A 69049-nucleotide genomic window follows, 5' to 3' on the forward strand; every position below is an offset into this window, starting at 1 on the left:
TAAAACAAAGAGGTCAATTTGGAGCGGTATGGTGATAAGTAGGACAAGGGAAAATCATTTTCATTCTGAATTTACTCATCTGTTCCCATTCCTGACCCAAAACACTTTCTTAAACCCAAAACAAAGCAAGTTATAATTGCACTGATGTTTTCACGGCAACTCACTAAAGTCACATCTAAACGACCCTTTTATGTTGGGGGGCGGGGCGAGGGGGCAGCGGGGGAGAAAGGCAGCCATGTCCCCGCTGCAGCAGCAGGTCCGCAGATGCTTCCCACACCCACGTGCTGCCTGCGGAGTTTCCACAAGAAACTTCTCAGGACGTGCGACCTTTGTTCCTGGGACCACTGCCCAGGGACCGAACCTAAGCGGTGAGCCTGAGCGCATGCGGAAAGCTGCGGATGTTGGGAGGGGAGCGCAGCTGAAACTGAGAACAAACGGATGCGGGACCGCAGGGAGCCTCCCCTGGGCTGCCTGTGGCCTGGTTCTGTGTAAGGTTCTTGGCGAACTCAGTGTTCTATCCTCATGTGCGGTGTAACCCTATCTTCCTAAGTAAGAAAAAATGCCTTTGGAAACAAATGATAATCTCTGAAAACATACACGGGTAATAGGTTTGCTTTAATTATCTTGTTTAAAGTAAAATAGCCCCGTCAGACTAGCCAGCACTGAGCTCGGGAGTGACGGTGGCCATGTGCGTGGCAGGCGTGATCGGTTCTGCTGGCATCCTCCGGGCCAGCACCAGCAGTCACAGGGGGCAATTCACGGCTAGGACGAGCCCTGTCTCTTCTGATACTGGATCCTCAGTTTCTCCAGCTGCTCCACGCACTGCGACTGGGCCAGCTTCAAGCTGCGGTTCTCTTCCGTCAGCGCCTCGAACTCTCGAGCCAGCTGGGCGGCGTCGCCCTTCTCCTTCTCCGCCTGCGCCAGCTTGGCGACCAGCTCCTTCCTGCAGCAGGGCAAGGAGCGGCACAGGGTGACACAGGGAGCGGCATAGAGTGACACAGGGAGGGACACAAGGTGACACAGGGGAGGACGCGCAGTGACACGCAGGACTCACGCGCACGGAGCGCCTCCACCCGCCCCCTCTCACCTTGGGACACCTGCTTCCCCACAGGTCCGCTTTCCCTGCCCGCAAGTCCTAGATCCCCTCTGCTAGCACACCCAAAATAGTAACCGTCTGCCAGAAAACGCTCCACAAAACCTTCGACGGTCAAAAAAGCTTATCGTTTTGAGAGTGCAACAAATTGTAAAAATTACAACTAGTTTAGAGGAAAACCCCAGAAAAATCTGTTTACATATAATGTAAAATGCCCTCTTATTGTCTTATGGGTAGGAGAACTATACTTTGTCCCTTAGCTGATCTTTGCCCTCCAAATTCAGCTATCTCACTTTGTTTTTTATTTCTGAGTTTAACAAATCTTCACTAGTTCTTCGAACTAAGAGTTCCACCTCCTTCCTGTAGTTATTTGCTATGCCTTTCCCTAGTCCTGATGTATATCTGGCAGCCCTAATTTACAAAACAGTATCTGTACATGTATTGTACGTACAGAATTCAGGAAGCAGGATAAGGTATCAAGGGACACTGTAGGTAAAGAAACTGAGTTCTCAGTTAAAAACAGTAATAATAATGATACACTGATGTAAATACACATGCAAAAGGAGCTCAAGATGCACAGTCCATGTTCAGATTTAATGAACCTGACACCGCAAGTCAGGCCCACACCCCTTATGTAGGTCATTTCATCCTCAACCAAATTCTCCCTTGCTCAACATGGCACTTGTCACGCTTCTTCCTTCCCTGCAGGATAAGAAACCCGAAAGCCCTGGCTGGTTGGCTCAGTGGTAGAGCGTCGGCCTGGCGTGCGGAAGTCCTGGGTTCGATTCCTGGCCAGGGCACACAGGAGAAGCTCCCAGTTGCCTCTCCACCCCTCCCCCTCTCCTTCCTCTCTGTCTCTCTCTTCCCCTCCCGAAGCCGAGGCTCCATTGGAGCAAAGATGGCCCGGGCGCTGGGGATGGCTCCTTGGCCTCTGCCCCAGGCGCTAGAGTGGCTCTGGTCTCAACAGAGCGATCGCCTCCTGGTGGGCAGAGCGTCGCCCCCTGGTGGGTGTGCCGGGTGGATCCTGGTGGGGCACATGCGGGAGTCTGTCTGACTGTCTTTCCCCATTTCCGGCTTCAGAAAAATACAAAAAAAAAAAAAAAAAAAAAAAATAGAAACCCGAAGACCACTCCAGGCAAGAGAGCTCCAAGTGACATCACTAGCGGTAACATCAACAGACAGCACAAAAGCACATCACCCTTTCCATGGTTTTCTTGCCCAACATGCAGGCAGCACACAACCTCAGACTGAGATAAATTCTACAGAATTCCTAGATATACACTTCTAAGGGTTAAGAACATATTTAAAGAAGCTAAAGAGAAATGATAACTGAATACAAGGTGCAATGCTGGACTGGAAATAAAAGTAGCTGTGGAGGACACAGCTGGGAATCGTGACTGATTTAAATGCAGACCATGAGCTAGATAATAGGTTTGTATCACCGCTAAAATTCCTCATTTTAATTACTGTTCTGTGGTAAGCGAGAGAATGCTCTTGTTCTTAGAAAACAGTCACTGATGTACTTAGGGCGATGGAGTATGAATACAACAGGGAGAGGGGGTGATATACTCAGACACAAATTTCCTTCAGGCTGTTAATCCTGGAATCTTCTACAGTGTTTAGAATATAAAGGCTCCAGGTAAATATTTGCTGAAGGAATAGTTGAAAAGTCAGATACCTCAGAGACAAATGGATAGTCTTGACTGGGGGTGGGAGGGGGACACGAACATGTAGTACGGAGCACAGAGATGTGTTGTAGAATTAGGCAGCTGAAACCTGTATAATTATGTAATTATGTTAACCAGTGTCACCCCAACAAATTCAATTTAAAAAAGAAAGATGAGGAAAGAGAAATTCAAAGTGCTTAATTTCATTTAAAAAGTCACATAGCTGCCTGACCAGTCAGTGGCGCAGTGAATAGAGTATTGGACTGGGACACGGAGGACTCAGGTTCGAAACCCTGAAGTTGCCAGCTTGAGCACAGGCTCATCCAGCTTGAGCACGAGCTCACCAGCTTGAGTGCAGGGTTGCTGGCTTGAGTGTGGGATCATAGACATGACCCCATAGTCGCTGGCTTGAGCCCAAAGGACACTGGCTTGAAGCCCAAGGTCACTAGCTTGAGTCCAAATTTGCTAGCTTGAGAAAGGGGTCACTTGGTCTGCTGTAGTCCCCAGGTCAAGGCACATATGAGAAAGCAATCAATGAACTAAGGAGCTGCAACAAAGAATTAATGCTTCTCATATCTCTCCCTTCATGTCTGTCTGTCCCTATCTGTCCCTCTCTGACTCTCTCTCTGTCTCTGTAAAAAAAAAAAAAAAAAAAAAAAAAAAGAAGTCATATAGCTAATAAGAAAGAGCCAGCACCAAAGTATGCTTCTTATTAAATGTTTAGGGCTCTTTACCTCTAAGCATAATTGAAGCAATGAATGTCGATAATTAAATATTAGTAAAGTTCCTTATGTAACTACCTTAAAGAAATTGGTTAGTACAGCATAGGAGATGTCGACACTAAATTGTGATAATTGTATGGTGCCAGGTAGGCACTGGAAATACCTGGAGGGACACTTTGTAAAGTCCATGACCATCTAACCACTGTGCTGCACACCTGACACTAATACAAAACAATACTGAGCCTGCCTTGTGGTGGTGCAGTAGATAAAATGTCAGCCTGGAATGCTGAGAGCACCAGTTCGAAATCCCAGGCTTAACCAGTCAAGATACATATGAGAAGCAACTACTATGGGTTGATGCTTCCTGCTCCTCCTCCTGCCTTTCTTTCTCTCTATCCTCTCTCTAAAGAGCAATAAATAAAATCTTTTTTAAAAAAGATAATTTTAAATGTTTTCTATAATTTAAAAAAAATTAAGAAATTGATTAGTAAAACTTACATAAGTAAAAAAAAGGGTCATGCCTCTAAATCCTCCACCCATCAGGTCATCAATTCCTATTCTTTTTTTTTCCCATTCAAGTCAACTGTATCACACAAATAATTAATGTTAAAATAGAGTTTTGCTTTCAAATAGTGGTTGAAGAGTTGAAATTCCCGGGTGTGACCATGGCTGCTGTCCATGTTCCCTATCTGACCTCATTTAAAACTAAAGTCAATAATAATTTCTTCCTTAGTAAAATCAAGAAGATTTAATTGATAGGTTTCTAAATTAGTCTCATGTATTTGATAGGCAATTATACACATATTCAATGAGTGCTGTCAAAACGTCTATCGTCTCTTGTCCAAGCCCTATTATTTATGTAGACTTGTTTATGCTCATCTATTAGCAGTTCGTGATTAATGCTGGCTCATCAAGCTACAGAAACAATCTTATAAGCAGATGATCTAAGAAAAAGTCAATATCCATAATTGGCTAGGATGTGGTCCTGCCTTTGAGTTCCTGTGTATCATTTATGCCATTCCCTTTGATGGATGAAATGTGGGGTAGAAGACCACCATTGTGGGAAGTCAAGAGCTGTAACTGTTTTCCACACAATGCAGTTCACCAGGGAAAAGGCGTTCACCTTGGGTCCACCATGGACCAGCTGCAGTTCCCATTCTAAACCACATTCTCAGGAAAGCTTCTATTTGCTAAAACAAATGGGGGAAGGGAAACTCCAAGTAAGTGCGTAAAGAGGGCATTGAAGCTCTGTGGAAGCTGAGCCCAACATTAAGGAGATTCTCTGTGTTGCAGGAAGTTGGGATGTGGGTTCATCATTAGGACAAATATTCCTCTGTTTCTAGACAGACCACTGCTGTGGTTGCTGGGACTTTCAAAACTGAATAAAGACTTTTATTTGGAAAAGGCAAAATCCTGGAGAGTTTTGCCCCAATGAGTTAAAGAGTTTGGGATAATATAATAATAGACTACCTTCATCACAGGGAGTGTTGTTTTAAATAGTGACTTAAACTACACTGTTGGGTATTGAGAGACGTGTGCTCCATTACAAGCCCTTACACACAGGAGAGAAGGAGCAGGTGCTTAAAAATGACAGAAAGTATATGAACGTTTGTCTTCATTTAATGCGGGTGGAGGAGCAGTAAATGCTATTGAAATGGACGCTCTTGAAATGTGCTATTGAAAAGCACAGCCTGGATTGTGGTGTTGAAACCCCACAGATGAATGATGCACAAGGAATAAATGAATTCCAAAGGCAACACTATAGCCTTGTGTGTGGGGGGGGGGGGAGTGCTACAATATAGAGTTCCTCAGCCTTGGCACAACGGCTGTTCTGGGCCAGACAGTCTGCTGTTGGGTCTCTCCTGTGTCCTGACATTACAGAGGGTTTAACAGCACCCTCAACCTCGACTCACTAGGTGCCAGTGTTACCAGTTCTTAGAATCAAAACTGTCTCCAGACATTGCCATTGTTTTGGAGGGTGGGGCACTGAGGAAATGGTCTGGTTAAGAACCACCATTCTAAAGAAAATACAGATCCCCACTATCAACCACAAAAAAGAGTTAATTTTGGGATAGGAACAAGGTGAAGGGTAAAATACTTCCTCACTCTGCTCCCCTGGAGATCAGAGCCTTCTTCCTTAGCAAGGAAGTAAATATGTTGTCTCCTTTCCTGTGGCTTCAGGGTGAAGATCAGATGGAGAGGAGCCTAGCAACAAAACCCCAATGAAAAGAGCTAAAATTGGACTTTCTCTGTTTGGCTATGGTCCAGTCCCCTGCCTGACACCCTTCCATCCTCAACCTTCAGAGGTTCCTCAGAACACATTTTAAAAGCCTCTGCCTTTGGGAATGTCCTAAAGAAATAAATGTTTCTGTCTAAACATTTGGAAACTTCAGAATAAAATAAATACCATAACTAAAATCAAAACAAAACAGGGCTACTCTAGACTACACTTCTACAAAGTACACTGCTCCTTGTCCTTCAAACACAACAGCATAGCGTTTCATCTGGGACAATCAAATAGCTTCTTCTTTAAAAAAGATAAAATAGTCCATGTGGCACAAAGCAACCTTTACTAATTGTAAATCTAATTATAGATCTAATTGTTGTTTAATGATACATATTGAAAACTTTCTGTCAAACAATTCAGTAATAAATTTCAAAAGTCATAAAATGCCTATATCTCACTTCTATGTGTTTCTGTTACATACACAAAACTATATATGTTCTATAAAGAGCTTATAATATTTACTGGAAAAAGCATGTACACATTTCATGTTACTATATACATAATTATATAAAAATATTCACATGCAAAGGTCTAGAAAATATAGACAAAAATGATAGCAGGAATTTTGTAAAGATGTAAGAATTCTTGGGTTTTTGTTTGTTTTTTTACAGAGACAGAGAGAGAGAGTCAGAGAGAGGGATGGATAAGGACAGACAGACAGGAATGGAGAGAGATGAGAAGCATCAATCATCAGTTTTTCTTTGCGACACCTTAGTTGTTCATTGATTGCTTTCTCATATGTGCCTTGACCGTGGGGGCTACAGCAGATCGAGTAACCCCTTGTTCAAGCCAGCGACCTTCGGTCCAAGCTGGTGAGCTTTTGCTCAAACCAGATGAGCCCACGCTCAAGCTGGTGACCTCGGGGTCTTGAACCTGGGTCCTCCGCATCCCAGTCCGACACTCCATCCACTGTGCCACCGCCTGGTCAGGCTCTTGGTAATTTTTTTAAACTTTTACTAATATTGCCATTTTTTTCAATTAAGAAGGAAAAAATTCAAATAAAAGTAAGAATAAGCTTTTCTTACATTACTGATCAATGGACCAAAATTCTTTAAAAACTCATTCTGTGCTGAGTTTATAATCCTAGGAAAAGTTTACCCATCCAACACCATGATTCCAAATAATAGTTATAATCAATTATTCTTGCTGCTCTGTAGTCTCCCAAACGTGATCCAGGGAGACACCCTCTGGAGATGGGAGAGAAGTTCAGCCTAACGTGGTCCCTGTGACTCCAAGAAATCAACTAGCCTGAAACACCTGAGCTAGTCTCCCTCAGTGCCCAGCAAGTACTAACGAATGACCAGAGGCAATGTGATCAGTGACACCCCAGAAAAAGATGGGAAGAAACTTTTATCCAGACCACCGAACGAGGAGAGTCAGTTAGTGAGGCCAAATCCTTTTAGCCCAATGCATCCTGCTTGAAAATAAACGTTGTTTAAGAAAATATCTGTTGCAAAGGGAATTTCTGCTCCGAGAAAGTGTTAAATGAAAACAATGATCACCAATAAGCCTTGGAGAACCAACTTCATTATTTACAAATATAAGATATAACCATACTTCCTATTTCAACCATTTATCTTAGCGTTTATTGCTGATACTGACTCTACATCTTAAATACAGTGTGTCCGTTATGTCATGGTGCACTTTTGACCGGTCACAGGAAAGCAACAAAAGATGATAGAAATGTGAAATCTGCACCAAATAAAAGGAAAACTCTCCCAGTTTCATACCTATTCAGTGCAGTTCGATGTAGGCTCATGCACAGATATTTTAGGACTCCTTAGGTAGCTATCCCGTATAGCCTCTACCGACTCATCACTGACTGATGATGGCCTACCAGAACGGGGTTTCTCCACCAAACTGCCAGTTTCCTTCAACTGCTTATCCCACCGAGTAATGTTATTCCTATGTGGTGGCACTTTGTTATAAACGCGCTGATATTCACGTTGCACTTTGGTCACGGATTCTAATTTAGCAAGCCACAGAACACACTGACCTTTCCTCTGTACCATCCACATCTGGACTGGCATGGCCGTGGGCTGCTCTGCTGTATACACAGTGTTACATCATCATCTGCACATGCTGCCACATCATCCTACAGAAACTGGGAGGGTTTTCCTTTTATTTGGTGTGGATTTCACATTTCTATCGTCTTTTGTTGCTTTCCTGTGACCGGTCAAAAGTGTACCATGACTTTACAGACACATTGTATAGACCATAGAAGCTACAAATAAAATGTGTCCATGGAGGATGCTACTATCTTCTATAATTGCCACTCTAAATTACCTGTGTGCAGCTCCATGCTCGGTGGTTGGATTCAAGGTGTCCCAGAGTATTTGTGTCTATTAGGAGCTACACACAGCCAGAAGGCTAGGACAGAGCTTACATGGACAATACTACTAGAACCACCTACAAGGGCCAGGAGAATCACCTCAGTGGCTTATTCTTTGCTCAGGCACAGAGCTGACCCTGCGATGGCTGAGGCAGGGGAGTCTTCCTCTGAGAGGGAGAAGGGGACACTGCGGGCTGGAGCACAGTGCCACATGGGCAGCATTAGGAAAAGTGGTTGGGCCAGGGTCCTTCTACAGAAGCACCAAGGCCACGCTAGGTCAGTCTTGAAGCCCAGGCCAAGCACGGTCTCCTTTCCTAGTGACGGAAACCACAAGTGGTCCCACCAGCTACAGTGTTACACTGACCAAGATCTGGAGTCCCGAGTCCCATGCCCAAATGGCAGAAGCTGGAATGAAAAAAAAAGAAATTTGAGAGACTTTATGAAAAGAAAGGAAAAAATAACAAAAGAATTTGGTCTTTTGCCTCACATCTAGCTGGTTACTTAGAAAGGCCTGTGAGTAGCTGAGTGGGGGTCTAGCAAACATTTTTGTGGTTTGGCAGGCTGTACAAAGGACTTCCACTGGTCCACTGGCCACCTTCTTTCTAGAAGTCAACTTTGCCTTTTCTTATTTTACTGCCATGGGGGGAGCACAGCTGTTATTACTCCGACCACAGGCAGCAGGGATATTTCAGCAAACACCGGATGAGTCACTCTCGCACTGTTAGCACAGCGCATTTTTTAAATGCAACGTACAAAAATATAAACTTACAGATTGTGTAACTTAGTGAGTGAGTCTTCCATTGCCCCCAAAGTAAAGAAGCACACGTTGGTTAATTTAGATAACAAAGTCCTCCAACACTTCAATAGAAGGAGTTTACAAATTAATACATAACTACCTGTTGTTTCTGTCGTGACACCACAGTTCACACACACGCTCATACACACACAGTCTCACGGAAGCATACACACATACTCAAATACACATACAGTCTCACACTCACATAATTTCACACCTACACGATCTCACAGACACATACTCACAAACATGCTCTCATACACACACTCACTAACACAAACACTCACACTCTCATGTTCACACAATCTCACACACACTGTCACATACACACTCATATATTCACACACTCACACTTATACTCACAAACACACTCACACACAGTCACATGCACTCCCACACACTCACACATGCACACTTACACTCTCACACACACACTAACATGAACACAGGAAGAGATGTCTGCAGGCTACACACACCCTCCTGTACCCCCACCACCGGTAACATTATTCATCAGCATCCCCAGCTCCTTCACGAAACCCAGATCACATGTGAACATTCAGTCTGCACACTCCAGTCAACCTGAACACGCAGACCAACAAGAGTCTCAGGCACATGAGAAGGAAGCTGTGCTTTTACCTCATAAACATCTTTGATCCCTATCACCAGAGTCCAGGTAGGAGTTTATGTTTGAGAGAGAGCAAAGCAAGAAGGGAAGGAAGGGTCTGCCAACTGCTGAGGTCACCCCGGGAGAGCAGAGTCCGCAAACCTCGCCCTTCACCGTGTGACCTGTCCCAGCACCATGCTGGGTCTCCAAAGAGTCCCAACAATGTCAAATTTCTCAAAACAAAATATAGTTCACTTGCTTTGATTTAAATTTTAAGTAATAAATATACAGGATCTGTTTCTCCAGCAAGAGGAAGGGGAGGAGCAGCAAGTTAAACACAGTATGTTTGGACTCAACACCCATGTGTCACCCGCACTCCAGCCCCACCTCAGCGGGGACCACCAGGTAAGCGTTTGGTACAACCCACCTGCAGCCACAGTGTGCAGGGGTGCGTCCTGGCATGTTCACAGGGAACAGAGTTCAGCTCTGGGTGGCATTTTGGCATTTTAATTTCTTGAACTTGATGCTTGAAGTTTTTGGTGCTTACTAAAAACTTAAATGTTGGGGAAGGAAGCGCCCTCAGTGGTGAGTGTTCCTCTCACTGCTCTTAAAGTAAAGCACTGAACCTACAGCCCTGCCACCTGGGTCATTTCTGTGACAAACAGGACAGACATGGAAGTTGCATAGCAACCTCAAAATCCCAGGACGGTGCCCATGCCCGTGTCTTTCATCCCCACCTGCCCCCACAGCAGGCAGGACAGTGTCCATCCCCACAGCAGGCAGGACAGCCCACACTTACTTTCTCTTCTCCAGCAAAGCGATCTCCTTCTTGACCTCGTGGTATTCTTCCGCAATCTGGCAGTGCTGCTGGAACACCTGCATGGACTCCAGGGAGTCATGACGTGGTGGCAGGGGCTTCACAACAACAATGAAAAATCAGTCCATGTCCTTGTATCAGAAAAAAGAATCAACCGCTCTGCTCCCTTGACGGTCTCAGGGGGTGTTGGCATGAGAATAGCATTGTCAGTTAACGCGAGGCAGAATCCTCCTGACTCGACTGGACCACAAACAAGGAGGTGGGGTGACAGACCCCCATTCACTCCCAGAGTCAGTCAGGCAGCCTCAGCCCAGAGCTGAGAGACTCCCTCACACAGACGTGTCATCTCCTGCCATAAGTCTCAGGCTCTGCCTGCCCTCGGCAGTCCTGACCTGTGCCTTAGAGAGTGCCCTGATGGGGACGTCAGGGTTCTGTCCCAAGGCCCCAGTCTGGGGACATCACCTCACCTGCAGGAGTAGCCCTACAGGAAAGGCTCTCTTCTGAGAAATTCCCCAAACTGAAGCAATGCCACTGGGCCAGGAGTAAGGTTTGTAGGGGTTAACAGACCAAGCGCAAAACCAAATCCAAGTAAAACATGCATGTAACACATGAGGCCAAGGAGAGCACAAATTCTTCTCCTTCCTCCCTTCTGAGGGTCTCAGAAGCCAGCATGGCAACTCTTGATAACTGTGATGTGTCAGAAAGCCTACTTCAGGAAGTTATCTTTTAAAAGAACCAACTTTCCTTGGGTTTATAACTCCAATTTCTAGTTAGCAACACGTTATTAAAACCATTATTTTTTAAAGCACTAGTTAATAGTGTTTTAAGCATTTTTAATCACTCTTTAATTATTTATTTTTAAAATGTTATATAATATCTGATGAATAGGGCTCCTTTAGTCTAACCTTTTCTTCACTGTGCTCTACACAGGTAAGGTGTGTGTCCAACAGTCATATTCTTACCTTTCTTACATTAGTAACTTGAGAACCAATGAATTTCTGATTGCTCCCTCCTCTCATTACATTCTGCAAGGACTACCTTAATTTGGGTGTCATATTTAGGGACCCCACCCAGGATGCAACAGAAATTCAATAGAGTTTATGTCATAGACTAGACGATCCTTTTTATTTATCATGAAGCCTCTGACTAGAGGTCTTATAAAAAAATAAAATTCAAAGTATATCTGGAGGACATTTACCTTCCTGTGGAACCTCTGTTGTGTCCTAATTCATGGAAAATTTAATAAACATTACATTCTGTAGCATTTTTCCCAACTGCCCCCGGAAAATACCCACAGTAGAGCTCGGCCTGTCAGGACCATCGCCCCTTTCTATAGAGAAATAAATTGAAAAGTGGTGCTGGGCAGAATTACAGTACAACTCACCCCATGAGATAAAGCTATTGCCAAAGAAATTCAGAATGTCTGGCTCTTCCAAGTCTGCCCTTGAACTCACCACCCTCATCAATTCTCACCTGTTTCACTGGCAAATTACCAGGTATAACAGTCAGGAGAATGAAAGCCATTTACTCTGGGCAGCCTAGCCAAGCCACTGTAAAGTCACCCAGGCCCTGTTACAGGATTCGCAGGTTGGGAGGCCCTGAGACTCAGTACGTCTGTGTCCTGTCCTTATGAAATTGGCAAACTACGCTCAGTTCAGTTCATAACTTGCCAGATGTAAGGAACTGAACCACAAATTCAGCATAGGCATCTCTGTGATAGCCACAAGATTCAGGACTCTGTAAAAGTAAAAAGATTTGTGTGCATCAAAGGGCATCAATGAGTGCAGCCACAACAAAGGGGGTACTGTCCTTTGTTGCTATAATTAAAAAGGAAAATTGATCATTAGATATATAATTTTATTTCTTTTTTTAATGTTTTTTTAAATTTATGGACACTAGAGAGGGAGGAAGGGGGAGAGAGAGAGATCCAAAAACATCTATTGGTCCTGTATGTGCCCTGACCAGGGAGCCAACCAGCAACCTCTGTGATTCCGGATGACACTCTAACCAACTGAGCTATCCATCCAAGGCAAATATACAATTTTATTAAGAAGAGCAAGGCCTCTTTCCCTGCCCCCTTAGGTTTTTATTAAATGGGAATTTTTCATGGGTTCTTTTTTTATTAGCACTTCTTAATTGCAGAAAACTCGAAGACATTATTATGTATAGGTATACTGACAAGGGTATTTGAAGATAGAGTATTTCAGGATATGGTCAGCATTCTCACATGCTCACAGCAGGATGACCATGCTACTTACACATAATAATATTTTCAAGGTTTCCCACAAGTAAGAAGTGATGCCAGTTTTAAAAGAACAAGCCAAAACTGCTCAGTGCTCAGTATTTCGGGAAGGAAGGGGGCCAGTTTCCCTCAGCTTCCAGGTCCTGCAAGCTCTGTCTGCACCCCCACCTGACACACAACCTCAGCACCACAGTGAGGTCCCCAAATATGCATGAAAGCACTAAAGAAAAAGGTGTTTTTTCAAAGCGAGGACGGAAGTTATCATGCACAACCCTCCACAACATTGTAAAATTACTGTGTTGGTTGCCAGGGGTCAGGGGAAGGGATGAGGCATTGCTGTTTAATGGGTAGGGTTTCAGTTCTGCAAGATGGAACAGTCCTGCGGGTGCCACACAGGTGTGTGAATGTGCTCACCCCACTGAACTGTGCACCCAGAGAGGGCTGAGATGGTCACATTTATGTTATGTGTTTTTACCAAAAAAAAAAAAAAGAAAGTTGATGTAAAAAAGTTATCATTAAATTGTGCTTCTGCCCCGGCCCATCTTCTGAACTCTGCTACCAGTATTCCCCATCTGAGGCTCTCTTCATTTGCACCCAAACTGTCTCCCCAGAGAATTTAAATGCTTCATCCCTTTATAATCTGGAGCCATGAACCCCAATGTTTCCAGACAAATCAAAGCACCCTCTGCTCAGCAGGACCCACTGTCCAAAGAAGGCACTTGACATCAGTGGACATACACACCAGCCCGGGAAGCTCACCAAAGGACGTTTAAACACAGGTGTTCTTGCCCTGGCCGGTTGGCTCAGTGGTAGAGCGTCGGCCTGGCGTGAAGAAGTCCCAGGTTCGATTCCCGGCCAGGGCACACAAGAGAAGCACCCATCTGCTTCTCCACCCCTCCCCCTCTCCTTCCTCTCTGTCTCTCTCTTCCCCTCCTGCAGTCAAGGCTCCATTGGAGCAAAGATGGCCCGGGCGCTGGGGATGGCTCCTTGGCCTCTGCCCCAGGCGCTAGAGTAGCTCTGGTCTCGGCAGAGCAACCCTCCCCCCCCCGGAGGGGCAGAGCATTGCCCCCTGGTAGGCAGAGCGTCGCCCCCTGGTGGGCGTGCCGGGGCGCATGCGGGAGTCTGTCTGACTGTCTCTCCCCATTTCTAGCTTCAGAAAAATACAAATAAATAAGTAAATAAATAAATAAATAAATAAACACAGGTGTTCTTATCACAATAGGCATTCTTGTGAATGAGAAATTATTAAAGTATTTAGGTTTCACATCTGATATAAAAAGTAGAACCATAGAGTAATGAAATGTGACATTCTGTGTGACATAGAATGCTCACATTGCTTTGTGATATAATGTGTTTATATGTAGCATCTCAAGGTCCTCATTAAGAGTGACCTTACCTCCTTATAATCCCTCAAAATAAGAGTCAATATATGACCAACAGTGTCCATTGACATTTTTGCCTAAGGAAATAGATCCCTAAAATTCAAGCACCAGAATCAAGTTTCCAATTTAAAACAGAGCAATCAGTAAGCTTTCGTTGTGTGACATATGAGACACGGGCACTCATGAATTAACTGGCTGTGTATGAGTTTAAGACACTGTTTAATGTGTGTTCACACTGAAAACTAAAAAATATCTTAGAAGAAAGCTTGTGGTGACTGGATAAAGCAGTCTACTAACTTCTTGGAATAAGAATTAACACTTTTATTTTTGTTTCGATTCTCAACGCTCAATTTTAACTATTCTTGTCCAAGAGATTGTTGTAGTGTTAATTCGGGCTGGAAATTAACTCTTCATGCTGATGGTGAATTTCTTTTTGCATCAGAAGAGGAAAATTGTCTTATTGTCTCCATAATTAGCTACTTCCTCCTACACTTTGGATACATTTACCCCACACTCTTGCTTAAAGAGTGAAATATTACATTCCAAGGAAAAGAAATCCAAAGACACTTGATTTGAAAATGAAAAGGCGAAGGACCCTTCACATACAAGTGCACAAATTCACAGGATCATGGGAAACTGTTCGGATGCACCCCATGCCACGGTGTCCATCCTACTCACAACACAGCCAGTTCTGAGAAGGTTAAATTGAGACATTCTGCTAACTGTGCCTTAAGCCAACTCTGAAACACTTTTCCAAGACACAGACCGGGGTTTGCATGAGGTCAGAACCCAGGAGGGCACTTCCTCCTCCCCACTCTCCCCCGATCTCCACCTCCTCCAGCTGCTACTGGGGACAGAGCTTCCAAGGGCTTTAAATTACAAGGCAGTGCGGTGTGTTCTGCTCTCTCTCGTCTCCACCCCACTCATCAGGACCGATTTAAAAAGATGAAGTAACAGAGAAACCACAGCCTCCTGTTCCAAGAATGCCAGCTTGTGCCACGCCATCCCTGCTGTCTGCCCGGCCATCAGTTTATAGCAAACTCCTCCCGAAATGGACTCAGTCCCCTGGAAAGGGCCCCGTGGGAAAGGACTGGGCCAAGCGACGCTCCACAAGGGGCAAAGCCAGCTTAAGCGTTTCCGTTTTCTACTTGGCTTCTTCAAATACTACTGGCCTTGTCCACTTCAAAAATGTAAAAAGTTCATTTTCCTCTCCCAGCTTCCCACACATAAGGTATATTTAGGAAGCCAAAAGTTCTACAGTTGCTGAGCAGACTTTGTATTTATTCCTTTATTCTCAATATTACCTTTATTTTGGGAGGCACTTATTACAATGGGGATGTTTGGTTTAAATTTATGTTGCATTTTAGTGCCCCAGAATTAACAAGCATAATTTGTTAAAATTAAATGGGAAAACATACTCAGAACTGATTGCAATATTTGAAAACACTGTTATGTTAGAATTTTAAACATCTTTTATATACTTTAAGCACTGTCATTTCTTCAATATCTACGTATGGCCAAAGTCAGCATTGGTAAACACATAGCATTTCCTGTACCCTACATAACATTGGAATGAACAATATTTAAGTCATTTCTATTGACAAAAGCAATGTTAAAAGGGGTGATACCTCAAGAGTGTCTCAAACTTTTCCTATAAGACATATCCTAATGACCACTGGGCTTATCAAAAAAATAACTAATTAATTAAAGGCACCATTGCAAAGCTCCAAGGATCACTATATACACTGCTCACAAAAATGAGGGGATATTTTCTCGCTTCATATTCATTTTGAAACATCCCCTCATTTTTGTGAGCGGTATATTTTCTCTGTGGTCACAGCAACCAAAGAACAATGTAAGATCTCACAACATGTCTGAGAGGAAGGAAAGCAGCCGTCCCCAGTGTTGGCTGCAGGACTAGTTCTTCCGAACTGCCTTTCCTGCTGGGTGTCAGGAAGCCGGATGCTGAGTCTCCATTTCCTATGCTCTCCCTTCCCACCGATCAAGCAGCACATTGAAGCCAGACATGAAAGACGTTTCTGGAGAGTCTACTTGAACAACAAGAAATTATAGTACACAACTCAGGCTACGTGCTGTTTATTTGTGGAGGTGACATCAGTTTCTGGACTTATCAGACTCTGCCTGAGAAGAGGCAAGTTCAATGTGTACCACGGAGACTCCTGTCACTGTCCCCTCAGATGAGAGGTAGGACTTGGATGGAGAAGGTGAAACTATTGCTCAATTTGCTTAAAAAAATTAAAAGTCATATTGCTTTCCAAGTGCCTTAACCTCACGAGAAGAAGATAGCGTCAGAACCGCTATCTCTCACTCAAGAATCCAAGGAGATGCTCCTCTTATTTTATTTGACATGCAATTTCAAATTCTTAAATGCTTCACCCAATAAACAATCTCATTAGGGCAGGGAATTAACATGAAGTGAGTGATTATTGTGCCAAGTGCTGAGCTAGCTCTACTCATTACCACATTCAATTCCCACAACAACATGAGCAATATTATCTCCACTTTGTGGTTCACAAAAGTGAGTTTTAGGGAGAGTAAATAGCATTCCCCAGGTCACAGAACTAGTCAGTGTGGAGCTGAGCTCCAAATCAGGCCGACAGATGCCAGTGCCCCTTGCTGCCCATCAGGAAGTTTATTAGACCCTTTCGTTAGCACGTCCTCTACCCACTTATAAAGACATAGTCCTCATTCCAATGTTAATACATAAGATCACACTGCAGCTTAGTCCTGGCCCAGATCCTTGGCTTATAAAAGGACTGTCCCATCCTTCAGAATGGACAAGAAGGTCCGTCATTACCTGTCTCAACTGGAAGGCAACAGAGGCCTAGAGAAGCGCAATGATCTTTCATTGATTCTTAGAAATGGATGTGAAATTGGGCCTCTGTGTGGTCAAAACTAGGTCTGCCCCAACACTGCCCCTAATGGGCACAGAGAATTTAGAAACTCGTTTCCAGGAAACGAATGCACACAAAATAGAATCGACCTACCACCTGCCCTGGGCCGCAGTCCACTGCCCACAACTGGGTATCCTAAGGAGATGTTCAGTTAACACCTGCCTTGCCCCCAGGTCTCTCGCCCAGCGTTCTGCATTAATAGAGACATCAAGAGCAGTGTTGTCACTGCTATTCTCGCACAGGCTTTTTTTGGCTTCTGTGAAAATAGAAGCACCACGACTTACATGCTCAAACATGTCCACATTCTTGGCAAAGCAACAGAAAAATCCTGGGGGTCAAGTTGGTGATGGCGTAGCCACCAAATAGGTGTTTTATAGCTGCATTTTATAAATGATGAAAAAATGTGTCGCGGATGTCAGAATGTCAGAATAAATTTCTTAAGATTGTTCTATGACCACACTAGGGTGACCTTGCCAACCAGAAACCAAAAAACAAATCTACAGCTACCGATGCCAGTGAAGCTGTCTGCTGTAGACCAGGTGTCAGGGAAAAAAGAGCTACCTAGACCAGAATCAGAGAGCCTGACGTCCTCTGAACTGGAAAACATATTTTGGCCAAAATCTGACCTTACACTTCTCATCTCAAGGAGAGACGTAATGGTCAGCCAACATGATTGTTGCAAGGAGCAGATGAGACATTTGTGGGAAGCACCATAGCCCAGCAGTACTTATGGGCATGGGTGTGACCCACATCGAGAGTGTTCAGTGGGCAAGGCTGGCACTGCTCCTGTTCATAGGCAGGTTGTAGGCTCCAGTCGAGATGAGATCAGTTCTTCCTCCAGCAAACAGTTACAAGCACGGCCACTCCATGTGCCTTCGAAACCTAATGTATATTCCTCCACAAAGGGCTGTGATGGTCGGGAGAATGTCAAGGACAGCCTGCTCCCCACGGTGGATTGTTTCTTTTGCACAGAAAGCATTTTCACAGGTTTCAGTGCCGACTCTTCCTGCTGCAGAACGACTGAGTTTATACACCTATGCTAACGCAGGCAGAAGATTCTACTTCTCTACAGTGCTTTCTGTGCTGGCTTCCCCCTCTCTGTCCCCACCATTACACGCCTGGCATGCCAATAAAGTAACAGGCAACAGCCTCAGGCAGAAGCAGCCCTAACCAAATGGCTGACACCTGGTAAATGCTTGTCACACACTCAGTCACAGCCTTCACCCAACACACAGCAGTTACTTATATGCCAGGAATGTTCTCTCTGCTCATGAAGAGGCAGCCACATCCGAAGGGTCAGATATGAGCCAGAAGGCAGCCTCTCAGCTGCCTAACTTGTGAAGGACCAGTAAAGATAAACTCGTCTTGCTCAATGAAAATAATTAAATAGAGTTAATTTCTAAAATACATGAAGTGGAATTAAAGCTATAAAATTGAGTGCTTTAACAGAAAAATTATGTGGAAAGTTGCCAGGGGTGCTATGACTGCTGTGGAGAATGACTCATGAGCCAGAGAAGACCATTCATATTCCCAAAGGAAGAAAAAGTACTTTTGCTAATACAGAAAAAGATAATTAATCCACAATTTGATGGAGGAACAAGAGCCTTTTACTGTGTGAGTTTCAAAACATGTTTATTCTCTATTGTCATTTAACTTCCATGACAAACAGCTTTGAGATGATGGTAAAATAAAGCCGAAAGAATTGTGACAGAAACTAACATACAGTTATTCTCTCACAATCCTAAACACGCCACCAGCAGCACCAGACACAGCCCCTCAGGGAAGCCAGAGTCTAAGCAAGAACGCTGCACCATGTGAGCATGCTGGATGGAGATGCAGAGGGCAGGGCGTGAAAAGAAGAGGAATTGGGGGGTGTGGTTGGACATCAGGGATCAGGACTGCGGGCTGAAAACCCCATGTGGGATGGGGAAGAAGAGAGAGAGAGGGAGGTGGGAGCTGCAGTAGAAATTTAGAGAACAGAGCTATTTCTTGACAGTTGGGTGTCCCAACTCAAGTGACTCTAGGGGACCAGGGACAGCCACCAACAGGAAAGCAAATGTTAGGGCCTGCTGGGAACTGGAGGTTGAAGACCTTCCAAAAGATTTTCAAAAGCAACACTGAGATAAACGTAAGTGGTGACTAAGTACATGACTGTGTGCAAGATTCGAGACCCCTGTGAGACCTGCAAAGTGGACATTGGACCAAGACCCATGTCCAGGCTTTGTAGGTGGAACTTATTCCTAGAGCCATGATTGCCTGGAATCACCATCTATCTTCTAAAAAGACTAGAACTGTCCCAAGTTAGCTCCCTTCAAATCATGCTGCTATATTAAAATGGGATATCTTCACTAGATCGTTCATGACTATGCACATATATATATTGCCCTCATGGGTCAAAGCAGACAGAATTCAATAGGTTTAACCTAAAACAATTATATTAATAATTCTATTCTGGCCTGACTGGTGGTGGTACAGTGGAGAGAGCATCAACCTGAGACACTGAAACCCCAAGGTTGCCAGCTTGAGTGCAGTCTCATCTAGCTCGAGCGCAGGCTCACCAGCTTGAGCATGGGGCTGCTGGCTTGACTTTGGGATCATCGACATGACCCATGGTGGCTGGCTTGAAGCTCAAGGTCACCGGCTTGAAGCCCAAGGTTGCTAGCTTGAGCAAGGGGTCACTGGCTCAGCTGGAGCCCCTAGTCAAGGCATGTATGAGAAGCAATCAATGAACAACTAAAATGATGTATCTATGAGGTGATGCTTCTCATCTCTCTCCCTTTCTCTCTCTCTTTCTCTTCTACCCTTCTCTCTTATAATATAAAATAAAATAATTATATTCTATTAAAAACTGTCAGAGAACTAGGGAGGTGGGAGTAGAGAAAGAAAGATTATTCTTAATTCACCACACGTGACGTCTCCTCTGCATCGTTTTTAACTAAAACACTAATCTGACCCAAAGCCACTGCACTGCTGGAGAATCTACAGCAAAGGGAAGCAAGGACCATGTGTTCCAGGCCCCAGTATTCCCCAAGAACAGGAGCTGGTTTACCTGTGCGATCCTGAAGTCCAGGTGCTGTAGCTGGATGAACAGGCAGGGACACTGCACCAGAACTTTGGCCTGACTTTGCAGCTCTAGACATGTACAACTTGATGGCCTGAGAGCGCCCCTCTGCCTCCCTCGCCCCGTTAGGCTGACCCCACCCCGTCCATGCAACCCTGTAGAAGGAAGAAAGAAGAAGCAAGGCTAAAAGAGGCCTTACCTGCAGCTGCTGGTCTAGTTCTGGAAAGACCAGAGGAGTGGAGTCCTTAGGAGGTGTGTCATCTGAAACACAAAAATACAACGACCTTCACTATAAAGCCCTCTCTCTCACAGAATGGCCCTGTATTATTGTCATCACTCTAGTTGAGGACAGACAGAGTGCAAAAAACAATTGTGCTCGTGTTGATACAAACAGAAGGACTAAGAGCTTAGTTGGCCGGACTAAAGTTCTGCAAATGTTCTCTGGCAGTTCTCCAAAGAAGAAATACTATTTGTATTATAACACTGTTATGTTAGTCAAAACAAAAATACATATATCTGCATGACTAGGTAGTGGCACAGTGGATAGAACGTTGACCTGGGACACAGAGGACCCAGGTTCAAAACCCTGAGATTCTCGACTTGAGCATGGGCTCACCAGCTGAGCATGAGGTCACTGGCTTGAGTATGAGATCATAGATATGACCCCATGGTTGCTGGCTTGAGCCCAAAGGTTGCTGGCTTGAACCTCAGTGTTACTGGCTTGAGTCAAGGTCACTGGCTTGAGCAAGAAGTCACATGCTCTGCTGTAGCCCCCCGGTCAAGGCACATATGAGGAAGCAATCAATGAACAACTAAGGTGCCACAACAAAGAATTTATGCTTCTCATTTCTGTCCTTCCTGTCTGTCTGTCCCTGTTTGTTCCTCTCTCTATCTCTCTTGCTAAAAATAAATAAATACATACATATATCCTATACAGGCCTCAGTGGGACAGAGAGGACATATTAGTGAAAACTAGAAGAGAGTTCTGCTCCGAATGACCAGGGTGGCTGGTTTTGATAGTTTCACTCTCTGCCCTTACCACAAACCCCTACTCATGGGCAACTAACCAGGGCCCATCCTGGGTCACAACGGAAAGGGCAGCACCCCACCTAGCCCAGCACACAGCCCAGATGCAGAGAGAGATGGGCACCTCTGTCTCCAAACCGACACTGGCAGGTGTTTCCGAATGAACAGGTACAGATCTCAAAAGCATTAGGGGAAACCTGACAGAAGTGTGGCCTAAAACACCCCAGTCACCCCCCAAATCTCCTCAAGAGCAGCCTGCCACAAGGGTCCTGGCAAGAGCAGTCAACTCCTCTGTCACCAGGTCCAGTGGCAACTCATCCCCTTTCCTATCCTACTGACAACGCCTCCCCAGGACATCAGACTAGGAGACTAAGACAGAATACAGGCTTGCACATTGGCACAGGTAAGGAGAGTATGTCACATGTTGCTGTCCCACCCCTAGTCACCACAGCTAGGTGAGCACTGTGGGGACAGAAGCCACACCTGCGAAGACAGAGCAGACAGTGCATGTTGGAAGGTGAGAGGAGCCAGAGAGGAAGCCGGATTTCCTGGGACTGCCTTCACGCGGCTCCCCGTGAAGTCTTGCTCCTATCTCCTTCATTATAAAAAGAATTTATTTGCTTTGCTACAGCGAAATGCAGAGCACATGCCTGGTGTCCCCAGAACTGATGAGGCCCATGACCACAGTCTCGTCATTACTTATAGTCATAGCACCTGCAGGCACATACATGTGACCACGCTGGTACTTTGCAGACAAATAAAGGCTTAACATTTGGGTCCATGAGTTGCTAGAAAGCCTGATTGATTGACATAGAAATAAATATAATTGATTTTCCAATGACAAGCAAAATAAAAGTAAGACCTTTGTTAAAAAATTAATGAAGTCAGTTTAATCTGAACAGGAAATGGCAGCAGAAACAAGAACAGAGATAGATGTGAAGAAGAGCAAGTTGGGTGCAGAAGAGCGAGTTGAGCGCCAGCCCATGGGTCACTGTCCGGTGCCATCTGGTACAGCTGGCACCCCTGCCCGCCAGGAGTTCGGCTCACAATGCTGCCCTCCACACTGCCCCAAGCTGACGTGCAGTGTGTTCACTTTTAAACAGTGTCTGTCTTCTTTGACTGGTTTTAAAAATAGGCAAATATTCTAAAAGGAGGACAATGAATCACAGGACTGGGCCAGAAGGGAAGAAGGAGAATGACTCAGGCCGACAAGGACTGCAGCCGCGCACAAACACATGGCCAGACCCTGGTAAAACGCACAGGCAGCGACACCTGACCAGGGTTCCTGAGCACAGTGCACCCTGCTCTGACAGTTCCGGAAACGCAGGACACACTGTGCGGCATCCTCCCCCCCCCCCCCAGAAAATCTGCCTTTTTAAGAAAGAAAGAAGAGCAGTAACCAGATACATTTACAAAGTGACAGGATGAGATGCAAGTGCATCTTATTAAAATTTACTTATTTACCAAATATTTATGTGACACCGTGACAGGGGCTCTGTGGCAAGTCAGCAAATCACCTTATCATATTTTTAATGTATCAAGGAAATAATTCAGCCCTGGCCGGTTAGCTCAGTCAGTTAAGAGCATCATCCCGAGCCAACTAGGTTGCAGGTTTGATTTCCGGTCAGGGCACACAAGGGAAGTAACCAAGGGATGCACAACTGAGTGGAACAACAAAGGCTTCCCTTTCCCCTCTCCCTCCCTTTCTCTTTCTGTCTCTCTAAAAATGCATAAAAATTAAGCCCTGGCCAGATATCTCGGTTGTTGGTTGTAGCATCGTCCAGGAGAACAGAGATTGCTGGGATTGATTCCCTGGTCAGGGCACATACAGGAGCAGCTTGATGTTACTGTCTCTCTCTCTCTCTTCCTGCCTCTCTCAAAACCAAAAAACAAAAAGGTTTTCTTCCTTTTCAAAACGAACATTGGTCTTGATGAACCAGACAAAACAGATCCCAAGCAAGTGTTTAAAGCATGAAATATAGAGGAAGAAATTAAAGAGGAATTTGTTATAAGGAGAGGCTCACTGCCTGTGTTGCAAATATGATGTAACTAAGTCAATGGTGCTTAAAATAGGACCTCCTTATGGTGTCCTAGCATTGCGACATCCCATAGTACGTTCGGAATGGGCTCGTCTCGGAGCCTGAGCAGCTGGAGGGTTGTGTTTGTGGCTGTGCTGTTCCAGATCTCCGTAAACTCTTCTCTGCCTTTCTCCATGAATCACACAAGTGGGACCCATCCGGTCTGTCATGTAGCCCCTCACTGTTCCGTGTTCATTGGAGCCACATGTGGACCAGACCTCTGGGTGCAGAGGAGAGACAGGGGCTCATAGACAGAAGGCTCTCCCAGCTCAGGCTCCTGGCCACCCTCTGCCCTCCCTTACCTTTGGGCTGTGAGTCCCCACATTCTGCACGTTTGTACTTCATGAGCCAGCAAGTCTCCCCCAAACACTGGGAATCATTGTTGGGTGTCCAGCTCGTGCCCACAAGTCACAGTGACCACTGTGTGTCACTGGCGTCTCTTCATGACAGAGAACATTCGGACACCAAAATCATAAGACAAGCGTCATCTTCGACCAGAAGAGTGCTCATTATATTGGATAAATTTAGCTTTGTAGATAAAAGCAAACACTGAAAAATCCTCACTGCCATGTCCTTATTTCTTCTGTTTTACATAAGCAAGGTGAAAATGTCATCAAAGCCAGACCAGGTGTGTCGATCAGCCTTTTAGAGCCACTGGGCTCCTCACCCAGACACAGTCGGGGGCTGGACCGGGACATCAGATTCACTCAGAGGAGACCCACCGCAGTGTGCAGGGGAGCCTTCTCAGGGACATCATCATCCTCTTTCCCACTCCCAGCCAGGACCCTGAGAAGCCACTGCTCAGACTCCACTTCATCTCCCCGCACACCCAGCAATCAGAGCTAGCCTCATGGTCACCCGCCTGCCCATTACATGGAGCCCTTGGGCCAGGTGGGCCCACAGAGGTATAATGTTCTGCCCACAATGTCTGTGGATTCTTCATCATTCCTGAACAGGAGCCCCAGGTCTGCACTGACCCCCCACAAATCATGTAGCTGGTCCTGTCGGCAGTTTGACCCAAATGCTGATACCCTGGAGACCATCCTTCAGGGCACCAGAGACAAACACACCTTAAGGGCAAGTGAGTTTGGGCAGTGGCTGCAGTGCCCAGGCCATTGCAGAAACTCTCCTGGGAACTGCTTGCCACTTAGGACCCCGCTGGTCAGCACAACATTCTGGAGGACAAACCTGCATTTGAAGCTTGGGTCAGCCACTTTTTACTTGGTGAATGTGGACAACCAAAGTAACCTCTCTGAGACTCAGTTTTCTCCTCTGCAAAATGGGCATGGTGTTACCTGTCTCAGACACTAGTTATTAGTAGAGGAATGCATATATCAATCATTTGTCCTAAAACCTGGTACCTAGGAAATAATCAGTAATAATACATAATAAATGCCTAATATAATTAAGTTTAGTTTCTATTTCTTTTAACCATAAATCTGAACAAAAGGGTCATGGGGAGACAAAGCACCTTTGCTTGTGTGCATGCGTGTGTAACTGTGAGTGTGTGTGAGTGTGTGTGTGCATGCACTACGGTGGGAGTGGACAGCATCACTAGTCTTCACCTGAATAATACAAGCACAGCCTCTCACTGCTTAGCTCCCCTGTGCCAGTCAGAGCAGACTTCCCTGGAGCAGCCCCACCTCAGGTCCTGCAGGCTTACTCTTTTCCTTTAAATCTCAGCTTAACAATTGCGTTTCTCTTTCAGTTTCCTATCAATGCAAACACTTTCTATATGAAATATTGTGTAAAAAATTATCCTGTGCATGAAAGGACTTTAAGCACTTTCGTTTTAAATCTAAATCAAGATTAATATTTAATTTATAGAACTAAAGTAAGTGATATAAGGCTGCCAACACATTAATAATATATCAAACAACTTTTATAAATGTCTGGATACCTAGCTTCTCAATAGAGCATCACATCAACAGCTTTTTCAAACTTTATCTCCTGCTTGTTAAGCATTAAGAGATGTGAATTCTTTAAAACACATTAGATTTTCAGTGCCCATGAAATTAAAAGTACAGATATAAATATGGACATATGGACAATGTAAATGTCCATATGTAAATATGGACATAGATATAAACACAGATGTGGATGCCGGCAGAGATTTGGTATGACACCTGGCAGATGATCAATTCTTTATAATTAATATTTTTCTATTTAAAAAAAATTTTTCCAGCCTGACCTGTGGTGGCTCAGTGGATAAAGCGTTGACCTGGAACGCTGAGGTTGCTGGTTCGAAACCCTGGGCTTGCCCAGTCAAGGCATATATGGGAGTTGATGCTTCCTGCTCCTCCCCCCTCTCTCCCCCCTTCTCTAAAATGAATAAATAAAATCTTTAAAAAAAAAATTTTTTTTTCATAAATTTGAAAGAGAAAAAGAGGAAGGGAGAGAGAAGCATCAACTCGTTGTTCCACTTAGTTGTTCCATTTAGTTGAGCACTCATTGGTTGCTTCTCATATGTGCCCTAACCAGGGATCGAACTTGTGCCCTCAATGCACAGGGACAATACTCTATCCACTGAGCCCCCCACCCAGGGTCTGTGATTAGTATTAATCATCATGTTACCTGAACCAATACCTAAAACTATAAGGTAGATAAGATCACACATCAAATAGACTAAATGGTATTTCTTAGCACAGGGAGATCTGATTTAGTTGTGGGACAGGTTTTATATTTCTTAGAAACATTCATCTAAACACTATTATTGTAGCTATCATTTTGTGAGTCTTACCAGGATTTACCCTTTTTGTAAGACTATTTTTACTTATTTAGCTTATAACATACTCACCCAGAAACCTCTGCTTTAAAAAAGAGCCTCTAGGAAGTATATTTACCACCAAATAAAATTTACCTCTACTTTTTTTTTCCAGTTCTATAAAAAATATCAGAACTAACCTTCATCCATCATTTTGCATGACCACCGAGGAGCTCTCTGCTGTCAGGAACATTCATCTTTCTCTTATCACGTGGATCCCACTGGCCAAATGGGTACTCAAGGAAAATCAGCCCCAAGGGCCTGGCTTTGAATCCCTTTTTAATACTATTAACTGCCATTCGAGGCAAGTTACTTACCCTCCTATAGACAATGATCCACGTCTGTAAAATAGGTATAATAACATCTTCCCTCTGAGTCGTCCGGAATACATTGAAGTTTGCATTCTGGGGCCCAGCTCTGCTCAGGAAGAGTGCAGACAGAGCAGGTCTTTCTCCCACCTGGCCCACGCTTGTCTATGAGCTGAGCAGCTTTAAACGCAGGGCAGAGCTGGGACAGGACGTGCCCTAGCCCCCATGTCCCTAAGTGCCATCCACCAAACTTCCAGTGGTAACTTTATCCCTTGACCTCCTGCTGATTCCCCTGTGGGTATGCATAGTTGAACACACACACACTCTGAGAGAAGTGAAAAGCTATATACGTCAGTACTCTTTTGTTGCTTCATGTGAACGAGGTTTCCTGGGACCTGGAGAGAACAAGGATTGAGGGCCTGGACAGAGAGATCACCAGAATCTTGGGGCCCCAAGGGTGACAAAGGAAACAAAACCAAAGGGTCCAATAGCAGAGAAGGCTGAAGGAAGAGGACAATGACAAGACACCCATCACCAGCATCCCAGTTTCGCTGAGAGCCAGTTTGGCACGTGACAAAGAGAAACATTCACAAAAAAACCCCAAAAACAGTTAGATCAAGGGTAGCTGCTTCAGATACACACAAAACTGCTCCGATATGCAGGAGAAGATAGTTTTTCTTGAAAGAAACACCCACAGAATGGGTCTTGGAGTTTTTTAACTGAATATCATGTGATTAATATATGCTAGTTATAAAAATAGCTCAAAAGATATTTTTTTAAACAAAATGCTGAAAGCCACCAGCTTGGGCCGAAACCAATATCCTTGACACCACTTTTTAAATAAAAACTAAAATATAAATAAATAAATAAATAAACAAACAAACAAACAATCCCAAAGCTTAGGGATTCTCCACATTTATGTGTGAGTATGTCAGGTTTTGGCTCCCCGGAAGGGAAAGAAAACTCTCGAGTAATTAGCATGAAATCCTCAGGGCAGCCCGATTCTCCCTACTCTCTAGTTGGAGAAGAAACCCAAGAAGAGAGATTCACGTTTCTTTTCTGCTGGGAAATTGAATTTTCTGTTGTGAAAACTAACTCCATGAAGGTCTCAATTTAGAAAGCTAATACTTCAGAATTGCCAGTTTGGAAGCCATCCCAACGGTATCATTAGTTTAAAGATACACAGTGCAGCTTCCGGAAACATTTAGCTACATGTTACTTCGTGGAGTTTTCCAATGATAGACCAGAAATGGTGATTATATTACAAAGGTCTTTTTTCTTTCCCCTAAAACTTGCTTCCTTTATTCCAGCCTCTGGAGAGAGTGGTCTATTTGGGGTCTCGAGGCTCACTCTGCTGTCAATGAACAGCGACAGAGTCCCCGTCTTCAAGGGACAGTCTGTGAGCAGGTCCTTCTCACCTCCCTTCAGAGTGTGCTCTGAACCTAGTCATCCTGTCATCTAATCCAGGACTCATCCCATTGTCGCACACCATTACAGAAAACCCCCTCCATTTCTCCTCTCCACAGTCCAGACTGACCCACAAATCACACATTGTCATCATATCACTCCCTTGCTCAAGAGCTTTTCACACTCTATCACTTTGGATCAAGTCCAAGCTCCTTTGCTGAGCCTTTTAGAGTGGCTGGAGAACTCTGGTTCACACTGGCTGAACAGACACACATTCTCCATGAGGCTGCAGCCCCAGCGCCCAGGTAAGCAAGCTCAGGGGGGCGTCACTGTGCACAGTTCAGCCCCTGCTCCAGGTGAGGAGGGCGTTAGCACTTAAGGAATATATCATACTCTTCCTAACTCAGGTGTTGCTCATGCTTCGTGTTTGGAGGGAAAAGGAAGAACTGTTGAAAGATAAATAGCACCTTTTTTTGTACCCAGTACCCAGAAATGGCACCTTTCCTACACTGCCTTCCCATACCCTACCCACCTTCAAGCCCAGGTTGACCACCATGTTCTCCAAGAAGCTGCTGTATCTGCTCTGCATGATATGCTGTATCTCATGCTTCCTTTATTCCAGAGGCTGGAATAAAGGAAGCAAGTTTTAGGGGAAAGAAAAAAGACCTTTGTAATATAATCAGATTTCCCCCAGATGCAGATTTCCCCCAGTCTGGGCCCAACGCATTGTCAGATACAGAAGTTGGCACATGGGACTTGTATTTTTGAAGACTGCTCTCAGGTGATTATTTTAAGGTTGAGAAATACTAAATGAAACCAGAGGAAGAAGCATGCCGTACCCTCTTTGGCACACCTCGGACATAGTCTGGGAGTGTAGAAACTAAGTCAAGGTCAGGTCACTGATAAGAGGAGAAGCAGGGACACCCACACCCACCAGCTAGAGAACAGGTCCCTATCACTGGTCGCTTGTACTATAAACTCTATGTAGGCAGGATCAGGGACCAGCTGAGTATTTCATTTGTGTCAAGCACTATTGGAAATTCTTCACCTGTGTAGTGTTATTTGATTCTTACAACACTCTGTGAATCATCTTACACATCTTATGGAAAACTGAAGTTCAAGAAAGTTTAGTAATTTGCCCAGATCATACAAATAATGATGGAAATGGGTCTAGTAACCACACCTTACTGATTCTAAAACCCTACGTTCTTAACCTCTATTCTAAATTGTCTCAGAGAAATATGAAAAGAAAGAAAAGAAAAATAACCCTAACATAATTAATGAAATAAATACCATATTAAGCTCATAAGAAATGAATAAGTCAACATTCACAGGGAAAAAGGAATCCTTTTTTCATGGACTCTACTTGATCCTCAACAATAAATTCAACACTAAAATTATTCCCTGAAGGTCCACATTAGTCATCCCATTTCCTTTGATAGTCTGGGATGTTTCTCCCTGATATGTGGTCTGTATGCCAATATGCCACATGCACTGGAATTTGAAAGGCATGCCCAGTGTGATGGGGGCAGAGCTGCTCAGTGGATACCCCACACTCTCTTATTTCAGGATTCCACAGGGAATGTCCTCAGGTATGGGCAAAACACCCTTCTGTGCACTTGCAACCTTTGTGAATGCAAAACTGCAGACTCCTGGGCTTCAGTCTGGGCCCCAGTCTGGGCCCAACGCATTGTCAGATACAGAAGTTGGCACATGGGACTTGATTTTTTTAAATTATTTTTTTTTATTTATTCATTTTAGAGGAGAGAGAGAGAGAGAGAGAGAGAGAAAGAGAGAGAGAGAGAGAAGGGGGGAGGAGCAGGAAGCTTCAACTCCCATATGTGCCTTTACCGGGCAAGCCCAGGGTTTTGAACCGGCAACCTCAGCATTCCAGGTCAACGCTTTATCCACTGCGCCACCACAGGTCAGGCCGGGACTTGATTTTTAACGGGTGCTCTCAGGTGATTATTTTAAGGTTGAGAAATACCAACTCCTGCCCTTGAGTACCCTAGTCAGGTGTCCTTTCTAAAGATATGGGGACCTACTGGTTACAAGAAGATGAGTTCCTATACATCAAGATTAGGGATGCACAGGAATAGTTTATTTATTTGAATAAATGATCATCATTATTTGATGCTGCAATATCAGAAATTTTTTTACAAGTGAGCATTCTCTGGTCACTTGAAAGAAACAGAAACAAATCAGTCTAAAATGACTGATGAAAAACATGCAAGACCTCCCAGGCAGGGGCCAGGAGAGTGAGAAAGATGGTGGCAAATCAATGACAAGCTATCCACCTTGTACTTCAAGGCAGAGTCTGTTTATGCAACCCAAGGTCCAGAGTCCCCTCTCAATGGCTTTCCTTGTACATACACAAATTCTGTTAAAATAAAGATGAGGGAACAGTACTTGTCTCGTCCTGAATTATAATACAATGATATCTTGGAATACACTAGCTTAATATAATGAAATTTTCTTTGTAAGGCTGCTAAGTTTAACAGAGCTTGTTCTGCTTGCATGGGACATGAACACAAATGATACATCTTCTTTCTCCTCGATTTGGGGTTACATGTGTCTGTCCTGTGAGGTAGCCACTCAACACGGACTGCCTCTCAAAATCTTGCCTTTACAAAACACATGAAAACAAAAGGGTTTTTTTTTATTCTTATGTGTTTTTGTTTGATTTTAATTAAAAGACTTTATCTTTTAGAGCAGTTTTAGGTTACAGGTAAATTGAGCAGACAGTACAGAAGTCTTAAAGACCCTCTCACCACACACAGTTTTCTTTTTCTTCTTAGAGACGCAGCATGGAAATGGAGAGAGCTCGATTGCCTGTCTAGTGACCGGAGTTTAAGTTAAAACTCCACTACTCACTATGAGTGTGGTCTCGGCTCCCCAGTCTCTGTCTCTGCATGCTTGGAATATTAATGCCACCACAAGTAAATACCTAACACAAAACACAAATGCAAGTAATGCCACTTGTCATTTCTGTGCTGCGATGCACTGGTTTGCCTATTGGGAGGATTTCCCTTCCCTGCTCCCTTTCAAAGGAACACATATAGGGACATACATGTGGGGAGGAGTGACAGACAGGACCAGAGCAGGCCATGGAAAGACCAGGTGACAAAGAGACCAGGCTTCCCCTCTTGTGCTGCAGAACCAACCAACATCCCGGGGGGCTGCACAGTCCAGGAAACAGGGGCAGCGAGGCTACCAGTGCGATCCTTGGCAAAGCACAGCCTGAGCTGCCTGTTAGGTCAGACTTCACGGAGCCTAATCCTTCCTTTGCACTAGTTAGGGAGGAAACTGTCCCTTTTCAGCCATTCCTCTATATGGGCATTGTTGGAAGAAAAAGTAGATGATAGATGATGATGATAGATAGATAGATAGATAGATAGATAGATAGATAGATAGATAGATAGATAGATAGATAGATAGATAGATAATAGAAGACAGATGATAGATAGATAGATAGATAGATAGATAGATAGATAGATAGATAGATAGATAGATATAGATAGATAGATAGATAGATAGATAGATAGATAGATAGATAGATAGATATAGAAAATCAATCCTCAAAAGATCCAAAGTCTAAGAGACTATGCTGCCTGAGCATGTGCTCACGTGACATTCACAGATGACATTAGGCTGAGGGTGACAGCTGAATGTGTGGAAGAGGCCCAAGCCTTCCTTGATCACTGCTGTGACCTCACACCAGCTGAGGTCCCTGTTGGGGATGGTGCGATGCCCGTGTGTGCTGGAACGTCATGGAGAGAGCCAGCCGCAGGCTCCAGGTGTGGCAGCCTCACCTCAGACCCTGCTATTCAAGGAAGGCAGCCTCACCTGTCCTAGGTCACAAGCTCAGTGGAAATGTGGGAACAGGGGTCCCACTGAGGAGCTTAGGCTTCAGGAAGTGCTGCTGGAACCCAGACAGCGATATTTTTACACCCCGACCGACTGCCAGCTCCCAGTATACGTTTCCTCAGGAAGGCTTAGCAATGACCTATTTTGCTGTTGCTAGACATTGTCATAGCCCATGGCTCTTATACTAAAAGGAAGCAAAATAGGGAAGGGAGAAAAGAAGAAGAAATGAACTAAAATGACCAAAGAAAGAGAGACGAGGTAAGCTCCCGCAGGGGTTCTCCGGACGCCCCCGCGAGCAGGCAGGCATGCCTGGAGCAGCTGGAGGGCTGTGGGCAGGTGCGTACCTGAGGCATCGTCAAGGCTGAAGGCGATGCGCACGGGCTGATCCGCAGGGACCCTGGCCGCTCTGATCATGTGGGCACCGGAACCTCGGCCTCCCCCCGAGTCTTCCAGCTGCAGAACGAGAAGGCATCATCATGTCACCCCTGAGCATCTGCGTGACACCCAGGGGTCCTTGGAGTGGAAGGCCAGCTAAGCATTGCTTCCTTATTCTAAAGGTACTCCCATGAACTAGCTTCCCTTCCCTACCCCGAAGGTGTGCACCAGCCCCATTTAAGTCCTTTCTCTGACATAGAAAAACAATGCTTTGGAAACATACATCTAGAATAAAATGTACAAGATATTTTTAGCATCCCTTCACACTGACCAGTCCAACCTGGCCTTTAGAAGGCTTTCATTTTATTTTTAATTGAGGGGGATAAAGAAGTCTTCACTGGGAGTCAGATGGATTCCTGTTACACTGGGCTAGCTCAAAAGTCTAAGGCGGATGTGAGTCCTTGACCTGGGGTGGTAAAGAATGAGTATCATGGAGTCATTTGAAGAATGTCAAAGACTAATTTAAAATATCCCAGTTACATTATGAAAATGATGTGCTTTAAACATCTGACCGACTACCTGTAAATCTGGCGAGAGCTCTATGGTTACACGTCTTAATGCACAATATAAGCAAAAGACAAAACTGGGAGACACCCCATTGATGTTCTGCCTCATCTATTAGATTATTATTTAATTAATAAGCTAGGGAGACTGAGTGGGAAAGTATCCTGCAGATAAGATGTGTCAGGGTGGGCAAAAACACGACTATTTCTTTGTCATAACAGAGAATTTAGCCCAAACACATTTACACCAAGATATATGATAATTTTTATCCACTGGCACTAGGAAAAGATATTGTTATAACTACATCTTTGTTATTTAAATACATACAAGGTGGGGCAAACATAGGTTTACAGTTGTTTGTATTGAAAACAATACAATAATAAATAAATAATAATGCAGGAATAAAGTCTGTTTCGTGCACTCACAACTGAAAATGTACGTTTGCCCCACCCATATATTTTTTAACTTTTTTTATTTTTTAGTCATGTTTCCCCTAAACCCTCTACTTTCCTTCTCATGTAAACAATAAACCAAAAACTCTGAATGATATTTTAAAGAAAATATCTCTAAAAATGGCAAAATATAAATCATCTCTTTAGCCATCCTTAAGCAAGATTCTGGGAACTGCTTCAGTGGGACATTTTCTCACAAGAAGGTCCCTGAATCTTTCCCATAACTTTTTTTTTCTATCTAAAAATAGTGTCTAGAACACTGAACTTTGTTTTTACAATTATTTATAGAGCCAAAGCAAATGCATATATATGTACATGTATATTTAGACATGACATATATATAGAACCATCTCACCCAGTATGTGGAAAGAAAACAGGCTTATGTTCAATACTTAGTTTTGTTTGGGGGGAAAAAAACCCCAGCAACTGTTTATCATGCAATTAGAATAATGTTCGGTCCATTCATTTCACATTACAAGTAGTGAGGAAACCCAAAGGACTGCATGTCACACCGTTCTGCGTTAGAGAGAGTAGTGACATGAAACACCCAACATAAGAAGAGGGTGATATAAACCTGTTTCTCAGCCAGGATTTGCTTCCTCTTAGCCCTGACATAACATTGCTATGCAGCTTCATCTGCTTAGAATCAAGCATCCTGTTAGCCACCTGTTCCTGGGGGATAGAACAGACTGCCTCCAATTCAACAAAACAAACAATACAACCCCCTTTCTGTTGTGACTAAAAGATAAAAGTCTTATAGTCACACATCGTACAATCAGCAAGCCACGTTACCAGAACGCCTCAGGGTGCAAAGCTGGGCTGCTCTTCCAACTGAGGCTCCCAGCACTGCCTGCACCGGGCACTGTGCACAGAGGTGGCAGACTGCCTCCAGGGAAAGGGAAGTGACAAACTCAGAGACACAGACAGAGCCGCTCCCCTACACAACCCACACATCTGTGTGCCTCGAAAGGGTGGCGGCCGCCAAGTCGGGTGGATTTTGAATACCACACAGGGTCCACCCCAAGAGTCCCTGCACCAGCTTGCCTTTCCATCCCTGCCCTGGGCTGCGACAGAGCTGTGGTTGAGCGGCTGGTGCTGTGCGGTTAGCGGGCATCACACCTGTTCCTTACCTCACTCGGCGGAGTGTGTGCCCTCGTGTGATCCAGGGCCAGCACTGCCTTGGCCGGCCGTCACTCTGTGCGGCAGAAGCTCAGTCAGACACTGCACCTGCCGTGGAGCAGCCACTGACAGTCTGAGGAGCAGTGACAGCTGTCAGGCCGGCTCTGCTACCTGCTGTCCCCAGACCCGCGTCCCACGGGCCTCCTGTTCCGCTTCCCGCTGCCACCCTCTCCTGCCCTCGCCTCTCCAACAGCCGGGATGTTGTCATGCTTCTAGAAAAAGCAGGAGCAAGAGAAACCCTCCTCCTGTCAGAGGCATTGATAAACAGCAAGTTGCAGAGAGTCCAAATGTTTTAATTCATTAGTCTCTGGCAAACCTAAAATACAAACAGGCTTGCTTCACACAACAGGAATGTCTTCAGCGTGACCCAATCGGTGTCTGACTACCACAGCTAACTGGCAAACACAGCATGACCCCAGTCAGCACAAATGCCGCTCGGTCAGCCCCAGGACACCAGCCAAGTAGACGGGCCACAGGCCACCACTCGGGTGACAGCAGTGATGATCCCCATTAAGAACGTGAGGTTTGAGGTTGAGCGCTGATGGGCTTGATGACTCGGTCTCGACTACAGATGCCACCAATTGCAAAAAGTGTCAGCAGCACACAGGAAGGGGTGTCAGGATTGTAACCTCCCAACAGCTGTAAGCCTGAATGCCAATAGTACTCTAAGATAGCTGGACGATGATGGTGAGGTTCAATAGTTAAATATAAACAAGTATTAAGAGAATGTAAAGACAAGCCGCAGACTGGGAGAGAACCTTTGCAAGATACGTATACTGTAAAGGGTTGGCATCCCAAATGAAGAAGGAACTCTCAAAACTCAGCAACAGGAAAATGCAAAACCCAGTTTCAAAACAGGCAGAACATCTAACAGACATCTCAGCAAAGAAGATGCACAGACACTTGGTGAGCAGGTGAGAAGATGGTGACCACCACATGTCCTCACGTGGTTGCAATTGAAAGCAAGGAGACACATTTGTTAGAAGGGCCAGAATCAAGAGCCAGGATAGAATCATCACTGCTATGATATTATAAGGTCTACTGGAAAGTTCTGTTCGTTTCTATCACAACAAGTTTCAACAAGTAAGCACATGTTTATTTGGTGCATGTGTGCCTCTCTATTTTTATCACTTAATGTATACATACTGACGTAGCAAATTAACTAAAACAAAATTGATTCACGTTAGTCTTATGTGTGAAGCGACAGTGTACCGTGGCTACTGATAAAGTTCATTTACGCCACTGTAATTTTTACGAATTTCAACAAGGAAGAAATGCTACAGAAGCATGTCTGTCACATCCACCATATTCCCCGGACTTAGCACCCTCCGACTATCACTTGTTTTAGTCCTTAAAAAATTTTTTGAAGGGCAAAAAATTCAAAAATGAAGAATATATCAAACAAGCACTGGTTCCATTTTTCGCATCAAAAGATAAAACATTATTCAAAAATGGGATATACAAATTGCCCTCACACTGGCAAGAAATCATTAATAATAATGGCAATTATATTATTTAATAAAGTTTATTGATGGTAAGAAAAATTTGTATTTTGCTTTATTCCAAAAATGGACAGAACTTTCCAGTAGACCTTATATTTTAAAGTTAATAATATCACCTTCATGATGTATTATAATGTATCAAAATAACCTCATTAACTGTCTCTTCTTTTTTTCTGATGACCCTATAAAGCAAGCATGGTCATCCCTATTGGACAGATGAGCAAACTGAGGCTCAGACATTGCAGTAACAAACTCATGCTATTTCCACTACAGGGGTGTGGAGTCTGTATGAAAGACCTAACTGAACTATCTCATTAACAACACGTCTAGCTCTCAGCTTTTGGTGTCGAGCAGACAAAGATACGACTTTCTTCAGGGGTCTACTACTCAGGTTCTTCTGGCACCAGCCACCTTTAGGATAAGCCCCAAATTGAAGGTGTGCATCTTGTGGGTGCTGAGGAGAAGTGGGTTCTACATCTGCACTGACTCCCAAATCGGCTTCTCGGTCTGACTTCAGAAAAGCCGGTGGTGACATTGGCATTGCCAAGATAATCAGGGACTGGAAGCCTCTGGATTCCAGTGAAACTGACCCCTCAGAATGGAAAGTCCCAGAAGGGATAGCACCTTTACCCTCTGCCCTGATCACCAAAGCCCTCAAGGAGCCACTCAGAGATGGAAAGAGGAAGTTTCACACAAGGGAAATAACCACTTTGTATGATGTTGTCAAAAGCACCTGATAGGTGCAGCATAGACCTTTTACCAGAGACTCCCCCAGCATCCTGGAGGCGATCCTGGGACCACCCAGGAGCATGGGCCGCCTGTTCACCACCATATCCTCATGACAGCATGGTGGGGTGGCAGATGCTCAGTTGGTAAAGAGCTACAAAGGAAAAAATTTTATTAAAGGATAATTTGACAACAAGAGATAAGAGAAATACATCTAAACAGACTAAATACGCTCTGTTAAAATCTGATTCAAGATTTTCAAATAATAATCAACACTTACCAGTTCTTCTGTTCCCATAGGAACAACGATGTATTTCTTGGCTCTTCTGCTAAACAGTTCCAAGAAAGTAACAAAGCTGAAACCCCTTTCCAGAACTGTAACCCGAAATAACCACATGGTGTCTTGAGAATTCAATAGAATTGTAGCAATTCAATCCAGAAAGAATAATGTGTACATGAAAATATTAAGGGACTAACAGTATGACTCTGGGTAGTAGCAATATGTATAATTTTATTTTATCCTTTTCAACAATAAATATACTTTTACTGTTATGTATAAGGTGACTTTTAATAGTATTCAAGGAGCTTTTTAAATAATGAACTCTAGACTTGCTCTAAATTATGGCTTGTAATACTCACAGCAGTTCGTAGATAATACACACAGCTCAGACCACAGACAGTGGTCACAGTTAATGTTAATCCAATAAACATTTTGGGGAGACTTAGTTTGTTCCAGGCTATTGTTCCCCAAATTTGCCTCAATCCTGGTTTCATTGCCTTTTTTTTTTTTTTTTTTTTTTGTATTTTTCTGAAGCTGGAAACAGGGAGGCAGTCAGACAGACTCCTGCATGCACCCAACTGGGACCTACCCGGCATGCCTACCAGGGGGCGATGCTCCACCCATCCAGGGCGTCGCTCTGTTGCGATCAAAGCCATTCTAGAGCCTGAGGCAGAGGCCATAGAGCCAACCTCAGTGCCCGGGGCCAACCTTGTTCCAATGGAGACTCAGCTGCTGGAGGGGAAGAGAGAGACAGAGAGGAAGGAGAGGGGGAGGGATGGAGAAGCAGATGGGCGCTTCTCCTGTGTGTCCTGGCCGGGAATCGAACCTGAGATTCCTGCACGTCAGGCCGACGCTCCACCACTGAGCCAACCGGCCAGGGCCTTCATTGCCTTTTAATATGCCAGACTCTGCCAGGACAGTGAGTTGGTAGAGCTGGGTGGGCTGGGATTTTGTAAATTTACATGAGAAACATTAATGTCTGTACGCAGTGTTTAGAGAATGGTTTAAAGACATTTTCACTGACTCTTTGAAGTTATCCCCCACTGCTATGTGATGTAGGCAGCCTACAGTCTCCAAACCAGAAGTATTTCATGGTGGTGGAATAATCAGCTTCCCTATAACACCAGTTTTTTTCTGTAAAGGATCAGATAACATGTGGTTCACGCTTCACAGGCTACGAGCTCAGACAAAAATGCATTTGTATGGATGGGCTCCTACTTTACTTACCAAACACAGAAAACTAATGTGTGTGGTTGTGTCCCAATAAAATTTTATTTGCAAAAATGGACAGCGCATGGATTCAGCCCTCGGGCCCCAGTTTACCAACTCTGACCTCACCTACCCCAATCAAAGCATGTTGGTTAATTGACTGAATAAAAGTGGAGCACTTAGAACAATATGGGGAAGACAATAAACACTACATAAGTGAAAGTATTCCAAAGGGGCAAGCAGCATGAGGTAAACCACACCCAAAGGTGTTAGATGAATTAGAAAACCTTGGTTTGAATTGTGATTCTGTTTCCAAACTCTGTGCAAGTTCAGACCAGACACTTCAAACTAGAGCATGGGTCAGCAAACTTGTTCTGCAAATATCTTAGGCTTTACAGGCCATAGTCTATGTCACATTCTACCATTCATTTCTGCCGATCTTGGTGTTAAAAGCATTAATACACAATGGATAAATGTATGGCTCCAGGGAAACTTTGTTTACAAGTAAATACATGGGCAAGCTGTATCCCAGTAAATCAGTATCTATGAACACTGAAATTAGAATTTCATACAATTTCTGAATGTCACTAAATAGTACTCTCCCCTATACATGTCAACTATTTAAAAATAGAAAAACCATTCTTAGCTTATGGGCTATGCCAAAGAGGCAATGGACCAGGCTTGATGAAGATCTACATGTTCAGACCCTTAATCTATAGAAGTATCCAACAAGCAAGCGAGGGCAACACACGGTTTTCCAAACTGGAACTGGGGAAGTGTGTGTGTGTGTGTGCATTGTTTTTCTTTTTCACTTGATTTATATAAAATTTGAATAGTTTTATACTATATGAGTTTATCATTTACAGTTGATTAGATTTGACATGTGTGTTCTTATTTTTACAACAACTTGGACACCAGGTTCTTGGAGAGAAAGTGAAGTGTCCTTTAATATTCTTTACTATGGGAAATCATATAATCTTATGTTTCAACATATGTACCTTTCTCAAGACTATAACTTCAACAGACTAATAAAACCCAGTTTTAAAATGTATTCCTAGAATACAGTTATATTTATTTTATCATCTTAATGTTATCTTCAGGGAGACATGAATTTCTTACATTATAAATATCCCAGTGTGCACCCCAAAGGTAAGAGCATTTCCTTCTAACACCACCACACACCAAACAACACCCAGCACAGTAATCCCTGACTCTACCAGGTATCCAGACAGCGTTTAAACCTCCATTTTTCTCACAAATGTCCTAAATTATGTTTTCAGTTCATTGTTTATTTTTAAGGAAGACCCAAACAAGTTTCAAATACATGACTGGTTATTTTTACATTTTAAAAAATATATAGGTATTCCTTTCACCTCATTTTTTAGTTTTTTCAATTTATTTGATTTGAGGCATAAATCTACAAGGATGGAGAAATTGAGAAAGCACATAATAGGAACAAAATTTCATGAGCTGGAAGCAAGTGACAGAGTGGGAAGAAGTGATTATAGAGAGAGCTTAACACAACACAGGGAAAACTGAGAATGAAAATGGATTATATTCCTCATAGGAGGAGAAAAAAATAGAGAATCAGTACTCAGAAATACATTGGGAGGTCTCAGTAACCACACTGGAAACCATAAGGAAAGGGAACTAGTCTTCATTATTCTAAAGGAAAAAATATTTTCAACCTAGAATTTCATACCTGACCAAACTATCAATCCAGTCTGAGGATCAAGGTCTTAGAAAAAATTTACATCCAGTGCACTTTTCTCAGAAAGTGACTGAAGTAACCAGAAAAGAGGAAGTCTTGACTATAGGAACCAAAACAATATGACACAAGAGAGGATAAAATAGCCCTGCAGATGAAAGTGAAGGAGATCACAAAGTGACCCCAGGCCAGGAGAAGAGGGCAACCATCTCTGATCCCCATGGAAGCAGGGCCACAGGCCACAAGGATGGTGCCTTGGGGATATAAATGGGTAGGCTTTTTTGCACTGAAAGAGAAGAAATTTAGATGGTTGGCAGAAGAAACAAGACAAGTACATGACACAAAAAGACAAACAAACAAACAAGTGAACTCCGGGAGTAGTCTGTAGCAAAGGAAAAGAAACTATAGTTGACTATACACCTTGGCCATGACCAGCACTGCCTGACCTTAATGATGTAAACACTGAATACTGATCTCACCAAAGTTTAGATGGAAAGGAAGCACCATATCAGGGTGCTTGCCAGGGAGGGATGCAGGGAGAAAGGGCCAAATCCCCATCCGCTTAGCAGGAAAGCAATAGGCAGTGGCCCAGACTGAAAAAGGCAAAAGAAATCACAGTAAAGATACATCTTGTAGAGTGGAAGGTAAAGACCTACACAGCCATCTAGAGTGGTGACCTCTGGAATGAAGAATATGGGACCGAAGGACAGGGCCCTCCTGGGGTTTCTGGTAACAAATCTCTAATATGTGAGCATGTAAATTTTTGACTAAAGTGAAAATGCTTATAGATCCATTAGTTGACTCACTCTTGCCCAGAGTAGTGTTTTCCAACCATAGGTCTGCAGACCCCTGCCAGTGCATCAGAAATTTCCTGCAAGTCCACAAAATAGCTAACCACCCTGATGTTGTATAAAGATTATAGACCCAGTGATCTTAGTGTAATTTGCTTATGCTCAGGTTGATTGCCACTTATCAGCCTGTATCATTGATGAAAATACTATTGAAGACCTGGCCAGTTGGCTCAGTATTAGAGTGTCAGCCCAGCACGTGGAAGTCCTAGGTTTGATTCCTAGCCAGGGCACACAAGAGACGCGCCCATCTGCTTCTCTACCCTTATCCCTCTCCTTTCTCTCTATCTCTCTCTTCCCCTCAGGCAGCCAAGGCTTCATTGGAACAAAGTTGGCCCAGGCACTGAGGATGGTTCCATGGTCTCCGCCTCAGGCGCTAGAATGGCTCAGGTTGCAATGGAGCAATGCAAGAGATGGGCAGAGGATCGCCCCCTGGTGGGCTTACTGGGTGGCTCTCAGTCAGGTGCATGTAGAAGTCTATCTCTCTGCCTCCCCGCTTCTCATTTCAGAAAAACATAATATATATATATTATTGAGCTTGTCCTAGATCTCTTTGGAATTTGTAGGCTTGTTCAAACAACTTTTTGTACCAGGCTGAGCATTTACAAATTGAGCACAATAGACAAAAAGCATTCAGACAAACTTATGTCATATTCAGTGCATCGTATATATGGAGTTCAGACATCAAGCATCAGTTTGTACCATGTTGCACTTTATTTATGAATGTTTCCATTTCCATCTGGCTAGGTCACTGGTGCCCAAGTGTAAAAAGGTCGAAAATCACTGGGTTAGAGGATGATGAACAGCATTCAAAGCCCTTCACAATTTGTGCTCATCTCCTGTCCCTCCATGAACTTCTCCCTATGCCCTGGACACCACAGCCTTGGGGTCAACTTTATCCCTTTGCAGATCAAGGCCATTCCTGCTGTCACCTCCTCCTGTGGCCATCCCAGGCATGGTGCTTTCAAAGACCTTGATCACTTTCCTGCTAACACTCTTAGCAGCATGAGGTGTTTCTTCCATCTCTTTACAGGTTAACCCTCCCCCATTAAATGACCTGAGCAAAGACAGGCCTGGGCCTGGCCCACAGCAGGAGCTTGGTAAGCATTTCTGGAACTAAACTGAACCTGGAACATGAGTGTGCAGGAGGGAAGGACATGTGGATACTGGAGAAACACGGGCAAAGTTAAGAGGCACTGGTTTACTTCACCAGAATCGCTAATTCTCTTTACTGTTAGACTTGGCTCCAAATAACCATCTAAGTTTAGATCTGTTTTTGTGAAGAATCAGCCAAAAAACCACAAGTTTTACCAAGTGATTGAGGTAACCCTGTCTTAACAGGCGAGTTTGCAAACAGACACACTTGCACAGGCCGCTGTTCCTATGCGTCCACTCCAAAAGTTAAAGGAGGTTTACAAAGTTGTGTCAGAGGGAGTCAGGAAAGGAGCCCAGGAAGGGGAAGAGAAATATGAAGTTCCAAGGGACAGTCTAAGTCAGTGGTTCTCAAAGTGTGTGCCAAGGCGCATTGGTGTGCCCTAGATTTCCAGGTGCACCCTATGGTATTCCAGAGAAATATGTGCCTGTTGGGGACCAAAAAACCAACAGGGTTTTTGGAGTTTAGATTTTTGGGGGACGGAGATGTGGGGAATTGGCTGTAAGCTAACAGTCTGCCCAACCTCCCACCTCACTTGCCTTGATTAGGTTGCAAAAAGCTGTTAAACTGTGGTGCTGGATTGTTTACACTATCCCCCATGTTCCCCGGAAAGACTGGAGGCAAGTTTCTTCTATCCTTTGTTTGGTGTAAAGTTAAGATTTGCTAATGATCTCACTTTGCCCTATAAATAAAGTAAGATGCGGGTTTGGGGCACACTTTGTTCTTGCCAGCAGCAATTACAGGGCCCTCCCAACCCCGTATTTTCTTAATTCCTCACCATTCCCACTCAGGACCTGGAATTATTAGCTGCACTGGTTCGCAGCATGTGCCCAGATATAAAAATAAATATAGTTACTCTATATTACTATTTTATTATGGAAATACCACTCTTTTTGTTAACACAACATTATTGTATTTATTATTAACACATCATTATATTATTTTTAGATAAATACTCAAATAAAATGAATAGATTTCTCAAAAAGAAGTGTGATATTGAAGAATCCAATTCTGGAAGTGAGCAAAAGTTAAGTGTAAATAAAATAGGACTTGAAGGCTGACGGGCAGAATTTAATTTATAGCATTTTCCATCACTTTACACTGAACAATATGACTGGATTAGAAACCCATTCATGGAAGCTTCAAGTGATTTTGGTTTAACATTAACAGAGGAAGAACTGGCAGCTATATTCATTGATATTGGATTGATAATTAAACATAAGGAATTGTCTCTTGAAGCCTTTTGGATTTCTATAAAAGAAGAATACTTAGCAATATCTTAAAAAGCTTTAAACATTTTACTACAATTTTCAACATCCTATTTATGTGAATTAGGATTTTCTACCCTCAACACAATTAAGAGTAAAAAGAGAGGAATTCTTCAATGTATTGATGAGGAAATGAGAGTTTGCCTTTCAAATATATACCCAACATTGAAGAAATCGCTAGGACACATCAGGCTCATGTTTCTAATAAACACAAGAATGGAAAAACTAACACATTTGCACCAGGACCTGCCGAATTTACTAAATCTTACTAAGAATGTATCTCTCTCTATATATAAAAAGATAACATTTTTGTCTTTTTAAAACTTTTTTAACCCCTCTTTTTTACAAATTCTATAAAGCATAACAAAAAATGTAACATAAAAATGTTTTTTAATGTCAGAATAAATTTAATTTTGTCGTATTTATTTCATTTAATTACCATAAAAGCACGCTTGGACTTTATATTTTTTCTTTAATATTTGACTTAATTATCATAACATATTTCTCAGAAATTTGTATATAGTGGGCCTACAATTATTTGTAGGATTTTAAATGCGCCCCAACTTCAAAAAGTTTGAGAACTACTGATTTAACTTCTCTCGTGTGCCCCGCCTCCAGCTCCCTAGGAAATGGTCAGTAAAATCCACATTGTTCTTTTAGACCCTATATTTTGAGGATGTAGGGAAGGAGTGAGTCGGATCTCAGAGTTGGTTGTGGGAGACAACAGAGGTGACCCAATGGGCACAGCCACCATTCCTAAACAGTGTCACAAAGACCAACGGAGCACTCAGTACCCATCCAGGTCAGAAGTTGCCAGTGAACAAAAATAGGTTATGACTATGCACATGAAATGCACCTTCCACGTGACACAAGTATGTGTCTCCCTTTTACCTTTTATCCCAGAGATTTCTACCTGCTGCTGGACAGCCTGGAAAGCTCCACACCTGAGTGACCATAAAGGACATGGAATTTGGAATTTTCTTAACTTTATCATTAAGAAAATTCTGGTCCTGGACAGTTGGCTCAGTGGTAGAGCCATCAGCCCAGTAAGTGGATGTCCCAGGTTCAATTCTTAGGACACACAAAAGAAGCAACCATCTGCTTCTCTACCCCTCTCTTCTCCTTCCCTTTTCCCTCTCTTTTATTCTCTCTCTCTTCCCCTCCCACAACCATGGCTCAGTTGGTTCAAGCAAGTTGGCCCCAGGTGCTAAGGATCACTCTCCCACCTCAGGTGCTAAAATAAGCTCAGTTGCTGAGAAACAGAGCAATGACCCCAGATGGGCAGAATATTGGCTCCGGATGGGCCAGTGGATCTTGGTCAGGGCACATGTGGGAATCTGTCTCTCTGCCTTCCCTGCTCTCACTTAATTAAAAAGAAAAGAAAAGAAAAGAAATTCCAAACTGGGTGTGAGTGGGTTATGGTAGCAAATCATGTCCTAAGGCCTATATGATAGATTAATGTTTACTTGATCAAGTCCCATCCCCTTTTTTTGTGCAAATAGAATAACTGGCCTGAACTGTAAGAAAAATCTCTTCTTAGAACCTCCAAAGACAAACACTCCTGTTACTGGGGCAAAACAACCTAGCACCCTCACTATGGCTTTTTCCTCACATATCTCTATGACATGAAATGCACCTACCCTGTGACACAAGTATGTGTCTCCCTTTTACCTTTCATCCCAGAGATTTCTACCTGCATTGCTCTCCCCCCCCCCAATTTTCTCCCCAGGGATTGCATGTAAATTTGTCATGTCTTCTTTGATTCTAACATTAAAACAGTCTGCACTGCTGCCATTGCAGCATTGGACCATTATCTCAATCCTTTGAGATTTTCCTCCCAGGACTGTTCACTCTCTTGGGTCAAATAAACTCTTCAAAACTTTCTTTAGGTTTGGAATTTTGGGTTTTGAGGGGGTTTGATTGTTTATTTTTGGAGACAGAGAGAGACAAAGAGAGGGAGAGAGGGACAGACAGACAGACAGGAAGGGAGAGAGATGAGAAGCATCAATTCTTTGTTGCAGCTCCTTAGTTGTTCATTGATTGTTTCTCATATGTGCCTTGACTGAGGGGCTGGCTACAGCTAAGCCAGTGACCCCTTGCTCAAGCCAGTGACCTTGGGCTCAAGGCAGCGACCTTGGGGTCCTGTCTATGATCCCACACTCAAGCAGACACCTCACGCTCAAGCTGGTGAGCCTGTGTTCAAGCTGGATAAGCCCACACTCAAGCCAGCAATCTCAGGGTTTCAAACCTGGGTCCTCAGTGGCCCATGGTCGCCACTCTATCCACTGCACCACCAGCTGGTCAGGCTAGGTTTGGAATTTCTTTCACTGACTCTGGTATGGAAGTTTGTTGTGGGGAACAGTGGTGGTATTTAATTAGTCAAATTACCAACTCAAACTTCTCCATTTGATTATCAGTTCCACATAGTCAGTGTTTTCACAGGTTGGGTCACAGAAGTGGGGACTGAGATATCACTTAGCAAGTCACCTTTTTGTGAAAAAGTCATCAACACAAAATACAAGAAAGAGGACTCGAGTTCCATAACCGGCACCAAGCTGTTTCCATGACTGTATCATCCTGGTTCTAACTCCTTTAGCCACATTGAGATGACTTCACATCTTTGGCCTCAGTTTCCCCACCTGGAAGGTAGGGATAAATGCTGATGCTCTCCACAGTCCTTCAGAATTCTAACCATTTCATTCTAGGAGGCGGGATCACCCCAAGTGAAAGTATAATTACCCTCAGGGTTCCTTCCCTAGTTTTTGATTCAATAAAGGGTCAAGTGGTTTGTAATACACCAAAAATACGTTTTACAGCAAGTGGCAAGAAAAGAACAGAATGAAGATAATCCCTCTTCCTTTTTCCTGTTGAAGCCAGTTAACAACTCCACCCACATTTTTACCGCCAAAGCCTCTTAGTCATCAGATATTTCGTACCCAAGCAAAACTCATTCAGTCCCTGATTGTACCGTGAAACCCAAGGGCACCCAGAGAAGTGACAAGGAAGAGATCATGTTTTTGTTCATCAAAACATCTTTCAAATTAAGCCATCACATCCTAAAATAGTGGACTAGGATCACCCAGCAGGACCTCTTCCTGAAAGCACCAAGTGCGCGTCCTTGTTTAGAAGCGGGTTGTCGCTCACTTGTGCAGACACAGAAATGACTGATAGCTGAGGCCTCATCAGACACCTGTCGGATTCCCTTTTTTAGCTGAGGTGCTTTCAATGCGCAGGGGTTGCCCAACACAACCAGCGTCTCGATGACAGTTCTGTGTGCTTGAGCAGTGATCACATTTGGACTAAAATGGAGCTGCAGATGTGTCCATCCACTTCTTAAAAATACATTAAAAAAAATACAGTATTAACCACAAATGAATGGCTGCCCAGCCTCTCAAATGAGATACAGAAATAGGGTTGTTAACTCCATCAGAGGAGGGACACTTCCCATCAGTGCTCCGGCTAAATGAGAAGGAAGATTTCCTAGAAGAGTCTACAAATAGAAACCGACATTTTCCTGGAACAGAAAAATCCAGTGAAGGGCGGGAGATTATCTCCTTTTGAGATTTGAGAATATATTAAATCTATCAATAGTCAGGGGAGAGTTCACAAATTCTTTAATAACCAGCAAAAAGCCTTACTCAGAGTGAACATGACCAAGTTAAAAATCAGAGTGATATTTCATGGTTTGCCAAATTAATCCAAGTAATTCAAATTATACAACTCTACATTGAGTGCCCTTATGGCCTGAGGTCCATGAAAATGGAAGTTATTTCTCTGCCAGGAAAACATTCCTGACCATGAAAAAAAGGCTCATTGCTTGGACTGACTATAGCTAATTCATACTTTGAATGCTAAAATTATTTATATATTCAAATTTTTAAAGAATTCGCCGCAGAGCCTAATTAGCATGCCTTTCCAATTCTCTTTCCAAATTTAGATTCTGAAATTCACAGTGAACAAGAATGGCATTCCCTTTTCACCAAGAAAAAAGTAAGTGAAGATTAATGAAAATATGGTCAGAATAGTATTTTGTACTCCATTTAGGTTTTTCAAACAAAGATTTCAAGAAAATTTTATCTGTCTTTGATCTGAGATGTTTTTAATTATTTTCTTTAAGGGCACAATAAGAAAAAAACCCAGTAATTTTAAGTAGGTCTTTCTGGTTGTGTCTACAAGGACAGTGACAAAGAATTGGGCACACTGGGTTATATTATTAAAAGTAACGCCAGAAGATTTCTTTTAAATCACCTAAGTCATCCCCTGGTCTAAGCCCTGAGGAAACTCATGCATCATTTAGACTTACATTCGTCTTTTAAAAATAATTTACACCTGTAAGTTTTTTTCACATCTTGACGACAAGATCCCAATGTCATTTACTTGACTCCTCTAAATGCAGGTGGCTTACTAAGGGAAGACGTGGCCGGCCCAGCGGCAGAGGCAGAGTGTGCTGACAGCTATTCCGGAGCATGGCAGCGCCGCAGATAGAAAGCAAGTAACAGCACAGAGCTTGGAGGTGTCCTCCCTGCACTGCAACGCTGGTGAGAGGAATAGCCTTCACTGAAGAAAGCGCAGTGTGTATACATGTAAATAAACCATGCGGAAGCCACAGGCAGAGCCCTCACTGTCTCCCTCAACTCCCATGTCTCTGAGTTGGAGACAGGCTCCCTAGTTTCCACAATACCTGTCTTTTTTTTTTTAAGAGTCCACCAAAATGCACACAGATCACACATGTGCCAGGCACAGCTTGAGGGCTTTAACCACCAGAATTCACTTAATCCTCATGACAGCTCTAAGGTCAGGGCCAGCTTCCTGGGTGGTGGCACAGGGTGGCAGGACTTCACGTTTGAGGTCTTGCTCTTGTGTTGTCATCTTGAAACTGAAACAAGGGGCCCAGCAGTTTCATTTCATCACAATTTGAATAAGGGGTTCGGCACACTTGGTGACTGGTCCTGCCTGTGAGGTTAGAACGCTTATCACTCCCATTTTACTGATGCAAAATCTGAGGCAAAGAGCAGTTAAATAACGTGCCAAGATCAAAAAGCAAGACATTGGAGCCGGACTCACACCCTCAACCCTCCACACCACGGGGAGACTGGCAGCCACATGCTCAGGCCCAGCTGGTTCTACGGTCCCCACTGAGGTCACTTATTAAGGGAATGTTGATTCCACTCCCTCCTCCTTCGGTCAGTGCTTTTTATAGATGCAGAGTAGCAATGGATAAAGAAAAGAAGATTTTGCATTCGCCAACATGCCAAATTTGAAAAAAGAACTGCTTAGCTAAATGAAAGATGAGAGGTTTTAAATGGTTGTGGCAGGGGCTCAGCTATTTAAATGACAAGCAAGCAGGATCCCTTTGGGGCTGTCTCAGGGCTGGTCCCCAGATTAGAGCTTTTAGGGATGGGCTGCAGAGGCCCAGCATGGAGAAGACCACAGTAGCGGGCACAGCAAAGCCAAAGCAGAAGGGACACATCAAAGGCACTCTGCTTGCTGCCTTTTATAGACACAAAAGCCGCAAACTGCCCTGTCCAATGGGCACGCAGAAAGGGAGGGTTTGCATCAGCTGAGGATCACATACTAAAAAGAAGAGTAAAGACTTCCTGAGGGTTGTGAGTCAAAGGTCAAGTCCCCTGTGAAGAGTGGCTTCTCCTGAGTTTCCTGCCCAACCCTTTTCCACCCATCTCCTAGGAACTGTGGGTGCCACACTCCGACTGCAGCACAGGTGCAAGGATGTTGTTAATAGCACTGTTGGACAAAACGCTTCACATTTCTGAACTTCCGTTCACTCATATCCTAAAAGGGGGTTGATAGCCACTCATACTGCACAGAGTAGTTACGAATGTTATGAATCTAGCACAGGGCCTTGCAAAGAGTCGTCTCCATATCAGTTAAGACATATTCATTAGCCATTAACAGAATACTCAATAAAAATGTCTTAACCATTGGACAATTGTCCTCTTGCAGAACAAAAGTCCAAAAGCAGGATGGGTTCATTTAACAGCTCAATAAAGTCAGGGCTTTATGTCCTCATGGTCTCAAGGTGGCTGCCACAGCTCCACATGCCATGTCCCCCTCATGACACCTTCCAAAAGTAGGTGGGGGTGGTGAGGGAGGACACTGTTCCCAGAAACCCTTGGCAGAATTCCCCAGAGCAGGTCACATGCCACCCTCAATCACTAAGAAATAAAGTAGATTTTTATTATTAACTTTGATTCTAGTCTATCTAAACACAACAGCAACAGAAAGGAAACCGCTTCTGCACAAGCCATCAGCAGTCTTCCAGGCATCCCCAAACTACTGCCCGCGGGCCGCATGTGGCCCCCTGAGGCCATTTATCCGCCCCCCCCCCGCCACACTTCCAGAAGGGGCACCTCTTTCATTGGTGGTCAGTGAGAGGAGCACTGTATGTGGCGGCCCTCCAACCGTCTGAGGGACAGTGAACTGGCCCCTTGTGTAAAAAGTTTGGGGACCCCTGCTAGGAGGGAACGGTTCCCTCCTACTCCCTCCAGATTAGTTTATCACATCCCAGGATTTGAACGTCTCTTCCTCTTAGTAGTCAGCCCGAAAGCTCCACACAGGCCTCGTTTCTTGCTCTGGCAATGAACCACAACTGGCAGGGCAAAGCAGTAAGGAATGGCCAGGTGGGGTCCTGTGCTCAGAGGATGGCCAGCGCGCATGAGTTTTTCCGGTAGCTCAAGTTCAGACAGCAGGACAGACTGGACTCAGGCAGGGTTAGGGTCTCAGAACCAGAACAAGGTAAAAGCCGGTCTGGGGCACAGAGACAAGGCTGACTGGTTAGAGCTGAGTCACCAGGCCAGAGGGGAACTGGTGGCCGTGGTGTTTCAATTCCGGACTTTCCAGAGGTCACGCTCCAGGGCAACCTCATGTAGTCATGCAGATGGTGTCTGTGCACAGCCTCAGACTGGTGGGGGTAGGGGGGAGTCCAGCTCTGCTCTCCACACCCTGACCCCATGGCTGAGCTCCACCTGCCTGGAGAAGAGGCACATTTTTCTTCAGAAGGACCACCTCATGCTCATAAAGGAGGCTGAGGCTTGCCATGTCATGGGTCACCCACAGGAAGCTGTGTTTTCTAATTTATGTGGAGACCCATATGAGTTGTTATCTGTAGCCCTGTCCTCTTGATCCTCAACACTGAGGCTTGAGTGATGAGAAGACAGGGAGGTTCAGGAATCCCAGGTGTGGGGAGAAAAGGCCGAGAGCCAGGCAAGGACCGCCTGGGACCTACTCTGACAGCTAACTTCAGCACTATTTTTTTTTATTTTAATAAATATTTTTTTAAATTAATTTTAATGGGGTGGCATTGATAAATCAGGGTACATATGTTCAGAGAAAACATCTCTAGGTTATTTTGACATTTGATTATGCTGCATTCCTATCACCCAAAGTCCAATTGTCTTCTGTCACCTTCTAATTGGTTTTTTTTTTGTGCCCCTCCCCTCCTCCAACCCCCTCCCTCTCTGAGTCTCATTTTTATATTCCTCTTATGTATGGAATCATATAGTTCTTAGTTTTTTATGATTTACTTATTTCGCTCAATATAATGTTATCAAGGTCCATCCATGTTGTTGTAAATGATCTGATGTCATCATTTCTTATGGCTGAGTAGTATTCCATAGTATATATGTACCAAAGCTTTTTTTTTTTTTTCTTTTTGTATCTTTCTGAAGCTGGAAATGGGGAGAGACAGTCAGACAGACTCCCGCATGCGCCCAACTGGGATCCACCCTCCACCCGGCATGCCCACCAGGGGCGACGCTCTGCCCACCAGGGGGCGATGCTCTGCCCCTCCGGGGGCATCGCTCTGTTGCGACCAGAGCCACTCCAGCGCCTGGGGCAGAGGCCAAGGAGCCATCCCCAGCGCCCGGGCCATCTTTGCTCCAATGGAGCCTCGACTGCGGGAGGGGAAGAGGGACACAGAGAAGAAGGAGAGGGGTGGAGAAGCAGATGGGCGCTCCTCCTGTGTGCCCTGGCCGGGAATCGAACCTGGGACCTCTGCACACCAGGTCGACCCTCTACCACTGAGCCAACTGGCCAGGGCCGATGTACCAAAGCTTTTTAATCCACTCGTCCACTGAAGGACACTTGGGCTGTTTCCAGATCTTCGCTATTGTGAACAATGCTGCCATAAACATGGGGGTGCATTTCTTCTTTTCAAACAGTGCTATGGTGTTCTTGAGGTATATTCCTAAAAGTGGTATAGCTGGGTCAAAAGGCAGTTCCATTTTTAATTTTTTGAGGAATCTCCATACAGTTTTCCACAGTGGCTGCACCAGTCTGCATTCCCACCAGCAGTGCAGGAGGGTTCCCTTTTCTCCACATCCTCGCCAGCACTTATTCTATGTTGTTTTGTTGATAAGCGCCAATCTGACTGGTGTGAGGTGATATCTCATTGTGGTTTTAATTTGCATTTCTCTAATGATTAGTGATGTTGAGCATTTTTTCATATGCCTATTGGCCATCTGTATATCCTCTTTTAAGAAGTGTCTATTCATTTCTTTTGCCCATTTTTGATTGGATTGTTTGTCTTCCTGGTATTTAGTTTTACAAGTTCTTTATAAATTTTGGTTATTAACCCCTTATCAGACGTATTGTCAAATAATTCTTCCATTGTGTAGTTTGTCTTTTTATTCTGTTCTTATTGTCTTTCGCTGTGCAAAAGCTTTTTAGTTTGATACAGTCCCATTTGTTTATCCTGTCTTTTATTTCACTTGCCCGTGGAGATAAATTGGCAAATATATTGCTGCGAGAGATGTCAGAGAGCTTACTGCCTATGTTTTCTTCTAAGATGCTTATGGTTTTATGGCTTACATTTAAGTCTTTTATCCATTTTGAGTTTATTTTTGTGAATAGTGTAAGTTGGTGGTCTAGTTTCATTTTTTTGCAGGTAGCTGTCCAATTTGCCCAACACCATTTTTGAAGAGGCTGTCTTTACTCCAATGTATACTCTTACCTCTTTTGTTAAATATCAGTTGTCCATAAAAGTGTGGGTTTATTTCTGGGTTCTCAGTTCTGTTCCATTGATCTATATGCCTGTTCTTATGCCAGTACCAGGCTGTTTTGAGTACAATGACCTTGTAATGTAACTTGATATCCAGAAGTGTGATACCTCCCACTTTATTCTTCCTTTTCAAGATTGCTGAGGCCATTCGTGTTCGCTTTTGGTACCATATAAATTGTTGGAATATGTGATCTATATCTTTGAAGTAAGTCATTGGTATTTTAATCAGTATTGCATTGAATTTATAAATTGCTTTGGGTAATATAGACATTTTAATGATGTTTATTTTTCCTAACCATGAGCACGGTATATGCTTCCACTTATTTGTATCTTCCTTGATTTCTTTTATCAATGTTTTATAATTTTCAGAGTACAAGTCTTTAATCTCCCTGGTTGAATTTATTCCTAGGTACTTTATTGTTTTGGTTGCATTGGTGAAAGGGATTGCTTCCTTAATTTCTCTTTCTGACAGTTCATTGTTAGTGTATAAAAATGCCTCTGATTTCTGAGTATTAATTTTATATTCTGCCACCTTGCTGAATTCATTTATCAGGTCCAGTAGTTTTTTGACTGAGATTTAGGATTTTCTTTTTTTTTTTTTAATTTTTTTTTACTTTTATTATTTTTAGAGAGGAGAGGGAATGAGAGAGAGAGAGAGAGAGAATGGGGAGGGAGGAGCAGGAAGCATCAACTCCCATATGTGCCTTGACCAGGCAAGCCCAGGGTTTTGAACCGGTGACCTCAGCATTCCAGGTCGACGCTTTATCCACTGCGCCACCACAGGTCAGGCCAGGATTTTCTATATACAATATCATATCATCTGCAAATAATGATAGTTTTACTTTTTCTTTTCCAATTTGGATGCCTTTTATTTCTTTTTCTTGTCTAATTGCTGTGGCTAGGACTCCCAGAACTATGTTGAATAAGAGTGGTGAAAGGGGGCACCTCTCCTGATCTTAAGGGGATTGCTTTTAATTTTTTTCTAGCTTCTTAAGGTATGCCTGTAATGCTATTGAGTATGATGTTGGCTGTGGGTTTGTCATAGATGGCCTTTATCATGTTGAGGTATATTCCCTGTATTCCCACTTTGTTGAGAGTTTTGATCATGAATGGGTGCTGGATTTTGTCAATGCTTTTTCTGCATCTATTGAAATTATCATGTGGTTTTTCTCCTTCCTTTTTTTATGTGATGAATCACATTGATTGATTTGTGAATATTGTACCATCCTTGCCTCCCAAGAATAAATCCCACTTGATCATGGTGTATGATTTTTTTCATATATTGCTGGATCCAGTTGGCTAATATTTTGTTGAAGATTTTAGCATCTAAATTCATCAGGGATGTTGGCCTATAATTTTCTTTCTTTGTGCTGTCTTTGCCTAGTTTTGGAATCAGAATTTTACTCGCCTCATAAAAGGAGCTTGAAAGTCTTCCTTCCTCTTGAATTTTTTGAAATAGCTTGAGAAGGATAGGAGTTAGTTCTTCTTTGAATATTTGGTAGAATTCACTTGTGAAGCCATCAGGCCCAGGACTTTTCTTTTTTGGGAGTTTTTTTTATAACTGTTTCAATCTCATTTGTTGTAATTGGTCTGTTTAGGTGTTCTGATTCTTCCAAATTAATTTTTGGAAGATTATATGTTTCAAGGAACTTGTCCATTTCATCTAGGTTGTCTAGTTTTTTGGCATACAGTTCTTCATAGTCTTTTCTTACAATATTTTGTATTTCTGTTGTGTCCGTTGTTATTTCTCCACTCTCATTTCTAATTTTATTTAGTTGAGTCCTCTCTCTTTTTTTCTTGGTAAGTCTGGTTAAAGGTTCATCGATCTTGTTTACCTTTTCAAAGAACCAGCTCCTGGTTTCATTGATCCTCTGTATTGTTTCTTTAGCCTCTATGTCATTTATTTCTGCTCTGATCTTTATTATTCTGTTCCTTCTACTACCTCTGGGCTTTACTTGCTGTTCTTTGTCTAGTTCTTTTAGATGCAGGGTCAAGTTGTTTATTTGAGCTTTTTCTAGCTTCCTAAGGTATGCCTGTAATGCTATAAACTTACCTCTCAGGACTGCTTTTGCTGTGTCCCATAAATTTTGAGTTGATGTATGCTCGTTATCGTTCATTTCTAGGAATTTTTTTATTCTTCTTTGATCTCATTGTTAACCCATTCATTATTTAATAACATGGTATTTAGTTTCCAAGTGTTTGAGTATTTTCAGTTTTTCTCTTGTGGTTGATTTCTAGTTAATGCCATTGTGATCAGAGAAAGTGCTTGATATGATTTCAATCTTAAATTTGTTGAGAACTCTTTTGTGCCCTAACATGTGGTCTATCCTAGAGAATGTACCATGAGCACTTGAAAATAATGTATATTCTGTTCAGCACTATTTTAAGGAGCAGAATTTCTTTCTGCCCTACCCTGAAACAAATCCCCCTCTGTGGAACACTCTGCAACAGATGAGCATGCCCGGCTTCATGCACTCCAGCCAAGAGGCAGCTCTGGGCAGCGTGGGAAGGTGACTGAAAGAGCTCTTGAAGGTCACACTACCCCCTGCCCACACTCTGCCACTAAACTCTTCACTGAACTTTCAGAACAAGCACTATGGAACACCACATACGTGAATTTGTTATAGATCCCCCCATAGGTAGTATGTGTTCCCGGCCCCGCGCCCATGGGGTGTTTACTCCCACAGCCTGGAATCTCCTAACCTAGCCACCTCTCCCCCAAGTGAAGAACTCGCTCCTTCCTCAGCTCCCTCAGGTTACTGATCACACTTCACTGGGATTAGAGTCACAGGTGAGACTCAACAGCTGAGCAGGAAACATAGCCCAGGGCCAAAGGGGCTCCACAGCCTGAGCAGGATCAGCATGAAGGACAGCACCTGACCACGGAAGTTCATGGTCAGCATGGCCGGGAGGCAGGTGGGGGACAAGAGAAGACACCTGTAGGAGGGTTGAGAATGATGAGGGGAAGGCCTCTCTTACCCATAACATCTACTCCCAGTGCAGGGACCTAAAGATACAAAGCAAAGGCCAGGATTGGTGCATCAGGAGTGGTGTCAGCCTAGAGCTGGGGCTGGAGACCTGAGTGGACCCAGCAGGGGCTGCTGACCACAGTCCCTCCCTGCTCCTCAGGAGATGTGTGACCTCGGTATGATAAAGCAGCTGTGGCTCTGCAGCCTGGGTGTGGGACCTAGTGTCTGACTGAGGAGAGCTGGTTGTTCACAAATAGCTACCAAACGGCTTTGCCTGTACCCAGTGGGAAAAGTTAGGCCCCAGTGCAGAAAAAGCTGCAGAAAGGACACTGTAGAGAATGCTCGCCTCCTACCAGATGAGGGAGGACGAGCCAGGAGGGGCTGAGTCCCTAGCATACTTTAAGTGACTTCCTGCAGCATCACTGGGGATGGCCCCACACTTTGTCCATGATGCTCTGCCTTCTTGTACAAGACGCAGGGCGTGTCAGGTTTCTACCAGCACTCTCCTAATCCCAGCGAGGTTCTCACATTCATGCCTGCAGGGGAGGCCCGGACGAGCTGGCTGAGCCTGCCCACATGGACAGCGGGGTGGGAAACATTAATGCACTTAGTGTGCGAGGGAGTTTCAGCTGTTTAAATGTAAGTGATGTGATGGTGAGGGTGTAGAGAAAAGGGAACCCTCCTGCACTGCTGGTGGGAATGCAGACTGGTGCAGCCACTGTGGAAAACAGTATGGAGATTCCTCAAGAAATTAAAAATGGAACTGTCTTTTGATCCAGCTCTCCCACTATTAGGAATATAACCTAAGAACACCAAATCACTGATTCAAAAGAAGATATGCACCCCCATGTTTATTGCAGCATTGTTTACAATAGCCAAGATCTAGAAACAGCCTAAGTGTCCATCAGTGGACGAGTGGATTAAAAAGCTGTGGTACATATACACAATGGAATACACGGCCCTGAAAAAGAAGGAAATCCTACCTTTTGTGATGGCATAGATGGACTTGGGGACTATTATGCTAAGTGAAATAAGCCAGGCAGAGAAAGACAAATATCATATGATTTCACTTATATGTGGAATCTAAAGAATAAAATGAACTGAGGAACAGAATAGAGACAGAGGCAGGGTCACAGGAAGCAGAGGGACAGCTGTCAGAGGGAAGGGGGATGAGGAGATGGGATCAGAGAAGGTGAAGGGATTAGTGAAATTATATATGTATAACACAGAGATACAGATAACAGGACAGCAAATCCCAGAGGGAAGGGGGAAAAGAATTAGGGAGAAGGGCATGAAAGGGATGTAAATAGGGACACGGGGGTGGGAGGTGAGGGTGTTATATTCAGTGGGACACTTAAATCCATGTTAATACAATAAATTAAATTAATTTTAAAAATTAAAAAAAAATAAAAATAAATGTGATCCATTGCTCTCTGCTACCGAAGACCTGAGGACATTTCTGAAGAGAGAACAGAAGGAAACTTGGGGTGGGGGTAGTCTGCTTTTTAATTCAGACATAACAACATATAAGAGTATATCAGTGTCAGGTGTGCACACTATGATTCGATGTTTGTGTGTATTGTGAGGTGGTCACCGTAATGTCTGGTTAACCCAGTTGATATCCATCACCAACATAGTTACAGTGACTTTTTACAATGCGATGGAAACTTTTAAGATCTACTCTACTAGCAACTTTCAAACGCACAGCATGTTCTTAATTAGCCATCAGGCTGTGCATCATATCCCAGGACCTATTCATTTCATAGCTGGAAGTTATGCCATTGCACCCACCCCTTCACCTCCCATCTCTGGCAACCACCAATCTGCTCTGTGTCTCTGAGCTCAGTTTTTCATTGTTTTGTTGTTGCTGCTTTTAGATTCCACATACAAGTGATATCGTATGGTATTTATCTTTCTCCATCTGACCTATTTCATTAACAAAATGCCCTCAAGTTTCACCCATGTTGTTGCAAATAGTACGATTGCACTTTTCATTTTATAGCTGAGTAATGACTATTCCATTGTATGTGTCACGTTTTCTTTCTCTAGGACACTTAGGTCACGTGTGTTGGCTATTGTCAATAATGCTGCAATGAACATAGGTGTTGTAGTAATATAATGTTATGGTAATTAAATATATAGAAATATAAAAAACAAAAATATAGAAGATATATAAAAGTAATTAAGATATACTATTAAAACTAAATGAAGTTATGCCGTCTGGATAGGAATTAATATAGTGTGTGCAGATGTGATAAACAGACTCTTTCGCAGCAGGGCCCAGTTAGTGTGTGTGTGAAGTTATACATAGATAAGAAGTGGCTTGATGTCATAACTCTGTAAATTAACATAAATAAGAACATCTTAAAAAGTGGTTTGATGTAACATTTTAGTTGATTAACATAAAAAAGGTTCCCTGAGAGGAACTCCCAAAAAGGTGGTTTGAGGTGATAGTCCTGTAGATTGACATCTGTTAGAAGGCATTTGCCAGAAAAGGTACTAAAGCTGATGGGCCCCCTGCTGCGGTAGTCGCCCAGACTCCAACCTGAACGTGAACTGTCTCCACGCCGCTCTGAGCTCTGACCAAAGACAGCTGAGAGGAACATGCCGACGGGGCCCCCTTAAGCTGTACCCAGGCATGTCAAAAGGATTTGTGAGTGATAAATTGCCTGTGTGATTCTTGCAACTAACTCTGTGTGTTGGTCTCATGCTTTTTCTCTGGTGGCAGTTGGTGTCAGCACTGATTAGTAGCATCCACATAGCCACCTCAAGAGTAGTCTTGAAGAGGCTGCCAGCCCTGCTGGTAAGCAGGAGTGTCCCACTGCACGGGGAAGTCGAATCAGGGACGCCTGATCGACATAGAGCTTAGGCTTTACTGGGACAACAGGGGTTCATACATCTTTTCAAGTTCATGTTTTTGTTTCCTTGGGATAAATACCCAGAAATAAAATTTTCTGTGAGGTGGTCCTGGTGCTGCTGCTCTGACAAGCCCAGAAAAAACGTGGCCTGAGCCTGGTTTCAGGGACCTGTGTGTTGCAAAGAAGAGAAATGTTTTGTAAACGGCATCATAGCAAGAACTTGTGCTGAGGGGAGCTCTCAACACAAAGTAAAGCCACCAGGTGGCCAGAGGGCTGGAAAGCTGGGGATGAGGGGAATGTGCCTCATATGGAGGAATTTGGCAAAGGTTCCCAAGATCCACATACAGAAATATCTCCATCTTGATTTTGTCATAAGACCCTTGGAAGTCAGGGTCAGCTACCAAGAAAGCAAGCAACAGATGTCTTACGCAAGAGAAAAAGTCACTGATAGGTTCTGTGTCAAATACCAACTCAAGAAATTTAAAAAGTGCAAAATGCAAAACCCACCCACCCCTCATCTCATTGGTGCTGGGCTGAAGGTGGGAGAGAGTCCCAGGGGCACAGTTCTGATCACACAGTTCAGACTGGGCACCTCTTCACTCCCGAGACCTCGAACCAGTTGGAACCAGGACAGGTGCCAATGTCACCATGAAAATGACAAACATGCTTCAATCAAGCGTGTTCTTTGGGTCCACATTCCTTCCAGATCTATAATTCACTGTGAGTGGACTCAGAGGCACTAGCAATCCAGGGCGACTCCCCCCATGGGGACTGGTGAGACTGGAGGGGACAGGCAGCCAGGGAGAAGAAGAAGGGATTCAAGGCAGAGGCAGCTGGTGGCTCTGCTACAAAGATCCTACAGCATACTGAGCTCCACTGACAGCTTCCCAGTTGCCTTGCAAATTAATATATTTTTGAGGGGAAGCTGGCTTCTTTCTCTTGCAGTGTTATTTTGTTCAAGTAGAGTTGTATAATTAAGATGATTTTAGCTACAAGTCACCAAAACCCCAACTTGGAGAGTTATCCAAGGAAGAGGATGTGCTATCTCGGGCACTGGGGCAGGCCTAGGCAGGGCAGCTCTAGGCGGATCGGATCAGTGGCTTGATGGCTTCCTCTCATACCCAGCCAGGGCTCAGCAGAGAAACAGAGCCAAGCAAATGTGCACAGATCTGTAGAAAGGGACTTATCATGAGAGACTGTCTCACAAAATTATGGAGGCTGAGAAGTACCTGGAGATCCTGCCTCCCACACAAATGACATTTTATGTGACGTTCTGTGTGGCTTTGTAAAAATCCTTAGCCAGAGGTACCCAGCTAAGCTGCACCCAGATTTCTGACCCACAGAAAGTGTGAGATAAAAATGGTTGCTGTTCTAAGCTGCTAAAATGTGGGGTTATGTTTAAGGCAGTAATAACTAGTATACTCTTCTAAGTGATTTGTCATGGACATCTCTAAACTTGCAACAACCAACAACCCTGCGACCTGAACATGACCATCCACCCTTTTACAGATAAACAGAAGCTCAGAGTGCTTAGATGACTTTCCCAACTTTAAAACAGCCAGTAAATGACAGGATTAGAATTTTAAACCCAGTTTGGCTTCTAAGTCCACATGCTTCCACTAACAAAAAATTATTCCCCTATCTAGCTCTATGACCTTGGACAAGTGACTTCAACCTCCACCAGCCGGTTTCCCTGTCAGGCAAAATTAAGAATTGAAACAAATTATCCATCTGTAATGCCATAAGCCTTCATCCCCTGCTCTGCTTTACCCACAGCCCAAGAAGCAAATTTAAATGATCGTATACTAAAGAATGTGGAAGATTTTCGGTGAGACACTTGGATCTATGTAAACACAATAAATTAAAATCTGGCCCTGGCCAGTTGGCTCAGTGGTAGAGCATCGGCCTGGCTTGCAGGAGTCCTGGGTTCAATTCCCGGCCAGGGCACACAGAAGAAGCACCCATCTGCTTCTCCACCCCTCCCCCCTCCTTCCTCTCTGTCTCTCTCTTCCCCTCCCGCAGCCAAGGCTCCATTGGAGCAAAGTTGGCCCGGGCGCTGAGAATGGCTCTATGGCCTCTGCCTCAGGTGCTAGAATGGCTCTGGTTGCAACAGAGCAATGCTCCAGATGGGCAGAACATCGCCTCCTGGTGGGCGTGCTGGGTGGATCCCGGTCGGGCTCACGTGGGAGTCTGTCTGACTGCCTCCCCGTTTCCAACTTCAGAAAAATACAAGAAAAATAAATTAAAATCAATAATTAAAAAAAAAAGAATGTGGAAGATTTGAACATCACTTGATTTATCTGAAGAAATGCATTGAGGTCAAACCACTGATGTGAATCTTCGCTGTTCATGTAGCTGCTGCCCAGCTGCCCAGGGTCCCGGGCTTCCCGGCTCCACTCAGAGGAGAAAGGGGAACGAGGTCTCTTACTCAGGGAGAAGCCGGGTGGCTTTTTCTCTGACCAACTGTGATGTTGTGGTCTCTTCACAGAGGTCCCCCAAGTGGCAATGAGTGTGATAAAAGTATTATAATAAAACTTACTTTTGCTGCAACCTGGCATACGTCCGCATCATACAGGGATGAGACAGGGAGGAGGGACACCGCAGGCAGCGGTGTGAGCTTCATGTGTGTGTTGGCTCACGTTGAGAGGTCGTTTTACTTTATCGTCCTTCATTGTCATGATTATTTGCTTTCTATGTGTGCTGCTTTGAACCTCTCAATCCCTTTGACTGTGCCTTCAAAAACTCTGACAGCTTAAATCAGGGGTCCCCAAACTTTTTACACAGGGGCCAGTTCACTGTCCCTCAGACTGTTGGAGGGCCGGACTATAAAAAAAACTATGAACAAATCCCTATGCACACTGCACATATTTTAAAGTAAAAAAACAAAACGGGAACAAATACAATATTTAAAATAAAGAACAAGTAAATTTAAATCAACAAACTGACCAGTATTTCAATGGGAACTATGCTCCTCTCACTGACCACCAATGAAAGAAGTGCTCCTTCTGTAAGTGTGGCGGGGGCCGGATAAATGGCCTCAGGGGGCCGCATGCGGCCCGCGGGCCGTAGTTTGGGGACCCCTGACTTAAATGATGCCTCAGACCCAGAAAAGTGAGGAACCACTGCCCTAAACCTTAGGACTACGGCCTGACTTGGTGAGGGAGGGGACCCTTTTAGGATAAACCGTGTCAAAACTCCACCTGCCACTTTGGCATCTTCGGGAAAGAAAGGAACAGAGAACTTCGACTCTAACCTGACAAGACTGCCCTACTCATAACTGACAACGCAAAATCCAAGTGAACAAACAGATCAGGCAGGTGCCGACAGAGTTCCTGTCTTCCTCAGAAGAAAGAAGCCCAACAACAAGGCTGTCGGTTGGCAAGGCAGTCTGGGTGGACGCACTTGGACTTTGCTTTCTGACCATTCGCTCGTTCTTGTCCTCCACAGCCCTGCCACTTACTAGCCAGATAAACACAACAAGTTCTTTGCCTTCTATGAGCCTTAATATCCACCTGTTATCATGAGGATTAAAGAAGATAGTTTATTTTAAAAAAACAGTGTACAGTGGTGCAAACAATGGGAATTCAATAAATGTTCAGTTTTCTTCTTTCGCATTCTTGTTCTTCTTAATACATTCACATTTGATCTATGTTTCTGAATGATCACCCCAACTGCTCGGTGGAGACCACATATCAGTGGAAAGAATGGAAACCGGGGGGTGAGTGAGGCCGCTCTGGTTGCTCAGGTGGGTGGTGATGGCTGTGGCACGGGGGTAGCAGCAGACCCGCAGAGAAGGGGGTAGATGTAAAGTGCGCCAAAGGTGGAGTTGGCAGGACTCACTGTGCAGCACAAGGAGAAAGAAAAACCTGTTACAATTTTTATTCAGTTTATTTCATCCCAAAGAAAGGGAAGTTGGCCTGTTGGCACTATCGGAATTAGCCCAGTGCTGTGCATGTGGTGGACACCGGTCAGGTGTGCTTGGCGAGGCTAAGGGACTGATGTTTAAATTTTATTTAATTTTCAATAATTTAAACTTATTGGGCAGAGCAAGCCTAGATAATGTATCCCCTACAGATTTACTCCATAACTCCTTCAAAGTATAGTCACAATGGAAAGAACCTACAGTCTGATTTCCATGCGCTCATATGATCTTGTGTAATATGAATTGCCCAGCCAGTTTCTGTTAACTGAGCTAAAACTTTAAAAAAATTACCAAGACTCTTCTACTCCTATCAATCTCAATATTGTACCATTAATGAGTGATTCACTTTGACCAATTGTAAACATCCTATAAATTATATCTTTACATGGTTTAACGAAGTGGACTATTATTCTTCTGCCTAATATATGTGAAATTGATTGCCGTGGTGACTACAAGCCATGTTACTTGGCCATAACACCCACAGGAGAGATGACTAATTTTGAAAAGACACAGTAGGAAGTGCTCTGACCTAAACAAACCAGCAATAAGCCTGTCTTTCAGTCTAAGCACCGAAGTCGCCATCGCACCGCAAGCATCTTGAGTCGACTTTAGAGGAATGGCAGTGGAGATCTTAAAACTGAAAATAAATTTTAGCTTTGTTCTAGCTCATAATTTGTGTGCAATAGAAATGTTTTCAATTTATAAAAGCTCTTTATTGTCTTCCTTTCTTTTATTTTCTTTTTCTTAAGGGAGCCCCAGATATCTGCTGGCTGCTGTGTAGCTGTATACCGCTTCGAAGCCACGCTCACCACACCAGCTGCACCTGCAGGTCTGGGGTCTCATTGTGTTGCCCCTCCTTTCCATGCACCTGCACTGACTGCTTTTGGTTCTGTCTCCCCAGCATTCTTTTGCCTCTTTTTTCTTCCTTTTTATTTTTTTAAGCAAGAGAAATAGAGAGATGAGCAGATAAGGGTAGATAGGCAGGAAGGGAGAGAAATGTAGCAATATTTGTTGCAGCACCTTAGTTGTTCATTGATTGCTTTCTCATATGTGCCTTGACTGGAGGGCTTTAGCCGAGCCAGTGACCCCTTGCTCAAGCCAGCGACCTTGCACTTCAAGCCAGCGACCTTTGGGCTCAAGCCAGCAATCATGATGTCATGTCTATGATCCCACACTCAAGCCAGCAATCATGATGTCATGTCTATGATCCCACACTCAAGCCAGCAATCATGATGTCATGTCTATGATCCCACACTCAAGCCAGCAATCATGATGTCATGTCTATGATCCCACACTCAAGCCAGCAATCCTGCACTCAAGCTAGTGAGCCCACACTTAAGCTGGCAACCTCAGGATTTCAAACCTGGGTCCTCAGCATCCCAGGCTGATGCTCTATCCACTGTGCTACCACCTGGTTAGGCCCTTTTTCTTTTTTTGTAATGGCAACTCTTTTCTCCCTGAAGTAATGTCCCTTCCCCGCACCTGTGATTTTGGTGGAATGATCAATACATATTCCTCCTCTCCCTCACCCACAATCTGTGGACTAGAATGGTATATGATGCAATTAGATTTCTGTCTGGGATTTCATACAAATCTGGAGAAAAGGAGACCTCACCCTCCTTTGCAGTCACTGCAGTGTGATGCTGTGAACCCTGAGCTGCCTCTAGTGATGCCCTGTGGTTTCCAGCCCTATGAGAAATTGTGTCTGGAATGGGAGAGAGACCAGCACATAGAGAAACAGAGGACAGTAAGAACAGACAGACCTGATGACCATTTCTACCCCTGAGGCCAGCACACTGTAGACCACCATCAGCCAAGCATTTCCCTTCCAGACGTAAGCTCTGTGAGTTGGGCTTCTGTAACCAAGTGTGCTCTATGCCTCCCCAAACTCACAAGAAGCCACACTCCAGACATACTCGGACACTATCTGGTCACTGATCTTTGATCACTCACCTCTGGACACACGAGTCCTCTGCCTGGAGCCTGCCTTCAGGCCTCAGCTTAAACACTACTTTCTTAAGAAGGCCCTTCCTGTCTGTAGTGATTCACCTGCTGTGACCTCCCATAACACCCTGTGTTCTGTTATTACTGCCTGTGCTCCTTGTCTCCACCTCAAGACCCCCAGCTCCGTGCAGCCAGGAACTGTATCTCTTTCTCAGATGCAGCCCCAGCACCTAAGACAGTGCTTGGCCCACGATGGGCATCTCATGCAGATTTTGAGTGAACAATAAATGAATGAGGTTTTCTCTTTTGAAACTAACAACAAACCTGTGAACACTGTCAAATCATTGTCAAAACAGAGTGTGTGTTTTCATCCCCAAGATGGTAGACATTAAGTTCTCTGATTTCCTGCAGCTCAGAGCACCAAGACCCCTGATGTCTCCACTCCTAACCCAGCTCACTCCTCACTCTGAACACCTGATGCCAAAAATATGTTTCCACACAGAAATAATAAACAGCTCAGGTGCACCCAGGGTTGAGCACTGCTATTCTAAAATCACCTCATTTTTTAAGCCTTAGAAACAGCCGGTGCCACCCAGTGCTGTCACTGTTGCTGTTCTGGGTATCCCTGTGTGTCCGTTCTAATTCTCACAATGAAATTATCAGTTCCTCAAAACTTCAGTCTTGCTACCCAAAATGTGGTCCCTGGACCAGCAGTGTGAACATCACCTAAGAACTTTTCAGAAATAAAGACTCTTGTGCCCAACTCAGACCTAATGAAGTACAAGTTGCATTCTCACAAATCCCCAGGTGACACAACACCGAGCAACTGCCCTGGCACCCTCCTATATCCCTGTACCAGGACACCTGTGTTCAGAGCACCTGGCTTGAGGGAGACAAGAGTAAAGGAAAAGACCTACTAGCAGTAGAACAACCAGGTGTCAAAGTAGTCAGTCAGGACAGTGAGTGAAACAGTAACAATCAAGCCTTTATCCATCAACTAAAGTGCCAGCAAGAGGAGGAAGAGAAAGGCTCCAGCCCCATCTGCTCCATTTCCCCAGGAACAGCACAGGTGAGGGTCCGGTGACATGCAGAACAGACAGAGGAATGTCTCGTGGCAGAAGAACCCCCTGCCTCCTTGTGGACCTGCAGGGTGGGGTGAGGACGAAAGGAGGGCTAAGAACAGAAAGGGAGTCAAGTGAAGAGGAGCATCTTAGCCAAGCCCCCAGTAAAGAGCCCCAGGGCAGTGGCTCTTGCGCTAGGATGGCAATTGTACATATGTCCTTGGCGGCGGCAGAGTCCGAGTCTTTGAACGTGACTCCCTGTGGAAAATGGCAATGTGCTGGCTGTGCACCAGCTCTGGAGGGAGAGGGGGGTCAGCTCCCCTCCAGGGGACCTGGAGTCACATACAGACCACACAGAGGGTTTGGCCAGGAGCCAGATGCTCCACTAACTGGTACAAAGTTTTCACCATTTAACTAGTGAAGACACTACTTTGCTTGTTTGCCTAAGCAAAGCAGCCTATGAAATCAACCAGTGCTCACTGATGGAAACTTCTCCAGCAGTGGTTCTCAGAACATGTATCCCAGGACAGCCTCAGCAGCACTATCGGGAGCTTTCCTGGCATGTGAGTTCTTGGACCCCAACCTGCACCTTCTGAATCAGAAAGTGTGGGGGTGGGGCCCAAAAATGAATTAATAAGCCCCCAAGGGATGAGGGTCTTGAGGCATGCTAACCTTTGAGCAACGCTGCTCTAGAAGAAGGTCTTTCAAGCTCACATGAGTGGCGTCCCAGGACAGGTCATTTTTTGTGGAGGGGTTCTCCTGGGCATTGTAGGTATTTAGGTGAGTCTCTGGTTTCAACCCACTAGATTCCAGCACCATCCCTTTAATGTGACACCCTAAAAATAGACATTAGACATTGCTAATATCCACCTGCAGGGATTGCCCCCCATTGAGAACCATTGCCCTACTATGACTAGACTCATCCCAGCCTAAGTCATGATATATAAGCAATTGTGCCCATTTACATACATGCATTCAAGTGTCACAGAGATGTGACAATTTCACATAAACTAGGTTAGAATAGTTTCTAGTTTTCAAAGCACTTCCATATACATGTGATTTCTTCCTCACATTAACCTCATGAGAAAGGTAAACTGAGATTCGTAGTGGTGACTTGATGTGCCCAAGGTCACAGCCTGCTAGAAACAGAGCTGGAACTCAAACGCAAATCTTTGTTTTTCATAGATAAAGAGCAAGATCTGATTAAATGGCTTATGGAGGGGATATATCTAGCCTTGAACAAAACTGTTGCTCTTGGAATAAATATTAGCAGTGCAGTCATAGTTGTAGAAATACTTAAATGGGGTGTTCAATAATGAAAAATGTGTTGTGCATCCAAGATCAGAGGCAGTTCATCCACAGGTTTTGGCATGAGCTCTTATTTGGAAATAAAAACTTTATGACAGTTATCATTGGTCTTAGTCAAAAGTATCAAGAAGATTTGTGCTTAAATCAGAGAATTGAACAATAGCCCAATTAAACAATGTCAGGAGAAACTTCTGCCCTAAACCACAGCCCAGGAGAAGAAGAGGAGCAGAACAGGATCGCTGACAAGATCAGAGAGGAGGATGCCTGGAGCATCACGGAGCCACCATCCGCTCTGACCCACAGCTTCCAGAGAGTGGGTGCAACACTCACCCCGGGGTGAGCGGGGATTTCCAAGGCACTGTGTTAGGCTTTGGCATCTGAGTGACCATCCAACTGCCAGCAGCCAACTTGCTGACCTTTGGATGGTCCTCCGATGTGGCCAAACTTGTTGCAGAGCCTAAAATTGAAATGCTAAGTATAGATCAAGGCCAAATCAAAGTCGTAAAGAGACAAATGACCCCACACAAACCTTTTGATATCAGTTATTTTTTGACCTGAGAAGAATTTGAAACCTCCCGCCTCATGTTTGGGGAGGATCGTTAACGGTCCTGTACACTGGAGTTTAAATCTGGAAACATTTCTGCCAAGAAAAGAGAGGCTTAGGTGTCAGAAGGCCTGGGTTATAGTCTCTGAAGTTCAGCACAGAAACTGCCCAGCATCCCTTGGCCTCAGGTTTGGGTTTCATCTTTTCCTGCGAGACAGAGAGATCTGATTGCAGGAACTCTAGGATTTCTTCCACAAGTAGAATTCTACCCTTTGCCGATGCCCTAAACTTGCAGTTGACATGCCCACAACTCGGGAAACAGTGCCTAAGGATAAAGAAGCCACAGTGAGGAGTCATGCAGACCCAGTGCAAAATCCCTACTCTACATGTTCTGGGCGAGTCATGTTGGACTAGTCCCTGACCCTTTTCATTCTCAGTTTTCTCCTCTTTAAAATAGAAGTGGTAATAATAGTGCCCAACCCAAAGGGCTATTTTTACTATTAAATGAAAACACATGGACCAACCATTATCACACAGACCTTGGCACATAGATAGTACACAGTAAATGGTGATTATTGTCAGGTATTTAAAAATGGACACTTACAATTAAAATGGAAGGTCTTAACATCTATACCCTCCTACCGAAATAGAGTGAATTAGAGCCACTTAAAAATTGACAGGCTAAGAAATATTATTTACATTCAATTGAAAAGATCTTGGAAGTGGTACATGACAGTCTCTCCAAAGAACATAGGCCATTTCTCATGTTTCCTGCATGATCCAAATTAGTAGATAATTAGAAATAAGGGTCCCTGCATATGTGGCACCATTATTTAATTCACTGGTTTCTGCTCATTTAGTGATAGGTGAGAAATTGTGATTGAAAGAATGAACATGTAGAACAGTGCTGTCCACCACTCAGCAGCCACTGGGTAGCTACTTGCTCACTGAAATGCAGGACTTCCAAGTAGAGATGAACTTCAGGGTAAAATATGCACCAGACTTGGAAGACTTTGTACCAAAAAAGGAATGTAAAGTTTTGAGTTAATATTTTCCTAATGGCTATATGTTAAAATGATGAAACTTGGATAAACTGGAGTAAATACTATATATTTTAAAATTAATTTTACCTGTTTCTTTTTGATTTTTTAGTGTTGACTACTAAAAACCTTTTTTTTAATTTATTTTTTTATTTTTGTATTTTTCTTGAGTGAGAAGCAGGAAAGCAGAGAGACAGACTCCTGTATGCGTCCCACCAGGATCTACCCGGCAAGCCCACCAAGAGGCGATGCTTTGTCCATCTGGGGCGTTGCTCTGTTGGAACCAGAGCCATTCTAGTATCTGAGGTGGAGGCCATGGAGGCGTCCTCTGTGCCCAGGCCAACTTTGCTCCAATGGAGCCTTGGCTGCAGGAGGGGAAGAGAGAGATAAAGAGAAAGGAGAGGGGGAAGGGTGGAGAAGCAGATGGGTGCTTCTCCTATGTGCCCTGACCGGGAATTGAACCCAGGACTTCCACATGCCCTGCCGACACTCTACCACAGAGCCGACTGGCCTGAGCGCCGACTAAAAAGTTTTGAAATCACATGAGTAGTTTGCATTATATTTCTATTAGAGAAAAACTTTTGAAAGAGGGGATGACGTGCGCGCGCGCGCATACACACACACACACACACACACACACAGAAACATACACGTGAGGAAAAAGGGAGTCCTGAGAATGTAACAAACTACAAAACCTCTGTTCACGAGGGTGGACACAGGCTTGCCAATTCTACCACCACCTAATGACAAGTCGTCGAGATTGGTTTTTTATTTGCGCAAAAGCGAAAAGAGACTGCATTCCCTGTGACTTGTAAACATTCTGTTTTATAACATTGGGTGGAGGAAAGAAAAAAGCTGTGCCAGCCCCACCTCTTCTCATTGGATAACAGTGTTTAATCTTATAAAACGGCTTGCCCTCTTTGGACCAGTGGTTAGAAAGAACTAAAATAAGGAAAGTGCACCCTCTGCAGGCTGTTTGGTAATATTTTTCAAGAAACGTGGACACGGTGAAGGAGATGAAAAATAATGTAGAATGAATAAATTAACAAGTTACAGTCACATTATTGCATTTACAGCTTTCACCATACACTCAGAAACGATGAGACTAAAAGCAAGGAAATAGGCTGGATAGTGTAGAAATACTTTTGAGTCAAGTAAACCCCTTCTTCATTCCTCCCCTCTTACTGTCTCTCCTCCCTCCCATCCTCCCTCCTTTTCTTTCTTTCTTTCTTTCTTTCTTTCTTTCTTTCTTTCTTTCTTTCTTTCTTTCTTTCTTTCTTTTTTTCATTTTTTTTCTTTATTTTACTCTTTGAACACCTGAGACACACTTTGTTTGTGTGTGACAGAGACAGAGACAGAGACAGAGACAGAGATAGGGACAGACAGGCAGGAAGAGAGAGAGATGAGACGCATCAATTCTTCATTGCAGCACCTTAGTTGTTCATTGATTGCTTTCTCATATGTGCCTTGACCGGGGGGCTACAGCAGAGTGAGTGACCCCTTGCTCAAGCCAGTGACCTTGGGCTCAAGCCAGTGACCTTGGGCTTCAAGCCAGTGACCTTTGGGCTCAAGCCAGCAACGATGGGGTCATGTCTATGATCCCACACTCAAGCCAGAGACCCCGTGCTCATATCGAATAAGCCCACGTTCAAGCCGGCAACCTCAGGGTTTCAAACCTGAGTCCACTGTGTCCCAGTCTGACACTCTATCTATCCACTGTGCCACTGCCTGGTCAGGTACACCTTTTTAAAAAAT

General features: G+C 44.0%; 1 protein-coding gene across 1 annotated transcript; it reads right to left on the minus strand.

The window, feature by feature from the left end:
• Nucleotides 1–205: 205 nt before the first annotated feature.
• Nucleotides 206–34177, minus strand: MAP3K7CL (MAP3K7 C-terminal like). The gene is made up of 5 exons (XM_066370410.1): nucleotides 33890–34177; nucleotides 31713–31821; nucleotides 20118–20179; nucleotides 10301–10416; nucleotides 206–943 (listed from the first exon to the last, which is right to left on the minus strand). The coding sequence occupies exons 2-5, from the start codon at nucleotides 31780–31782 to the stop codon at nucleotides 763–765; spliced, it is 429 nt and encodes a 142-aa protein (XP_066226507.1). The 5' UTR covers nucleotides 31783–31821; nucleotides 33890–34177; the 3' UTR covers nucleotides 206–762.
• Nucleotides 34178–69049: the final 34872 nt, after the last annotated feature.

The sequence above is a fragment of the Saccopteryx leptura genome, chromosome 2 (assembly GCF_036850995.1).
Source record: "Saccopteryx leptura isolate mSacLep1 chromosome 2, mSacLep1_pri_phased_curated, whole genome shotgun sequence".
Taxonomy (NCBI): Eukaryota; Metazoa; Chordata; class Mammalia; order Chiroptera; family Emballonuridae; genus Saccopteryx; species Saccopteryx leptura.

Bases quoted from the DNA above. Each gene is read 5' to 3' on its own strand.
- MAP3K7CL (XM_066370410.1), bottom strand. From the start codon at position 31,782: ATGATCAGAGCGGCCAGGGTCCCTGCGGATCAGCCCGTGCGCATCGCC. The intron at 20,180-31,712 runs GTACGCACCTGC...TTTGTGTTTCAG, and splicing joins CAGCCTTGACGATGCCTCAG to ATGACACACCTCCTAAGGAC. The intron at 944-10,300 runs GTAAGTGTGGGC...GCCCTGCTGCAG, and splicing joins GCTTTGCTGGAGAAGAGAAA to GAAGGAGCTGGTCGCCAAGC.